Raw genomic sequence first — 72089 nt, 5'->3', positions numbered from 1 at the left:
CGTGTTGGGGGTGGCCTCATACATGGGTCGTGGGGCTTGGCTTGGCCCAAGACTATCCAGTGATCATATTCTTGTCTACATAGCAATCCTTCGACCAACACCCTTCGAAGCCTATAATTGCTTCCTTTTTTTTTGCTTGGATGCTTCAAAACTTGTTTGATTCAAACCCTAGAGTTAATAATGGAGGAAACCCACCATTAAAGAAGCTCTTCACTTGTTTTCCATGTTATGGGTGAATAAGGGGGAGATGGATGCATCTTATTTCCCCAACATTTTCACATTTGGTCCCTTTAGTTTACATCTTTTGTCCAAAACCCACCAAACCTCAATATTTGTGATTTTAACTCAAGTTTTTACATAATAAGTCCTTTCTCATATATTTTATAAATTTGGTGGTCCCTTCCATTAGTTGAGTCAATCTTTTGGTCAAAATCACTTTGCCAACTTGACACTTTTCGCCCTTTAACTTTTGAAATGTTATTATTTTATCTTCTAACTTTTTAAACTTCATACCAATTAATGATATGATTATCCATTGAAGATTTAGCTATATAAATCATCTTTCATTTATTTACTTTATAAATTTATGAACCTGGTTGTAACTTTAGGATGTTACAACAAATATAAGCAATAATTAACATAAGAGTTTTATTGGGGTCTACTTTGTTAACTAATTAAGGGTTTAATTTATTAATAAGAAATTTGTACATTTAATGGGTTTAAATCTGAACATCTGAAAGTTGGATCTTTTAGGATAATTACCAAACTTATGGATAATTACTTAGTAACCAAGTAATTATCCATAAGGGTTCAAAACCCCCTATAAATAGATGAGCCTTAGGAATGAATTTTAAGAGATTTTAACCCTAGAATTTGGTTGTCTCTCACCCCACTTTTAAAATCCCAAAACCAATCTTTTCGCAACACGACAGTTCTTTGGTCGCGACGTGAGTTACGAGCAGAAATCCTAACCCTTTAGGGTTTTATGTGTTGCAGTTTCCGGAGCTTGTCAAGGTTGTTGAATCTACTCTTGAGTGTGACTATAAAAAGAGGAAGTCTGGTTTGTGCTCTTTATGTCATCTCTTCATCGAGCACTAGAAAGGTTTCAAAGGACTTTAAAGGTATAATTTCTATTTTTTTATGTTTTTTGTTTTTAGTTGCAACTAATTAGCTAAATATGGATCTACTATTGGATTCATGACATGTTTTTTTGTTTGCTTCCGCTATTCATTCGTGGTGAATCCCCATAACCCAATAATTTTTTAGAACAACTAATTCACACATCCATTATTCTCGTTTTAAATCTACATCGTTTATTTCAAAAGAAACTTAAACCTTCAAGTTTTTGCCTAATCATGACACATATATGTCAAATCCTAGTATCATTGGGCCATAGACCACTCGCTAAGCCTTATATTGTGTAGAACTGTTTGAATTGTATTTAACAATAGTCCACAAACATATTAAACATAACCATACATAAATATATTTGATTAAGCCCATTATCAACCCTTGGCCCAAGTTAGTAATTATATAACCTAACAATTATGAAATTTATGAATAGTAACACTGCCACTCAGCATCTGCCAGTGAGCTAACCCTACTAAAACATTTGATTTTAGCCATAACATGAGACTTTCAAGCTTTGTTTCCACGATTTATGCATTAGAGCTATATTTACTTTCAATTAATAGTTATTTATGTCTACCACCCTTCTTGACAATCAATAATAAGTATTATTGTTTTACAAAACATTGCAATTTTGCTTTTGATTTGGGCGTTAGGTTTTTCTGATCCAATTTCATTAAACCTCTTTTGAGAATTTCCACAGATCATTAGATCTGTCCCTGCCATGGACCAAAGTTGCAAGAAAATAAAAACTTGGACTAATAGTGCTAATTTCTCCATACTATAGTAACATTTGTATAAGTTTTTTTTCCATTTAAAGTTTATTCGCCATATTTAAAGTTTTATACTATGTTAGATGCTTTTTAGATTTTCCATTTAAGCAATTTATTGTGCAACGACTAATCCTTGCAACAAAACATAAGGCTATGGCTTTGTACCGGAGTCGGTGTAGGCCAACATCTATGGTTTTAAGTAATGTCAGGATTTTAAACATGGATCAATGAGTTATAATATCTTTCAAATGTCTTATCAAGTTACCACAACTCAAATATTTATAACCGAGAAAATTGCTTCAATGTTTTCATTGATTTCCTCGTTGGTCATACAAAAATGAATACACGTTTATATTTACTTGGTATTTAATGCTATAGATTTTAATATGCAAATTCCTAAGAAAATCAATATTGTATTTATCATAATTCAAAAGGAAACAAAAACAAGTGAACAATATCCTACTTAATCGAGTGGATTAAAATCTAAAACAAAAGTATTGATTATCATCATAGTTTCGATTCATCACACACCCGACGTCTCTCCGCACAAAATTGAACACACGATTCTTTAGTAGAAAAGCACGATATTTGGTCATCGCAACAACACCACTTCAATCCTGGAAAAGCGCGATAAGCATTGCAAATACTCCACCCTATTTTTTCTTCTTCGGCTTTGCTTGCAACTCTTGTGCCTGCATTCATGTTGATATATATATATATATATATATATATAATCATTCATTTTGGTCGCTCTATGTGTCATAAGAGATAATGGAAGAAATTCAACCAAACTTTAGACGTTATGAGCATGTATATGTTTGTCTATCTATCCATGTATATATAGATGTACGTGGCTTATGTTTTCCACGGATATGATGAAAAGATAAAGAAGAGAAAACTTACCCTCACGACCAACAAGCAATGTTAGAAAAGTTAAGCACAAGATAATGGCATATGCTCTCATGAGCTTGACCATGTTAATGTTTTTTTGCTTGAAGAGAATATGATGTTCAAGCGAAGGAAATTTATATTTATACACATATTTGTTGGCTAGATTTAGTGAATTAATTAATAGTATCACAAACGCGATTCGGCGATTATGGTGGATTGCAAGAATCTGTTAATGTGTCCTTTTGTACCCAAAGTTTAGTGATGATTATTATATTAGTGTTTTTTGGTAACATAATCAAATTCGGTCATTAGTTAAAAAAAAATTAATGAATTCTATCATGTTTGACCTTTTAAATTCATTATTTTAGTTTGAGAGCGAATATTATTATATAATAAAAAAAACTTCAAGAGTGTTTTTCACAAATCTAACATATAGTCTTTTAACTTTAAAAAACTTCATAAATCATCATTTGGTTTCAAAACTTTTAACAACCAGCCCTTTTTAGTTAGTTTCATTGTAGATTTAGTCCCTTTCGAAATTAAATGACATTTATACCATTTATATATTTATTTTTCATTTTTCATTATTTCCTTTTAATATTTTATTATTATTAAATATATGAAGAGCCTCTCTCTCTCTCTCTCTTTCTCTCTCTCTCTCTCTCTCTCTCTCTCTCTCTCTCTCTATATATATATATATATATATATATATATATATATATATATATATATATATATATATATATATATATAGGGGAGGGTTCATGCGAAAATGCAAATAATTTGCGAAAACAAGAAAACAAGAAAAAACTATGAGATTGTGTCACCTCAACCTTATATTTTGGACAATAATTCATCCAAACTTTGAACTACATGATGATAATCGATTATACATGATAAATTATTTCATATTAGCAAAATATGATTTTTGACATTTTTATTATAAAACATGAATTTAAAAGTGGTCAAGAACGTGAAAAAAAATAGTTGATAAAATCGTCTTTAAATCTATAGTATCATAACACAATCCAATGTAAACTTATTATCTTTAATTTATTACTAATAAATTTAATTTTTATAGTACTTGTGTTTGATTTTTATAAGATAAAATATGTTTTCGCTTTTTCGCAGGATATTTATGTTTTCGCATGAACCTACTTGTATATATATATATATATATATATATATATATATATATATATATATATATATATATATATATATATATATTCATCTGTTTCTTCCAATGTTCATGTGCATAAACCTATAAACCCCATGATCAAATTCTTTCCTAGATCATTTCTTATACGGGTCGTCATCGTCATCCAATCCAATCCAAGATCCCGCCTTCTTCTTCATCACCATCCTCCTAACACCAGCATATGAATCATAAATTCCAACAAAGAACATCCATTTTCTGGGAATTTGGGGAGGAATCAACAGATCTTCCAAAACCCCCTGATGACGCTCTTAATACACCCGGTTCGTCTTTTCTCATTTTTCTTGGACCTACATGAAGGGGAAAGAAAGGACAGATCTTGGTTGAACCCCACTCTGCTCGCTGATCATGCTTCTTCCTTAGTATATGAAATCAATGCTCATAACCAAATATGAAATCAAGATATCAAATCTGAAATCAAAGCTCAAAGCCATACCAAAATAATACATGAAATCAAAGCTCAAAACCGAACCTTATAATAAAAAACATACGTGAAATCAATACCACATAAGATGATTCTCACCTTGTTGATTTTATGGATAACATATTTAAGTATGTAAAGAAGCAGAAGTCGTCAAAGATCAAAATTCGGTTGATTTTTCCCCCAAATACCAGAATACTCGTTTCCAGGTTCGTGGATGACAGAGATCGAAACAAGCAGAAGCCGATTTGGGAGAAGAAGGACGTCGAGGAAGTTGAACGCTAGCCCTTAACTCTCTTTATCTCTAATAGAACCGTCGCCACCGTCGACCTCATATGTTCCCTTCAATCCACCTTTTGCAATATCAGACATTTCGAAAACAAAATCGTCATGCTCGGAGAAAGACAAAGGAATGTGGTTGTTGGTACGTTTCGGTTGCAGGGAGGAAAGATAAGGGGAAAGGGAGTGTGTGTTTTTTATTGTATGTTCTTGAGAGAAAAAGAGAGAGAGAGAGAGATGCATAATGTGGGCTTTTATTCATTTTCTTTTATTTTCTTTTTTTTTAAATAGATTTAAATAAATAAAATCAAAAATATATTCAGAAGGGTATATAAGTCCTTTTTATGTGGGTAAGAAACTGTTTGTTAAAAGTTTTGAAAATATAGATATGATCTATGAAGTTTTCTGAATTTAGGAAGTATATACCAGATTTATGGAAAATACAGAGACTATTTATGAAGTTTTTTCTTATATAAGACGGTCACCTTTAACCTTTGAGTGCATGGAATTCATCTTTTAGTATTATTAAAAATCTATTTCTAGTAAATTTAAAATAATTAATTATAATATGGGTATATAATAATTAAATATGGAGAAAATATTGTATATTCACAAACCCTTTATAGTATTTTTCAAAATAATTTTTCATATAATCTTTCTTCTTTCTATTCTAATAAATGAATAAGTTTATTCTCCTATTGACAAGTGTCACAATATTAAAAAAATCTTCATTAATATTATATGTCACCTATCATGTCATTTGTCAACCTATTAATTCTCCATTTAAAATTTAAAATTTAAAATTTCTCACTCTAATTACATTAAATTAACAATTGATTCTTCATTTCAAATTTTAAAATTTAAATTTCATACTCTAATTACATTAAATTGATAAAATTAGAATAAAAAATTAAATAAAATTAAAATATATTATAAGGTGATATGCTTTCATGTATTTATTTAAATCAATGATTATAATTTTATATAACTAAAAACATCTCTTAATTAAAAATTTATTTAAAATAATTTATTTGAAATAATTGATTAATAATTTTGAGTTTTTACTATAAAAGTTTAATTAATTTTATAACCGTAGTTCTCATGGGTTATAAACTAGTATGGTAATATAATAAAGAAAAATGATTTTCTAACATGTGTCCAAAGGGTAAACATAAGAAACATTAATTACGGAAAATATTATCATAATTAAATATGAAAATACATTAATTATAGAGAATTTTTCTAATTTGAAAAATATGAAATAAATTAATTATAGAGAATAGTCTGTGTAATTAATGCGTTTCCACTGTAAAATATCATATATTATAAAATCCCGAGAAGAAATTAAATAAGTAATCAATAATTTGCAAATTGTAATCTTTTAGTAAGTTGAAAATAACATAAAAGAAAACATTGTCCATATTTGTCCACTGTAAAATAGCACATGGAGTTTCATATCATTTGTCAAAGGATAATGACTTGTAAATGTAACATAGTTTAGGTTTTGTTCACGTTTAGTCTTTTAAGTTATTTTTTGTCACATATTACCATTGAACTTGTTTGGATTGTTCATATTACGTCCTTATGACCGGTTAGTGTAGGTTTTAGTCGGTCATAAGAATGTTATGTAAATAGTCCAACAAGTTCAATTGTAATATATGGACAAAAAAACATAAGGGACCAAATATGAACAAAACCTAAAATATATTATCCTTATAAGTCATTAATCTTTTGTATAAATAATTTATTCACATCACTAGAGAAATGGTTTGATCTTTTTAGGACTGATATCGTTGTTTGATGAGTCTGCATGGTATTAGGTAGTTGGTCAGATAAAGACGAACTAAGCCAATTGTGCTCAGTTGGAACTAGGATGAACAACCAGTTCGGTATAGCCAATGGTGCTTAGTGCCAAACCGGACTGAACCCAATTTGAAACCGGAACCGGTTTAGACTAATAATGAGAACTGATAAGTGATAACTAGACTAGTTAGACTATACCAATTATGGTGCCGATGTTGGTTTTTGGTTCGATATCAGGTTGGAATTGGCACATGTTCTTATGAAGTTTGTACAACTAGTTGATGATTTGAGCCCAAATTATTAGAATAATACCAAATCAACCAACAAAATTTAACCCCGTATATAAAGAAATAAGGTGTTTACATAGTCTAAAATGAAGTACAAATAATAAACTCAATGCTGAAATAACATAAATTCTGCTTTGATACCTTATGTTTCGAAACCTACAACTCAATCAACATGTAACAAAATAAGGTGCTTATATAGTCTAAAATGAAGTACACACAACTTACATGTTGAAAAAAGTTATGACATTCCGACTTCGAACGAAGGAGTTATAACATTTTAAAGAAGATGAAAGATTGAGTAGGTCCGAGCTTAAACTGAAACACCTCTTTTACAGGCTAGTTGAAATACGGTTCAATGGCAACATAAAAGACAAACGGAGTTTTCAGGTCATAATGATGTAATGTCAATTGTTCAAACAGATTCATAAGGATGTAATGTGAACATTTCAAACAAGTTCAATAGTAATGTGTGGACAAAAAAACCTTAAGGTACTAAATATAAACAAAATCTAAACTATGTTATCTACACCAACCGATCATAAAGACGTGATGTGAACAGCTCAAACAAGTTCAATGATATTAGACAAAAAAAATAACTTAAAGGCTAAACACGAACAAAACATAAACTATGTTAGCCTTACAAAGTCATTATCCCCATTTGTCAATTATACAATTTTTTTTTTAGGGTCACTTGGTATATGCTTAGGATTGAGCACAATATCTTTTTACTATAAACACATTGTTAAACATCATATTAACCAAGTGAGCTAGTCCTACCTTCTAATTATTGGATTACGGATTTCATATTGTTTGTGATGCTAACATTTGAATTTTTATATTTTGCATTTACCGTATTTGAAAAAATATGAATCATTTTACTATTTTAATTTCATGGCTGAGTCTACGTCACTTGTTAATTTGGGAAAAAGCACAAAGTTTAATACTTTTGAGAAAGTACGAATCTTTTTTTTTTTTATGTTTTTTATTTGTCTTTTTCGTTTTATTATTTTTTAATACTTTATTTTTGTTTTGAATTTTTTGATTATTAGGTGTTTCAACTCTTAAAATATAAAGATCATAAATATTCCAAATTTGGTTAGAAATTATAGAAATTATGACATATTCAGATCAACATATTTTTGAATTATAAGATTTAAGGATATAAACATTTTTGGTTAATTATTTGCAAACAAAATGATCATCATTTTCGACCTTATTAAAAAAATGGTTTATAATATGTAGGATCTTATCATCTTTAATCACATCATAACATTTTTAACCAATATGTTATATTATATATATATATATATATATATATATATATATATATATTTTTTTTTTTTTTTTTTTTTTTTTTTTTTTTTGTCTTATAACAAATTTTGGATTATAACCTTTTCTTTAATCATAAAAGATACGATAATAATCATAATAGGGATCATAGTTATGATGAATCGTATTGGGTGGAGGGGGTCTTCTTTGCCCCTTTGTTCAACCCAAAAACATAGAAATAAATTTGCCAAGTAGCTCAACATCATCAATTTATTTCTTACCATTACCAATTACTACATTTTCAATCTCTGTATATATCAAAAAATAAGAATATAGTTTCTCTTCTGTCCATGGAAAACATTCAAATCTTAAGTTCACAAAACTCCATTTACCCTAAAATCCCTATAAATTTTCGATACCATTACCAATTTCTGTTAAAAAAAAAAAACTACACATTCACATTGAACAAATACAGCTTAAGTACAACAGAGAGAGCCAACTGCAAGAGAAAAATCCCGGCCACAATTAGGAACCATCGCTCACCCGCCGCCACTATGTGGTTTCTTAGATTCAGTGACACAAATAATGCCGACATTACCCCCGCTACACCCGTTATCACCCACCTAAATATCTCCATTGGAACAACCGATAGACACTGCAATTCCAAAAATCATCTGTAAGGTGGGCCCACCCAGGACAAGATATGACAGAACAGATTATACTTATACTGTGTTTTGCATGCATTGGACAGACTGCTGACAGACTGTGAGTGTATGACTCATGCCATTGGAACAAAAATTGTAATTTTTTGTCCCGCCCAAAAAGATGAAAACAATGTAGCACACAGACTCGCTCTCGATCTCGATCTCTTGTTTGTGAAAAAGACGTAAATGCCCTTCTCATCCTCATCATCAAAAATAGCCCTACAAAGCTTCTCGAATTCAGGTCAGTCTAATCACATGTAACAAACGCATTGCGTTTGTTACACGGGGATAGAATGGAATGGGATTGGAAAAGCTTTCTATAACTATTTTGGATTATGAGAATGAGGAGGGTATTTACGTCTTTTTCACAAACAAGAGATCAAGAGCGAGTCTCTGTCCTACATTGTTTCACCTTTTTGGGTGGAACAAAAAATTACAATTTTTGTCTCGGTGACATTAACATACCACCTAAGTGCGTCTAAATGTAAGAAGACAATTTTACCCTTATGAAAGAATTTGAGAAAGAAAAGGTTACTTACCATGGCTGGAATGAAGATAAACAGGGAGTATCCGTATAGACAGAATAGTTGAACAAGGCCAGAAGGGGCAGAAAAGTACTTGAGAATAATGTACAAACAAAGAGGCACAACAAGCACATATCCATAGAACACTCCAGCAGACCATGTTACTAGATTGATATCATAGTTCCATTCTTTATGTTGTAGCTTGTGAGCCAAATAAGTCACAAATGTCCCAATAGAAGCTGCAACAAAGATTAAGGTAGTGCATATCCAAAAAGGTCCATACCTGAGTATAACAAAAGCAATTCAAGATCAAGGATGTAATTTAAGGGGTAAAGGTTTGAAGATTAGTAGGAAATGGATAGATTAAAAGCTTACAAGTCTGGGTTGCTAGCGGTTTTTTCATTGAAGCTTCCTCCAAAGGGCAAGAGGGAATCTTTGATTCTTTCTAAAACATCAGATGTGTCAACATCAAAGTAAGGCTGGTAAGCAGCAACTGTGAATACCTTGAACCAACCACTACTTTGTTGTGCTTCTGATGAACCAGATACTGGCTTTGAGAATGTATCTGAAGAGAAAATATAACAAAGATTACATCTCTAATAAGTCTAATTGATAGCTGTTCATTTGTTGGTAGCTTGCTTGGAGGATTAAGATAACATGAGTCTTGTTTTCCAATTGGCTGAGGTTTTAGATAGGTTAACTAAGTCATGTTGCATTCAAATCCAGAAGAAACTTAAAATGCTATTAATCTAAGCCCTAAAACTGATGTAGTTTATATGGATTTAACTATGTAGCTGAACTAAATGAGATCCATCAATTGAAGTTACTAAATTGCAGTAGATAGTTGAAAACTAATAAGATGCTTCAAGAATTTAAACACACACCATCGGCATCGCGGGGAGGTCCAGAAGCGCCTGAGATCTTGCCTTGTGTTCCAGATGGGGGAAAGGTTTGGAGAGTTGAATCTGCAACAACCAACAACCAAATTACTTAATGCTTACAATATAATCCAGCTACCAACGAATAAATTAAATAACATAATCATAGCAAAGAAAACTCGTCACGCGTAAAAGTACCATTAAATTTCACAGAGACTTGTCCTGGAGGATCTGAAACAGCCTGCGAATCGATGAAAACAGTACATTAGGGTTCAGATCTAGTATCGAAGTGATGAAAACGCAATTGAAGAAGAGGAGAAGAAGTTTTACAGGAACAGATCCAGAAACATTCTGGTTGTCAATGGTTGTGTAATTTCCGGACATCATCTTGAATTCCCCTGTATCAAAAGTATGGTACCGATCCGGAGAGTATTTCTTCTTTGTTTCTGGATCTCTTGTCGGCGCTGAGCTCCGGTACCGGTAGGTCGGTCGAACGGCCGGATGAACAGATCTGTGTACACTTTGCGTTGCCTATCTTTCTCTCTCTCTCTCTCTAATTTTCTCTCACGTCAACAGCTTTATATCTTGAACCGGGTCGGGTTTTTTCTTTGTGGGCATGCCGCGTAAAACAAGGAGTTATGTATTTACTGATCCATTTTGTTACCAAAGTAAAATATTTTCTAATAGTTTCAACTTTCATTTTTTATATTAAATAATGTGTAATATCGTGTGGTTATAATTTATAAACTCATTATTATTTTTATAAAATATAAAAGTAAAAACAAAATATAAACTCATATTTTTCAAAAAAAAATTTGTATTTTAAATCATTAATAAAATTTTAGAGAAATTATTTGTTACATAAAAGGTGTTTAATTTCAATTTTTTACAAGGTATAAACATGAAGATAGAAATTCATTAAACTCATAAATAAGCAATAAAGGATTTCATATGATACTTGATAAAAACAACCATCTTCTTCACTAGATCAATTCCATTATAGATCCACATGGGAAATATAAAAATCAACAAGTTGTCTTTTAAGAGGGTCATTCCATCGATTTTAAGGGTAATGTACAAAGACTAAAAAATGGACTCCTAAATATATTTTTTTACTTATAATCAAACTTCATTAATTGTGCCATAATTGTTGTAACATTGAATCAAAACAAAAAAAATAGTAGCATTGTCAACATGATATCTATGACATTGGCATTATCAACATTAACATTATCTCTCTCGACATCAATACACACAATATCAAAAATGTCATCATTTTTTTATTTGAGAAGAAACTTGTGGGTTTTTTTGGAAGAAAACTTATCTAGAAACCCACTTTCAGATTGTGTTACTTCTTTAATTCTTTCTCTTTTTTACGTTATTTACTACCAGATACTTACGAGACATAATTTTTGAAAATAAAATAATAATAATCACTCAAATAATCAATGAAAACTGAAATTATGATGTCATCGCCAGCTACCACTCGGAAATAACTTATATTGTTTGCATTCATTCTTCCAAACACTCATTTGCCCCCTCTCAAACCACAGTCTACCTCCCCCGGTGTCATCTGCATTCATTCTTTTGCTCTAATCTGGAAGATTTGTTCCAACCATCGTTCTTGGATCTATAACCCTCTCGCCGAAAATACATACAGAGCTAGGGTTCGGTGATGCAAGATATGAACTCGATTTTTTTCTAAAACGCATAAGTAGATTTTTTTTTTCTGAAATCAAGTTTTTGGTCCTGAAAATCAGGTTTTTTTCCAACCATTGTTCTTGGATTGAAATCAGGTTTTTGTGATTGAATTAATTAATCGAAATCATGTTTTTTTTTCTGGATTTGATGCAATTTTTGTTAGAAATCAGGGTTTTTTTGGGTTAAATCCATGGATCGAAATCGTTTAATTTTATGAATTTTGGTTTCACTAATGGGGTTGTGATTCCTAGATGGTGGTGATGATGGTTTCTGGCTATGGATTTGTAACGCCCTGTTCCGAATCGTTTCCTATGTGGGGGTGGTGACCCGAAGACCGTGTATTATCAGGCTTAGGGCCTTTGAGGAAAAGAGATTTAGACTCATTTGGGTGTGGGTAATGTAATTTGGATGATCCGGGAGTTCGGTATGTGACATCCCTATTTTCACGGTCAGAAAAGACTGATTTGTTTATGCTTTATTTCAAAATCATAGTATACTTTTAAAAGAAATATGTTGCAGAATTTGTTCCCAAGAATATGATAAAGAATTTATGAAAACACTTCCAAAGAAATGTATTTTCATTATATTAAAAATCTCGGGATGTCATTGTCAATACAGATCGAAAGCATAAACAGAAACAACATAGGCCTTATAACATCTATTTATTCTAGTGACTTATAATCCATTGATCTCTCATCATACCATCAATCATGTGCTCTCTTGCCACTACCTGTAATGTAATAAACTGAGTGGTCAGACTTGGGAGCCTGGTGAGCACATAGGATTTTCAACCCACAATAATTAAGTTCATTAATTTCGTCAAATCATTCAACCCGATTACCCATTCCCGTTATCATCACCTTACGTCCATAAAGCATCTACTATAAGGGCCCTAGCCTAAGGATTTTCATCGGGTGGACAACATTGTTTAGGGGATTCCTCAGCAATACATGTCAAATAAGGCAACCATGAGGGGGATGGAGTACACCTGGTGAACACGTAGTTCAAATAAACACCTACAGGTTGCGAGCCTGCTAGCGTTCCACTAGACTGTCTAGAATAGTTCGTGGTCGTCATCTTACTCCGCTAGATGACTGGATCATCGTAAACATCGAGGCCTCTCATCATTTTATCACACATCGACTATTTCATCTACCCATATTTTTGATGGGTTTTGAGCACTACAACATTCCTATGGTGTACATGCAAACCCTAAAGCTTTGGATCTAGTTTGTCTAATGAACATGCAATAATCATCCAAAGCCATAAACCCTAGATCTAGCATGTGATAATCAATATAAACATAAGAATAGGATTTAGATCTTACCTTTGATTATTATGTAGCAATAACAATCTATTCTTTCTAGTAATAGGCTTCTAAAAGCTTAGAGTCACAAATGTCACTCCTCTAATGGCTCACAAACACCAAGAGCAAAAGGATGCAGAAGGAGAAGAGGAGAGGCACTCAAAAATGTCTAGAAACCCTTAGGAATCAGTTAGCCACGTTTTTGGTGCCCTAGGGGTGCTTAAATAGTGAGGCTATTAGGGTTATATAACAAGGAAACCCTAATTTGACTGCTTAGGCCCTAAGCAACCCATGGACTCCTCCTTTAGAAGCCTTGGATGATTTCTAATGGGTTTCCCCATAGAATTCGTCCACTCCTCTAATAAGGAGTCCAATAGCCCAATATTCAACTATCACACAATTGACAGTTCTAGTCCCTTAAGTTTAATTAATCTCTTTTAGCCACAAAATTAATTCTTAATTAATTATTGACCAATATTAATTAAATAATATGATTTCTCCTTTAATATATTATTCATATAATATATTAATAAATCATAATTAAATCTCTCTCTCCATAATTCATCCTATCAAGTTGCTTTGGTGAAGGCAACCCAAAAGGATCATGCACCATCGGGTCAAGTACATACCAAAATAGTTATGGACTTAGACACTAATCCAACAGTCTCCCACTTGGATAAGTCTAATAACTATTCTGCGTATGACTTCAGATCCTGATCCGCAATCGTAGCTTTCAAAAGCCGTTGTCAACTCTGTTCTTATCAGATACGCGTCCTTTAGATAAGAGATCATATATTCCTCCATTCTAGATATCGTATAGACGTGAGACATGGATTGAAATCATTCTCTCAGTCTATGTGTCGTTTCTCGATTTCTGATTTATGACAACTGACTAATTGAACAAATCAAATCAGTCCTGGCCCGGCCGAGCACTTTCCTTTGTCATCACTAAATCATCGAGGGACCCACAGATATCGCATTTATCCCACATTGGGTAAAAGGAACGGATAAACTTCGACTCAATGCTCGCTTGTACTCACACACCGAATTACACACAACAATACGTTTTATAACACCAAGTTACTGGTGCGTTTACATATTATCAATGTGCAACCAACTCGCAAGATACAACTCACACATCTCGGTTTCAAGAACATAAGATATTATCGTCTCACCAATCACTCGTGATAAAATCCATGAAGCGATCCAAGTGAGCGTGGGTTTAATCCAATGCTCAAATCATATTCGTAAGCACTCATGAACGTTGTAGCAAACTTTTGCTATGTCTAATACACTTTAGACAATCTACACACCAATTCATGACAATCTTCTTTCATACCTACTCCTAAAGCATGAGCGACTGTGGAACGTTCAAATAATTCGATTACTCTCAAATAACTCAATTATTTAGGAAGTCAAAACATGCAAATTAAAGTTACAACATACATAGAAAACATATTGAGAATGTTAAACATTTCGATAAAACAAACCCGATGTAGTCCCTAATGCCACTGCAATCTTCAATTCCTTAGCTCTTTGACTCTTGAATCCTCAATTGTAGAAAATTGGTTCAAAGGTTGGAAGAAATTTGTGTATCAAAATGCATAATTGCAATGTCTTCTCTTTTCTTTTTTTTTTGTGGTGAAAAATGGTGGTATTTATAGTAAAAATTGGAAGAATTAAATACCAAAAAGAAATGAATTGAGATTGGATCTAATGAAAAAGAATTCAAAAGAAATAAAAAGATGGGAATAAATGGTTGGAAAGTTTAAAGGTGGTGAATTATTGAGTATTGGTTGGAAAGGAATGGGTTTAGAATAGGAAAAAGTGGAGAAAAAATGGTTAAAAATGGAATGGAATCGGAATTGGCAAATCTGGAGCATAAAACGACGTCGTTTAGAGCTGTGAATAGTATCGGATCGGACTTGGGTCGTCAACCGGGTCGAGGCGCGGATCCTGTGTGAGAGTAAACGAATCGGATAAGCGGGTCGGATCGGGTCGGAACTGGGCACGGATCGGATTCCGATGACGTCACAGACGATAAAACACGCGGGTCTAAATTCCCAGGTCGGATCGGAGTCGGGTCGGCGAATCGGTTCTGCTTGTGAGACGAAATGGTTGCGGGGCGAACTCCGGATCGGGCTCGGATCTTCCGGATCTGGGTCGCGAGAATGGATCAGGGCTTCGGGTTTTGGGCTCCGATTTTGGGCTAGTTCCGAATTTGGGCTCAATTTTTGTTTCTTTTATATATATATTTTTTCCTTTTTCCAATTTAAATTAAATTAAATTAATTTAATTAATATAAATTATTTAGAAATTAAATAATTAATTCCCAATAATTTATTTTAATTAAACATCATTAATTAATTTAAATTCTTTTTTTATATTTTTATTTTGTTTTCTCGTCTTTCCAACGCGGCTATCTTTGAATTCTTTGACTTTCTGATCTCGTTTTTCTTCGTGTAATTTCTTTCACTTCTTTTTGCGGATTTTTGCACATTTTCTTCTCCTTTTTCTTCAGAAATGATTTTTAGCTGTAAAATGGAATTTCAAACTTTATAAGTACCTTTTATCTTAAATCATACCAAAATATAGCTAAAAATACATAAATATCGCTCGAAATATATGTATAATTATTGCGATATCAAAATACCCCACACTTGAACTTTGCTTGTCCTCAAGCAAAACTGACTTTAGCATGTCATCATATCAAAACTTTCATCACCAACATCGCACAAGACAATCCGTCTTGAACCCAGCCATTACATCGAAACCTCAATGCATACATTTGTGTCTGATGATTCCTAAAACTTCCCCAATCCTAAATAATCTTCAAAAACACTTGCTCACTTATTTTGAACAACATTCATTTTATGCATCCCTCCGAATATATCCTCAAAAATCTTTCTTAACCTCAAGGTAATTTTTGACTAAGTCCCCAAGCATACATATGGAAAAACAACCTAGAAATAAAAATTACAATAATAACTTGGCAAATTGCCTTTATTCTTGAATCTTCATTGATTTTTGGAACTTTTCTTCATGATATTTCTTGATCTTCATAGCTTTGTAGACTCTTATTCTCAAACTTTGTAATATTTTTTTTTTCAAACTAAAAATCCTAAAAAATAAAAACATATGCTTAAGCAAGGGAACTTAACTTCAACTCTTATTGGTTAGAGATATTAGTCTAGAGTGCAATGACTACATAAGCTCTCCTGGATATATTTCTGGTACACGATGCTAAACGTATTATGGCCCTCAAACTAAGCAAGGTTGTGTTTTTGTTCCATGATTTCACTAGGACGGGGAAGCCACAAATGTACTATAACATACTATTGGTTCAATTAAACATTTAAGTTCGCATTGGATCATCCCACACAACGTTGGCAACTTAGGTTTCAACACAATAAAACTTTTTAATTTTTACTAGATTTCTGAATTAAACCATTATTCAATAAATGTGAATCTAGCAAAAAAAAATTCAAATTTTCAATTTTTATCAAAACAATGCTTGGTTTCCTTATTCGACCCCCTACCCCACACTTAAATCATACAATGTCCCCATTGTATGTAAAATTAAAGCACATAAAAGTAAAAAGGGAGAAAAATGAACAGACTCCCCTGGGGTATTGCAGTGGCGAGGTCGAAATTTTGATTTGCGTGGGACAAGTGTTGAGTGTACTTTTCTGTTTGTGATGTTGAAGTGCATGTAAATCTTTTCTTTTTGAACCAGTTGGAGATTTAGGTAAGTGTGGCATCTGAATCTTTTTCCGCACAATTTCTCTGAACAGGTGCATTTACGTGTCGCGTATAAGATTTGGACACGTTGCGTAATGCAATTATTGGGATTCTCTACGCGATTCTTGAATTTAACGCTTTGTATACTGGCCAAGTACACATTGCGTTTTTATATCAATTACTCCTTTTCGCTGAGTGAATTGGATTTGACTTGTGTCGGCCGAACACTTGCTTCATCCTTCGAATAATGCTCTCCCGTTGGTCAGTATCAGCTTCAGTTCTCCATCCTGCTCTTTGTGGGGAATCACCCCACACTTATGTGATGCCATTGCTCCAATTGTAATTTGTACTTCAGAAATTTACTTTACACCATTCTGACCATCACCTGTTTCTAAACTGAAAAGTAACTTTCACAGAAAAATAAAACCATTAAAAAGCACTTTTATTGAAAACAAAAACACAAACTAAAAAGAAAATTCACACCAAACATACTGAAAATAAACACACCAAATTCAAAAATCAAAACAAACATCGGGTTGCCTCCCGCAAGCGCTTCTTTTTGAATGAGTCATGAGCCAGACTATACCCCTCACTTAATTGTTTTCAGTGAGTTGGAGGGGTATATCCTCTTTCCCTTTTTCTTCTAAAGGTGGAACGACAGTGAAATTTGAACTTCGAGTCATATATTAGGGAAATTCTATCTTAAAGTGAATTGATTATATTGCATAAATTATTTATTTAATTTTTGTGTAATACTTTGACTATTAAATAGAGAACAGACAGAGAGAGGCAGCCGGGAGGCAGGATCATTTCGGTGTATATTATAAATATAACTTTTCTGAAATCCAACAACCAAAACCAACGTACCAATTCCAAACTCCGTTCTGGTAAGTAGAATTACTCGTATTACACGCGAATTAAATAAGGTTATTCATGCAATATAAACATGGCTCTGATACCATTTTTTTATTTTTTTATTTTTTAAAAAAAAAAATTTTTTAATAATTTTTTTTTATATATATATATATTATTTTTTTTATAATATTTTTAAATTTTTTTTTAATAAGTAAATTTAACAATCTATAATTAACTAAGGAAATTTAACAACCTATAATTAACTTACAACTAAGGAAATTTATGCAATACTAAATTAAAAGATAAAAAAAATATAAATTTTTTTTTTTTAATTTTTTTTTTTTAGTAAGTAAGCTTTAGTATTTTAAATAAATTTCGTCCTTTTTTTTATTAATTTGTTTTTAATATATTTTTTTTTTCTTAAATTTAAAAAATTTTTTTTTTTTTTTTTTACGTTAACTAACAAACAATAAGACTAAACCAAATAAAACCGTTTCCCCGGCAACGGCGCCAAAAACTTGATGTGTAAAATTCACTAGTCTTAAATTTATAAGGTCGAAATTACCGATGCTAGAATTTACTACACGACTTAGGCAAGTGTACCTAATTGTAATTGTAATATAGCAATGGTAAGAACGGATGTCGAACACTTGGGGAAACGAGTATGATTTACGTTTAGACTATTTGTCGCTAATTAACTTAAAAGATAAGAAACTTGGGGGAATTTTTAGTAACGAGACAAATAATGAGAATTTTAACGATTAAAGTGTAAAAACAAATATAGAACAAGAATTGGTTTTTAAGAATCAAGAATGATAAGGATGTTTTCACTTAGATTTAATTCCACCTTTTAGTAATGAATGATTTATATTAAGTGCAATGGATATTATTAGTTATTTACCGATTTCTAAAATTGGTTAAAAATCATGATCTAATTTTTACCGTTTTGATAATAAAAATAATTAAAAACAATTGTCATGCAATTAACAATTTTATTAACAATATTTAATTCGTATCATGCAAACATTTGATCAAACTATTAATTTTAGTGGTCGTAAAACTAATAGGAATCGTAAGTTGGTCATACGATACAAAATATACATGTTACATTTTTAGTATTTTATTTTGCCTAATCCTAGGATTTTGTCCATCACTAGTCATAAATATCAATGGTCATGAAAAATTTATGATTCAAGATAATATATTTAAATTGATCCTTTAAAAATATTAACTTAGTTATAGGAAAATTTATTACAAAAATTCAACGTATAAAAATAAATGATCAAATATGCATGATAAAATAAATAACAATTAATATCCGAATAATATAAATTAAATCATATTTTCAAGGTTTCATTATCCAAGTGAAAGCAAAGGGAATTTTAGCCCATAATTAAAGTTACAACATACATAGAAAACATATTGAGAATGTTAAACATTTCGATAAAACAAACCCGATGTAGTCCCTAATGCCACTGCAATCTTCAATTCCTTAGCTCTTTGACTCTTGAATCCCCAATTGTAGGAAATTGGTTCAAAGGTTGGAAGAAATTTGTGTATCAAAATGCATAATTGCAATGTCTTCTCTTTTTTTTTTTTTTGTGGTGAAAAATGGTGGTATTTATAGTAAAAATTGGAAGAATTAAATACCAAAAAGAAATGAATTGAGATTGGATCTAATGAAAAAGAATTCAAAAGAAATAAAAAAATGGGAATAAATGGTTGGAAAGTTTAAAGGTGGTGAATTATTGAGTATTGGTTGGAAAGGAATGGGTTTAGAATAGGAAAAAGTGGAGAAAAAATGGTTAAAAATGGAATGGAATCGGAATTGGCAAATCTGAAGCATAAAACGACGTCGTTTAGAGCTGTGAATAGTACCGGATCGGACTTGGGTCGTCAACCGGGTCGAGGCGCGGATCCTGTGTGAGAGTAAACGAATCGGATAAGCGGGTCGGATCGGGTCGGAACTGGGCGCGGATCGGATTCCGATGACGTCACAGACGATAAAACACGCGGGTCTAAATTCCCGGGTCGGATCGGAGTCGGGTCGGCGAATCGGTTCTGCTTGTGAGACGAAATGGTTGCGGAGCGAACTCCGGATCGGGCTCGGATCTTCCGGATCTGGGTCGCGAGAATGGATCAGGGCTTCGGGTTTTGGGCTCCGATTTTGGGCTAGTTCCGAATTTGGGCTCAATTTTTGTTTCTTTTATATATATATTTTTTCCTTTTTCCAATTTAAATTAAATTAAATTAATTTAATTAATATAAATTATTTAGAAATTAAATAATTAATTCCCAATAATTTATTTTAATTAAACATCATTAATTAATTTAAATTCTTTTTTTTATATTTTTATTTTGTTTTCTCGTCTTTCCAACGCGGCTATCTTTGAATTCTTTGACTTTTTGATCTCGTTTTTCTTCGTGTAATTTCTTTCACTTCTTTTTGCGGATTTTTGCACATTTTTTTCTCCTTTTTCTTCAGAAATGATTTTTAGCTGTAAAATGGAATTTCAAACTTTATAAGTACCTTTTATCTTAAATCATACCAAAATATAGCTAAAAATACATAAATATCGCTCGAAATATATGTATAATTATTGCGATATCACAAGGCGTGTTCCTAAGGATTTCTTTAATGATTGCCAAAATCGCGAGTTGAATCTACTGTCTCTATCTGAGATGATAGAAATTGGCACCCCGTGCAATTTGACAATTTCCTTGAGATAGGTTCGGGTCATCTTTTCCATTTTATCAGTTTCTTTGATTGGTAGGAAGTGGGCGGACTTAGTCAACCGATCAACTAATACCCAAATCGTGTCATAACCACTAGGTGTCTTGGGTAGTTTTGTTACGAAGTCCATTTTAATATATTCCCACTTCCACTTGGGTATTTCTGGCTGTTGTAATAATCCGGAGGGCTTTTGGTACTCTACTTTGACTTTAGCACAAGTCAAGCATTTACTCACGTAAGTGGCAATCTCTGCTTTCATGTTAGGCCACCAATATTGCTTCTTCAAGTCTAGGTACATCTTGTCGGAGCCTGGATAGACGGAATACCTTGACTTGTGAGCTTCGCTCATGACTAAGCTTCTTATGTCACCGAATTTTGGCGTCCAAATTTGTTCCATGAAAAATCGTGTTTCTTCATCCCTATGCTCGAATTGTTTATCCATCCCTCGCAGACATTCAATAGTAATGTTTTCATCTTTTAGAGCCCCTAGCTGAGCCTCTCCGATCTGAGCGGCCAGGTTCGACTGGATTGTAACTGTTAGTGCCTTGACCTTGCGAGGCTTTATTCATTCCTTCCTACTCAAGGCATCTGCTACAACATTTGCCTTGCCAGGATGATAACGAATTTCACATTCGTAGTCATTCAACAACTCAATCCATCTTCGTTGTCTCATGTTGAGTTCTTTCTTATTGAAAATGTGTTGAAGACTCTTGTGATCTGTGTAAATGATACACTTTGTGCCATAGAGATAATGTCGCCAAATATTCAAGGAAACAACTACAGCTCCTAGTTCTAAATCATGGGTAGTATAGTTGTTCTCATGTACCCTGAGTTGACGAGAAGCGTATGCAATAACTTTGTCTCTTTGAATCAATACACATCCCAAACCTTGGTGTGATGCGTCGCAGTATACGACAAAATCATCTGTCCCATCTGGGAGGGATAGGAATGGTGTACTACACAACATTTTCTTCAGTGTCTGGAACGCAAATTCTTGTTTGTCTCCCCAATCAAACTTCATGTCTTTATGTGTTAATGTTGTAAGTGGTTTGGCTATTTTGGAGAAGTTTTCTATGAATCTTCGATAGTAGCCTGCAAGTCCTAGGAATTGGTGCACCTCTGTTGGCGTCTTAGGTGCTTCCTAATTCTTGATTGCCTCTATCTTGGCAGGGTCGACATGAATTCCTTTGTTGCTGACCACATGCCCGATAAAGTTTACTTCTCTAATCCAAAATTCATATTTAGAGAATTTGGCGTATAAATTTTCCTTTCGTAGCAGTTTCAGGATTAGTTGCAGATGTTGCTCGTGTTCTTCCTTGGTTTGTGAGTATATCAAAATATCGTCGGTGAATACTATCACAAATTTGTCCAAGTAGGGTTTGCAGACACGGTTCATGAGATCCATGAAAACTGCTAGGGCATTGGTTAATCCAAATGGCATAACCAGGAATTCATAGTGGCCGTAGCGAGTTCTGAATGCCGTCTTTGGAATGTCTTTAGCTAGGACTCAAAGTTGATGGTATCCTGACCTTAAGTCAATCTTTGAGAAGTAATTAGACCCGTGCAGTTGATCAAATAGATCATCGATTCTTGGGAGCGGATATCGATTCTTGATGGCCAACTTATTTAGCTCCCGATAGTCGATGCACATCCATCGTTCTTCTTGACGAACAAAATTGGTGCTCCCCAGGGTGAGAAGCTTGGTCTGATAAAACCCTTGTCAAGATGTTCTTGTAGTTGGCTAGAGAGTTCTTGCATTTTGGACGGTGCTAGCCTATAAGGAGATTTTTCCACTGGCGTTGCTCCTGGGACCAAGTCGATTCGAAATTCGACTTGTCGAAGTGGTGGCAATCCGGGTAGATCTTCAGGGAATACGTTAGGATAATCACGCACCTGAGGTATGTATTTGATCTCTTTCCCTTTGCTCTTTTTATCCACAATATGGGCTAAGAAAGTGTAGTACTTCTTGTAAAGGTACTTATGTGCTTTCATACATGAGATGATTCTGAGGTTTTGACCGGACTTATCCCCATAAATAATTAGGGATTCTCCATTCGGTAAACGGAGTCGTACGACATAACACAAAATTTCAGCACGATGAGGGGATAACCAATCCATGCCAATTATTATGTCGAAGCTTCCGACAACCATTGGTATAAGGTTAACATGAAAGGTGTGATTGTTTAGAGTTAATGTGCAATTTTCTAGTATTTCTTGGGTACTATCGGATTCACCATTACCCATTTCTACCACATAAGTTTCTGTTAGTTTACTGGATTTATGATCCAGTAGTTGTCTAAACTTAGGAGTAATAAAGCTTCTTTCGGCACCCGAATCAAATAGTACAGTTGCATATAAGTTGTTAACAAGGAACGTACCAGTCACCACTGATGGGTCCCGGATGGCTTCCCTTGCTCCAATCATGAATGCCCTACCTCTAGCACTCCCTCATTGATTATTCAGCTTTGGGCAGTCTTTTTTGAAGTGCCCAATCTCTCCACATTCAAAACAGACTCGAGTTGCAGCAGCGAAAGTTCCTGTGTTTACTGCAGATACTGTTACCGGTGTTGAGATTCTGCAATACTGGGCGGTATGGCCCTTCTTCTTACATTTTTCGCAGAACCTACAGTTACCAATATGATGATAATTGCACTTATCACATTTTGGGTACTTTCCAACATATTGTTTTTGTTGGGTGGGTGTTGTTGTTGTTGTTGTTATGGTCGCATATGCTTTCACTGTCTCCTGCTTCTTCTCAGAATATTGTCTCGGATTTACCTTGTACCCTCTACCAAACTTACGCTTATTGTTTTCCGAATTTGGAAGTTCAGCCTTCTGGACCGTAGTACCTTGGCGTATCTCTTAGTTGGTCAAGTTAAATGCTAATCGTTCGACACTGTCGTACGTAACTGGTCTTGAAGCGGTAACCAAACCTTGAATGGGTTGAACCAAACCCATATGTATCTCTCTATCTTCTTATATTCTGGTGGCACAAAACTGGGTCAGAGAGTAGCAAGATTGTTGAATCGGTTGGTGTAGGCTGTAATGTCTGCATCCTTCATGGTAAGGTTCCAAAACTCTTGCTCTAGTTTTTGCATTTCGTCCCTTGGGCAATATTCGTCAATCAACAATTGCTTCAGTCCTCCCCATGACATGGCATTGGTATTGCTAATGCCTAGTGTTTTGGCATGACGGTTCCATTATGTTAAGGCTACATCAACAAACGTACATGCAGTAAATCTTACTTTAAAGTTTTCATCACAAAACCTTATTTCAAACACTGACTCCATCTTCTCGATCCACCAGTTAGTCCGACAACTCCTTCATTTCCGTAAAAAGACTTCGGCTTTCAGTTCATGAAGTCTTTGTAAGTATAGGCTTTGTGGTCTCCTCCATTGTTGACATTAGAGTTACTTCCACCTCCATTTCCATTTCCATCACCGCTTCCGAATCCAGTGTTCCTGTTGGCTTCGTAGTTAGCCAGAGCGTCCGCGACGTGTTGAGCAACTAACGCTTCAAGTTGCATGGCTTCCTCATCTAGACTTCGATCTGAAGCTTTTTCCTAAGTCATACGTATGTGTGAAATAATGACTATTTCATTCGCAAGAGTTAATGTAAATTTGTAAAAATCCTTTATAGATTAATATGTTGTAATTTACAATACTCAAATAGTTCTTTATTCATAAAATATTGTAAGCAATAATTGTATAAGTTTGTTTGATCATATAAGTTTATCGAATGTCATTGTAAGTATTTCCAAAATCTTTACTGATTCCTAAGTTGTTTATGATCAAAAGTCAAATTACAACATTTAATATACACATTGTTTTAGTAATAATACTTGCTTCATATATAAACATTTCTTTGTACATATACATTGGTTTTTCCCAAAATTTGGTTACAAGAACCACAAAAGTTAGTGTGGTTAGGGTGGAAAAGTTTGATATACTATCATACAAAAGATGATCCCCAAAAGTAGGTAGCAGGGTTACTATAAACCAACTTTTCCCCGTACCCTTAACCCAAAAATATCCCTGGGCACAACCCGCCTAGGTGAGTCTACCATAAACCTAGAAAAGTACCTAGCACAATAACTAGGTGGGTGAGTTGTTGTTGTACATATTCAGCTCTCATCTCATCCGCAAAAGCTCTGGCCTCAGATGCAATCACCCTATGCTCCATAACCTGTGCCATAAGCTCCATTCTTGAAATTTGAGCATCCTGGGTCAGCAGCTGTATCTGGATAGAATCCAGATGATCAAAAATAAGTTGCATGGCTTCCTCATCTAGACTTCGATCCTCTTCTAAGCTTTGAATTCTATTACGAAGACCTGTAGAGTTCCCCTTGATAATCCCTAGTTCATTAGTGATGATGCGAATATGATGAATGAGGCGTGCTATGCGAGCAACTAAGATGGGTATAGCAGGATCAGAAGATGCCTCACGGAGCGGAGTGGGTTGTCGAGCTCGTGATGACTCTCCCACATCAAACTGGGATGGTATTTCATCCTCAGCTCTCCATTCTCGTAGATGTGTTACCCATGCTGGAGTCGGAGGTACCCTTTCTGGGGCTACTAGAGATGCTGGTAGTGGAGTGCCTCGCTTCCGTTTACGAATAGGTATGGATTTTCGTGGAGTGTATGCCATAGAAGGAACATTATAAGTATGCCGATATATTTGGAAGGCTGGTAGGGGTGGGAGGGCTTGTTGCTCAATGGCTGGTTCAGGTTCCTTGGTTGTCTCTTTTTCTTCCTCGGGATCCTCATCCTCCCACTCAAAGTAATCAACTTCTTCCTCCGTGGGGTCTATCTCATCATCAACCAACTCAGTTTCCATATCAACAAGCTCATCAGAATCTCCAACTGGGTTTGAGGGATCGTCCTCATCATAGGGTTCCTCGTCTGAGGTCAAAGGGGACAGTGGTACTGGAACCTCAGGAAGAGGAGAATCCTCGGGCTCAAGCGAGTGGGGCACCACCTGATCCTCCTCTGCCCATGGTATCGTCGTCCAATCTACCGGATCTTCCATGATCCTGCATAAGACATCAAACATGATATATGTTTATGAGTAATAGCGTGATGATCTATATACAAATGATCTTCAATTATAAGTATATAATAGATATTAATGGTATCTCCAGTGAAGCCCTACATAATATATGTCGTATATCTGACTCAGAACTATGTCTCCAATCCAAACAATTCTCAAGAATTTAGATTGCCAACTAGAGTATCAAAGTATAGTCGTGCGTCGGTCAGACCATAATAAAACTTAGGTGTGCAAGCTAAGTCTAGTTATGGGGCATATCAAAATCCCTACTGAAAGATCGAGATACAAAGGACCGACTCGCGCCGGAGTCGAATAATACAAGAGCAGGCAATGAATTCACTAAGAAGGTACTTATCAGAAACATAAACATGAGCATACCACAATAAATTTGACAAAATAATACATGGAAACATACCAGTAATGATGTCTGGCGCCCCCTGGCCTCCTCTACTGTAAGTTGAAAAGCGCGACCGCGAGCTCTCGGGGGCTCTGCCCCACCCTGGTGCCCGTCGGTGATCCTCAGAGTGGCTGGCGTCGGGGCCTGCGCTGGCTTGGCGGCGAGCAATGGACAGTTGCCATTCATATGGCCAACCTGATCACAATGGTAGCAAATCCTGTTTTGCTCGGTACTGGGGTTGAATGGTGACAATCCCTCGCAAAGTGCCCCTCATTGCCACATTTGTGGCATCCAACCGATGATCGGCAATAACCCTCATGAACCTTGTCGCACTTCCCACAAGTGCGGCCCCTTTGACTCCCATATCTCACATCAGCGGCCTTGAACCGCTTCTCCGCACGCTGTGACTGCACCGGGTTCTGCCTCTGTGTCACACCCCGGCCGACGACGGATATGACGAGCTTGTGCGACGTCATCATGGTTCATAATTATTGTTTACATTGAACAATACAAAATTATAACACAAATGTTGTTTATATATTACAAAATATATTACATATCGTGCTAAGTTTATAGAATACAAGAAACCAAAAATTACAAGTAGTGCTTAATCAAATAAGTACAATAAAGATAAAAAGTGCTTCGATGATCCCATGAATGTTTCCCAAAAGACTGAAACGGCCGACTCATATTTTCCTGAGAATACATGTGATTTAAAATGTCAACATCAAATTGCTGAGTTCACAGGTTTGTATATTTGTATCAATGTACTTTTCATTCCAAAGAATATTTTTATTGTATATGAGTATTTTTCAAACTTATATTTATATGTGTACTTTATTTCCAAAAGTACTTGTTTTTATCGTATATAAGTACTTTTAAACTTATCTTTTTATTTGTTTTTAGGCGTGATTATCAATGTTACATGAGTTCCCATAATCGAGCTACTAACGATTTGTTGCCCCTCATGATGCTTCATCGGACGTCGTAGTGTTTAGAAAGTTATCACCCGTGACTTGACCGTCGATGGTTGTAGCTAGCAACCGCAAGTGGGGATGTCAGCCAGTATAGATCTATACATAACTCTCCCGCTCACTTAAGATTTAACGATTATAGGTAGGGGACTTTGCTAAGCATTACACTTAGGTGATGACTGTGTCTCATGTAAACCCTTGAATGAGTAGCACTAAAAGTTGTAGTCTTTTAACTTTACATGTTTATGTTTACCGGTTTATGTTATATAATTATAAAAAAAATATTTTATAATTATATCGTTAAATAATTTTGTAAAACTTAAATAGGCAGTGTAATAATTTATTCATAGATTAATGACAATGCATTATATAATTTATATTACGTGGGTAGAGTAACGGCAATGCATAATATAATTCATATTATGTGGGCAGAGTAACAGAAATGCATAATATAATTCATATTATGTGGGCAGAGTAACGTCAATGCATAATATAATTTATATTATGTGGGTAGAGTAATGGCAATGCATAATATAATTCATATTATGTGGGTAGAATAAAGACAACGCATAATATAATTCATATTATGTGCGTAGAGTAATGACAATGCATAATATAATTCTATATTATGTGGGTAGCGTAACGATAGTGTTTACTAAATTTATATAAACGTCTATTTTAACGGTAAATTGTTATAACGATTATGTAACTAAATTATATAAGCGATATAAACAATTTACGATTTATATAAACAAATAATATAAAAACATGTATCCTCCCCCGAAAAATGATAAAAAGTTTAAAATGTGGCCGTGAAACTCACCCTCGTAGCGTAGTTTATTTAACAGTAGTTCCTGTTGTTGGGAAAGTAGTCGAGCATTCGGGAAAGCAAGACCTCGGGTACGGGGAATTTGAGATTGATTTACTTTGATAGAAGCTTACAGGAGTTCCATCTATTTATACTAAAAGTTACACCGCCTCCAAACGCATCTAAAATGTTCCTACATACTAATGCTTAGTCATTGACACGTTATACTTGACACATCAATGCATGTAATTTCTTATTTGGTTCACACGTGTCTTCCTTCTTAATTCTTATCCATGCATACGTACACATTTTTCTTTAAACTTCATTACGAAATAGCTTCCATATTTATCATATATATATATATATATATATATATATATATATATATATATATATTATGTATGATCCATTGATTCATAATAAATATAGATATTTGATGACTGACGTAACTTACAAAAAGAAATATTTCAGTCAATTTTAAACATAAGACACATAATATTACCGAAACAATATTATTTCATGACACGTCAAAATATATAGACGTATTTTCCAATTTAATAAATTCCAAACTTAAAATTTTTATCAAAATATTTAACAAAATGTGTAATACATTATTTTATCACTCGTCTAGATTTAATAAATAAAACTTATATAAATAATATCAGGAAAAAGATGTATTTGGTAATTTTTAGTCAAAAATATGGATTTCTAATTCGTAACTTTTTCATATGAAGTTAGATATAGATGAAAATAATAATACAAATTTTGTATTTTCATTAAAAGTTGTTTAAACGTTACAAATTAAGCCTGTTACATTTGATTTACGTCACGTTCGCGAGTGACACCTGTTAACTTAATTTGACTGTTGTCACACTCTGCTCCCTCGTCTGGATCTCCAACTCAATCTCTCGTTGCCTAGCGGCCTCCTGTAACTCCACAAGTATATCATAGCACTAAGTAGATACAATCTGGCGGATGTCCATCTTGAGCATGCTCAAGTACCAAGTCATCTGAGCTTGCTCAGAAGCAGCAAACTCAGGGCAAAACAATACTCTCTCAGTAAATATCTTGGTGATCTCCGTCAACGACTCAGTACCCTGCCGCAGGTCCAAATACTTATGTTCCAATCTCTCCCTCTCAACCAGTAGGACGTATCTCGAGCGAAACATCTCAGAGAACTGCTCCCATGATACTGCATCCCTTATCTACGAAGTGTAAGAGCTATTAACCAATCTCCACCAATCCTTCACCCCCAACCTGAGAAGGTTTAAGGCGCACTTGACCTTCCGATCAGTTGGGCAGGAATAAGTAAAGAAACACCCCTCAACATCAGACATCCACCTCATGGAAATGATCGGATACTGAACCCCATCAAACACTGAGGGCTTCATATTGCCGAAGTACCGGTACTAGAAGGCTTTCCTCCCTCCAATCCCCGCAGCAGCGACGGTCGTGGTGGCTGCAACAACAACAACCTCTAAAAGTGTAGTGTATCGGTCATCAAAGAACTCCATCATAGCAATCTTGATAGACCCAAACAACTCTGGTATTTGTCCCAGACAATAGAAACAACCTCAGCATGAATCATCGCCCTGACCTGATCCTCAGTCAACCGTGGCCTATCCTGGCCACTCGCTCCAACTCCTGATCTGGATCCCCTCGTGAACACCATAATGAAATAAACCAAAAACTATCAAATAAAGCGTAGTTCATATTATAGGAGATATTCCAAATAACGAACCCTAGGGGTTGTGACTTCCCTGCTTCGCGTAAGGGTCCTGTGCTTCCCGTAGTACAGGCCCATACTACCTTCCGCACCTACCCGTATTTGTCTCAGAAGATCATCACAACGACCCTAACAACACACAATAAAATACATATACATCCCATTCTCTCTTCCTAGATAAAGGATAGACATCCCTCAAATGGCCCGCTAACCCCACATAACTCATCCATGAAACTTCCTCCAACCCTGCAGCACCTCTGTAGGCTAATCATACATAACGCTGGATCCCATAGAAATTCGAATACCAGATTCTACCCTAAGTCCACAACCAAACAAGGAACATGAATTAATGCCAAACCAAACATTCTCAAGGTATAAGATCTTAGTTATGTACAACTATGATGCATACACTAAGCAACTACAGGGATGATGTCAATTTCATACAAAAATATCCTAGGCTATCAGACATCATATATCAAGTAATTCTATCATGCAATTTCTGAAGATCCCTAGCCTATCACTAGCATGTTGTTCTATCATAAACATAATAGCATATAATTGTGTGGTAACTTGGGGTATACTTACTGGCTCCGGCTAATCGTACACATCACATCCTTCCTTGGTTACTCTTGAAAACAATTTTGAAAAACATTTTTTTAAAACTTTTGCAGTCCCTTAGTTTGAGCCTGGATTGTAACATCCCAAAAATAAGACCCAGAATTTCCTTTCTAGATTAATAAAAACCAGTATCCCAAAACATCATTATTTTCAAAACTCATGTCAACACATGATAATCACATCAGGTGGTCAAAACATGTCATAGAAAAATATTATCAGAGTACAAGTCCCCAAAATCTCTACTGCAGAAAATCATAGTGTGATGTGATGCGATCATGCCGGCCCCTTTCCCCTCGAGCTAGAAGTACCTGAAACACAAACTGAAACTGTAAGCACAAAGCTTAGTGTGTTCCCCCACCATACCACATACCAAAACAACATACTGCCACACATATTTGGGTGCACGGCCTACCCCTTCGTTCTATTTCAACCGGATAATGTCGAGCATATCTGGGTGCTGGGCCTGCCCCTTCGGTCTATTTCAATCGGATAATGTCGAGCATATCTGGGTGCTCGACCTGCCCCTTCGGTCTATTTCAACCAGATATCGGGTCTATTTCACCCTTACAACTACCACATAATATTACACATAGATCACATAATCACCAAACAATACATGCATAACTGACAATTATCACAAAGATAATCATCACACTATAACATAACTAGTGGGCCGACCTTGGTGCCTTCGACCCATGCATTCTGCGAAGGGAAACTCCCCTCTCAATCGAAAAGCCGACTACTGCTGCTCACTCTATCAACTGCACCGGGTTACGCCACACCTAGATAAATATGCAATGCAACCCTTAGTTTGCCCTCCAAGACAAAAGTTGACCAAAAGTCCACTTAGGTCAAAACGTCAACGCCTAGGGTCAAGGGTCACTTTCCTTATAAACTTGTTCTCACGTCGTGACCTCCAAATGCTCACGTCGTGAGATTCAACTCGACTCGGACTCACTCAGTGAGTCAACTCAGTCTCCCTCTACATCGGGTTTTCAGATCGGGACAACAGCTAGGCTCATGCCGTGAGGTTTCCTTGTTCACGACGTGAGTTTGGTTTTTACCAACTTTTGAGCATTAAGCTCTTAATCCATTAGAACACGCATTGGGACTTTCCAGAAAATCTTATTAAGTCTAATGGACCATAAAAGTCATAAGTTTTTAGTCATGCATGTCTAATGCATGACTTGAACACTAGCTAGGTCAAAAGGTTGGTATAAATTTCAAGATTCAAACTTGAAGTCCATAACTTACATCAAAATGCAGATCTAGGGACTCTAACACATCAAATGAATCAATGGTCCATAAAAGTTGTCAACTTTATGGACCTCATGCATGATAAACCAACATCCCATGCAAGGAAAGGTACCAAAACCTAGATCTAGCATGATTAGAGGAAAAAAGTAGAATCTTTAGGACTTACAGAAGCTCAAAATCTTAGAACGTCCATAAGAAAAGATCTAGCTTGCCAAGAGGAACCACCACAAGAGCTTCTTCTTTTTCTTCAAGGGGAAAAACACCAATAAATACTCCAATATCACCAACAATGGCTCAAGGGCTCGAATCTAGGGTTTTTCAGGGACTTAGGAGTGAAGGAGGCTGAGGATGGGCGATCCTAGCCTCCTCATTCTGTTTTATACTCGAAATTTAGGGTTTGGAGCCATCAGGCCTGACTCACGTCGTGAGGCCTTATGCCTCACGTCGTAAGGATCGAGAATGCGGGTCAGATGGTCAATGGTCCTTCTCACGACGTGACTAAGCCTCTTCCAGATGCAACAAATTAAGATTTAAATACCTCACGAGATCGGGTGCTACATGGATTCACATGGGTATTCCTCCAATTCACTCAAACCAAGGGTCTAATACCAACTTGTGACATCCCAAAAATCACAATAAATTTAAACTTTTCAAAACAACTCATTTACTAAAAAGAAGTGTTTATATAACCCTTGTTTCCAAAAACACTGTTCAAAATCAGAGTCTCCCAAGATTAACACCATAGAACCAAGGATGTGTATGGTCATGCCTTCGCCTTTCCACAGTCCTCAAAAGTACCTGAAACAAAACTAAAACTATAAGCCAACGCTTAGTGAGTTTCCCCCAAAGTACCACCACATAAACATAACAAACAACTGATGGGTTTTGAGCATTCTAACACTCCTAAGTGTACATGCAACCCTAGAAAACCTTGGATCTATGTTTGTCTAAAATACATGCAAAATACTTTTTCCAAGGTTCATAATCCTATCTAGCATACATGGGGAACTTTAATCATAAAAGATGGCTAGAATTACATACCTTGTAGTTGATTTGATTCCTTGAAAACCTTGAGAGCCTAGCACCCCAAGTGTGATGCCTCAAATGTTTCACACAACACCAAATGCTCTTGGAATAAACTTTGAGAGAATTGTATAACACTTGAAATTGGCCTTGCCCTCTTGTCTCACTAGTGTAGCCGATTTTGGTTGCTATAGGTATGCTTATATAGTATGTTGCATTAGGGTTACACCATGTAAACCCTAATGTAACATGGCTCTTCATTTCCATGACCCATGGGTTTGTAACTCCCATGGAGAATCCATGGAGCATCCTATGGACCTTAGCCCAACTAGATAATCCATGGAGCATCTAGCCCACTATACAAGTATGGATGATTTACACAATCAACCCATATATTTAATTAGTCTCCTTTTTGATCACTTAATTAATTCTAGATTAATTCTTGATCAATACTAACTAAATAATATTATTAATATATTAGAACTTATAATATATTAATAAACGATAAGTGTTATTTCTCTCATTTTAGTCTATCCAATTGCATGATGCCATGCAACCCAAATGGACCATGTCGGGTCGGGTCAAGTACATACCATAAATAGTTATGGACTTAGACACCTTATCCAACAGTCTCCCACTTGGATAAGTCTAATTACTATAACTGCAAGTATGACTTCAGGAACCGATAAGCAATTGTAGCTCTTTTCAAGGTCTCTCAGAACTGAGAAGATGATGATACGCCATTTAAGATAAGTGATCATATAATCCTCTGTTCTAGATATCAGCCGGACAAATACATGGATCAATGTCTTGCTTATTGTCCAGCAGTTTGTTTCCCGATTTCTGATTTGTTTGACATAGAACTTAGTTGAACACATCAATTTAGTTCTGACCGGGCCCGTTACATAGGTCAAAACAAAATCATCGAGGGGCCCAGATATCACTTCTAATCCAAGAAGGAACAGATAAACTTTGACTCATATGCTTGTTCTACTACTTGTTAAATCACACACAAAGGCACGTTCTATAACATCGAATTACCAATGCGTTTTCGCACGATCAATGCATAACCAACTCGTAGACAACAAGTCATATCTCTAGGTTTGAAGACTTATATGATATTACCGTCTCGCGATCACTCGAGATAAATTCCATGAAGTGATACCAGCGAGCGTGGGTTGAATCCAATACTCAGAACTTATGAGTACTCATGAGTGTTGAGGCCATGTCCAACATCTTATACCTTTACAACCAACTCATGACAGTCTTAATTCATATCTACTTCCAACATATGACCGACTGTGGATAATTTGAATAATATGTAAGACACAACATAAATATTCTGGAAGTGAAAACATGCAAAAGAAATAATAGTAAACGATTGACAAAAGATAGCAACACTTTACTCATAAATAAACACAACTTTTATTCATCATCAAATGTCAATTACACTTTACAAATTTCAAAACTATCTAACTACTAAAACTAATATCATCCTTCAACCCTATGCTCCTTGTGTGCTGGAGATGCTTAGCCATACTCAGTCCCTTCGTGAGGGGATCTGCTGGGTTCTCATCTGATGATACCCTCTTTGACACGAGGAGTCCTTCTTCTATTCGATGTCTGATGAAATGGTATTTTCTGTCAATGTGTCTGGATCTCCCGTGATCCCTTGGTTCCTTGGCTAAGGCAAATGCACTTTCACTATCACAGAAAATTTCACTATCACAGAAAATTTCCATAGGCTCCTTTATAGCTGGTACTACTCCAAGGTCTCCAGTGAAGTTCTTCAGCCATATTGCCTCCTTTGCTGCCTCGCTTGCCGCTATATACTCTGATTCGCAAGTTGAATCAGCCACTGTCTCCTGCTTGGAACTTTTCCAAGAAATTGCTCCTCCGTTTAAGGTAAATACCCAGCCCGACTAAGAGCGGAAATTATCCCTATCAGTCTGGAAGCTAGCATCACTATACCCTACAACTCTCAAATCATCACTCCCACCAAGGGTAAGGACCCAGTCCTTAGTCCTCCGCGGGTACTTGAGAATGTTCTTTACCGCAGTCCAGTGAGCCTTGCCAGGGTTACCCTGATATCTGCTGACCATGCTCAAGGCAAAGGCCACATCAGGACGAGTACAAGTCATAGCATACATGATCGAGCCTACAGCGGAAGCATAAGGTACTCGACTCATTTCTGCTATCTCAGCCTCGGTACTCGGGCTCTGAGTCTTACTCAATCTGGCGTTACACTGGATAGGTAACTCTCCTTTCTTGGAATCTTGCATGCTGAACCTCTTCAGCACTTTATCCAAGTAGGTACTCTGACTAAGTCTAATTAGTCTTTTACTCCGGTCTCTTAGAATCCTTATCCCTAGAATATAGGCAGCTTGTCCTAGGTCTTTCATAGCAAAACACTTCCCAACCCGGGACTTCACTTCCTGCAAGGTTGGGATGTCATTTCCTATGAGTAGTATGGCATCCACATATAATACCAAAAAGCTAACTATACTCCCACTAGCCTTGACATACACACAAGATTCATCTTCACTCCTCGAAAAACCAAACTCTTTGACTTTCTCATCAAAGCAAAGATTCCATCTGCGAGGTGCTTGTTTCAATCCATAGATGGATTTCTCAAGCTTACACACTCTATTAGGGTTCTCTGTACTGACAAAACCCTCAGGCTGACTCATGTAAACATCCTCAGCCAACTTTCCATTAAGGAAAGCGGTTTTGACATCCATTTGCCATATTTCATAGTCATGAAATGCAGCAATGGCTAACAATACCCTAATAGACTTAATCTTGGCTACTGGTGAAAAGGTCTCATAATAATCAACTTCTGGAGTTTGAGAAAAGTCCTTTGCAACCAGTCGCGCCTTATAAGTGTGTACATTACCATCCATGTCGGTCTTCTTCTTGAAGATCCATTTGCACCTAACTGTCTTACGACCTGGTACATTGTCAACCAAGTTCCAAACTTGATTGGCATACATGGACTGTATCTCACTGTCCATTTAGCAGACTCGGGGCCTGCCATGGCTTCCGCATAGCTGTTAGGTTCATCCAGACTTACCAGTGTCTCATCACTGATAAGTGTCTCACCTTCCGCAGTAATAGGGAAACCATAGTAGTGCTCAGGTGCATTCCTAACCCTTGTGGAACGCCTCAAAGGTACAGACTTGTCAATTGGATCAACAGGAGTTTCCTCCTCAAGTTGACTGCTAGGGTTTGAGGTTCCTTCACCACTTGACTCTTGAATTTCTTCAAGGTCAATTTGCCTCCCACTGTTTCCTTGGCTTATGAACTCTCTCTCTCTCTCTCTCTCTCTCTCTCTCTCTCTCTCTCGAAAGACACCCCTCCTTGCTACAAAGACCACATTCTCACTAGGTTTGTAGAAGAGGTAACCAAAGGATTTTTGTGGGTAGCCGATGAAAATACACCTCTCACTGCGAGGTTCGAGCTTATCGTGAGTCTCGCGTCTCATGAAAGCTTCACGACCCCAAATCTTGATATGGGCTAGATTAGGAACTTTCCCAGTCCACATCTCGTGAGGTGTTTTGGCAACCTTCTTTGTAGGGACCAGATTAAGGATATGGGCGGCAGTCTCTAAGGCATACCCCCAGAATGAGATTGGTAGTGAAGCTCGACTCATCATGGAATGAACCATGTCCAACAAGGTTCGATTACGCCTCTCAGCTACACCATTCAACTATGGTGTCCTGGGAGGTGTCAATTGTGAGACAATCCCACATTCCCTAAGATAGTCGAGGAACTCTGTACTAAGATACTCACCACCTCGATCGGATCGAAGCATCTTAATGTTCCTGCCCAATTGATTCTCTACTTCCTGTTTAAACTCTTTAAACCTCTCGAAAGTCTCTAACTTATGCTTGATTAAGTAGAGATATCCATATATACTATAATCATCTGTAAAGGTCACATAATAACGATTAGCATCCCTTGTGGCAGTTTTGAAGGGTACTAGATCCAACAAACCCTCACCCCTAGCATAAGAACCTGTGAAGGGTGATTTTGTCATTTTTCCAAGTAAGCATGATTCACAACTATCATCTGACTTTAGGTCAAATGACTCCAAGACTCCATCCTTTTGGAGTTGGCCTATACGTTTCTTGCTTACATGTCCAAGACGACAATGCCATAATGATGCTTTATCCAAGTTATTATCATTAGTAGAATCAATACACAACACATTATTTCCTAAATTATCTACAACAGACACAGCTTCATACACACCATCACAAGGTAATGCTTTAAAATAAAACACATTATTAAAGAAAGCATTTATTCCACCAACTTCATTATCAAAAGAAAAAGTAAACCCTTGTTTGTACAAAGCATGAAAGGAAATAACATTTCTTGCCATTTCAGGCAAATAACAACATTTATTCAAATCTAAAGTAAACCCACTACTTAGCAACAAAGTATAAACTCCAATCTTGGTGACAGGTGAAACTTTCCTATTCCCCATGATCAAGTTTATCTTTCCATGCTCCACATTCTCACTTCTTCTTAGTCCCTGCAAATCAGAACAAATATGAATACCACAGTCGGTATCAAGGACCCAAGAGTTAGAATAGGGTGAGTTATTAGATAATATAGTGTAAATACCTGCATGGTTGGGTTTCACTTTCCCATCCTTCAAATCTTGCTGGTACTTTGGGCAGTTCCGCTTCCAGTGCACCTTTTCATGGCAATAGAAGCATTCAACCTCTTTTGGATCAGAAGGAGTGACAAAACCTTTCTTGGTTTCGCTTGAAGAGGAGCCATCAAGGGTCTTACCCTTGGTACCCTTCGAAGGGTTCTTCCTCTTTTTCCCTCTACCTTTCCCGATTGCCAGGACAGGTGCGGAGTTTGGAGTAGGAGTAGGAGTGGTAACAACCGACTTACCTTTAAGACCACTTTCGGCGGTCTTCAAGAGTCCTTGAAGTTTGCTGAGGGTGACTTCTTCCTTGTTCATGTGGTATGTCATGCGGAATTGATCATAACACGATGGTAAGGAGTGCAAAATGATATCTATTGCTAACTCCTCTGGGAAGTTCACATTCAGCTTCATCAAACGGTCTACATACCTTTACATTTTCTGCATGTGGCCCGTGATGGGTTCACCATCTTTCATTCGGGTTGTTATCATGGAGGAGATGATTTCATATAACTCTTGACGAGCACTCTGATGGTAGCGGTCCATCAAATCCTGGTGCATCTCAAAAGGATAGTAGTCCTCATAAGACTTTTGGAGCTCGGCTGTCATAGTGGCCATCATGATGCATGCCACTTTGGTACCATCTCTTTCATGTGCCTCATATTCAGCAAACTCCTCAGGAGTAGCAGTCGGCTCGGGTACCTTAAGCTCCTTGTCGAGAACATATTCTTTGTTCTCATACCGAGTGACTATCCTGATGTTCCTGATCCAATCTGTAAAGTTGGATCCATCAAAGATGACTCTCCCACAAAGGTTCATGAGAGAGAAGGAGTCGGTAGGGTTTGAGCCAGAAGCAGCATTGTTGGAAGACATCTGAAAAGAAGAAAAGACAAGTTTAGTTTAGATATAAAGATAGTCCTTAATAAAACACCCAACTGTAATATTAAGGCTAGGATCCAATCACAATATATTATAACTTAGAAGAGGGATGTCATAATCTAAGCTAAAACATATTTGAAAGGTAGGTGAATGACGATTCACCAATTTCCACCATGAAAACGAAATATATAAATTATTAGGTTTTATTTGGTTTTTAGAAACTCCTAGATTCTTTTGAGATTCATTGAACTTTTCAATGGCATGTTTCAATCTTGAGTGTGCCCTTCATGTTTTGTGACTGGGATACCGAGGATCACAAAACAAGGTGTGAAGTAACCATGCAAATTACTTGGTACCCTTAATGTTTTTCACTTAATCGATGTGCCGGTTAACCACACGCGCTCCACCGACCTATGAAAAACCTTAAGTCACCCTTTGCCTACCTTGTTAAGTCCAAGTTAGTGTGCCGGTTAACCACACACGCTCCACTAACGACTTAATCAAAGTGAAAAGTGTAATTTCATGGGTTAGCACCTTATTCACATTTTCCTAAAGTAACTAAGATTGGGAATTTATAAAACATTTAGTTACTTTATAATAATCATTATACTTTTAATGAGAATTTTAAGTCATTGTCTTACCCGTTCGGCTAATGACCCTCCATCAGTCAAGAAAGCGGTGGGTGAGAGTGGACACCCATTAAGCTGCCATTTTATAGGCAACAACCTTATACCCCCCTTATAGACCGGCTTCGTGAATGAGGCCTACTAACGGTAAAACGACTTTGATCTTATACATACATATATATATATATATATATATATTATTAACTTATAATATTATAAAGTATAAGGGTTGAATTTTAACTTTTAAAAATCTAGGGGTTGGAACTAAAGTTTACTAGATGACTTTACATGTTCCAAAACTTGAGGGCAAGTTTTGTAACTTTACAAAACCTTTCAATTCATAACTTATGAGTTATTAAAATGAAGACTCTTCATTTTTGTAACTTATGTGTTCTTTTAATGGATTTAATACAAAGTGACTTTTGGTTATCCATAACTTGAGGACAAGTTATAGACTCCATTAAAACACATAAAGATCATGAATTCTGCATTAAACAAGTAATCCCTATGATCTATCAAGAACTCATAAGAACATGAATAATCATATCAAAATTTCAAGAACATATGAACACATATAATCATGTAATTTTGATATTAGCCATTGTAAATGGATTAGAACAATCATTACACCATCTAAAACAAGTTTTAAAACACCAAAACAGTTTAGGGTAATGTTTCTAGTCCATTTCCAGCATCAAAACTCGAAAAACTGCACTCAGGGGCTCCTACTCGTCGAGTGCAAGAACCTACTCGACGAGTAGGATGAGTTTACTCATGGACTCGTCAAGTCCCCCATGGACTCGGCGAGTTCATGCTTCATAATGCATAAAAACGAGTTTTTTGCACAATTTTGCATCAAGTATCCAACAAACAAGTCTAGTCTCTGATACCACTGATGAGTTTTGAGCATTCTAACACTCCTAAGTGTACATGCAAACCTAGAAAACCTTGGATCTATGTTTGTCTAAATTACATGCAAAATACTTTTTCCAAGGTTCATAATCCTATCTAGCATACATGGGGAACTTTAATCATAAAAGATGGCTAGAATTACATACCTTGTAGTTGATTTGATTCCTTGAAAACCTTGAGAGCCTAGCACCCCAAGTGTGATGCCTCAAATGTTTCACACAACACCAAATGCTCTTGGAATAAACTTTGAGAGAATTGTATAACACTTGAAATCGGCCTTGCCCTCTTGTCTCACTAGTGTAGCCGATTTTGGTTGCTATAGGTATGCTTATATAGTATGTTGCATTAGGGTTACACCATGTAAACCCTAATGTAACATGGCACTTCATTTCTATGACCCATGGGTTTGTAACTCCCATGGAGCATCCTATGGACCTTAGCCCAACTAGATAATCCATGGAGCATCTAGCCCACTATACAAGTATGGATGATTTACACAATCAACCCATATATTTAATTAGTCTCCTTTTTGATCACTTAATTAATTCTAGATTAATTCTTGATCAATACTAACTAAATAATATTATTAATATATTAGAACTTATAATATATTAATAAACCATAAGTGTTATTTCTCTCATTTTAGTCTATCCAATTGCATGACCCATGGCTAAGTTAGATCTATGCAAAGAATAATCAAGTTCATAACTTTATACCTCAAAATGGATCTTGAAGGTGAGGTGTTCCTGGAATTAGTAGGTCTTGATCTTCCAAGATGATGCTTCTTTCTTCACCTTGCTTCAAAAGCACCAAAAACACACACTTTTGAGCTCAAATGATCACAAACAAGGGATTAAGGTTGCCAAGGACGAAATGAAGGTTGGAGGATGGAGAAGGAATGAAGAATGAAGAGTTAATGATGCTTATATATGGACCAAACCCTAAAATTCGGGTTTGAAGTTTTCTTGCGTACACCTTGCGTACTAGGGTTCGCCCCATTACGCTCAGCGTACACACGTACGACCATCGTACTACCTATTTGTCCAAAATCACCAAAATGCCACCATGGGCCATTCTTGCAACCATTTTCAAGCCCAATGGTCAAAATGCAATATTCTTTCATACTTAGGGTTAAAATTGAAAATACCTCATCATCAGGATGTTACATATATATTAAGAGTTTTTGCATTGTATTATTACATTAGGGGTACTAATTGGTGACATATTACCAAAGAAGGTCATAAGTGGTTTGAGGTAACACGAGCGAAGCGAATATTCCCGACTTCACCTACCAATTTACATCTATGAACACAATCGTATTATGTGAACAACTTTAACAAGGTGGATGGTCGAATGTGAACAAAAAAGAAAATTGCCTAGATGTGAATAAAACCTATAGTTCATTATCCTCCTGGGTAACTATCTCTGCCACATATACGTCACATAGGCTATAACTTGCTATAGCCGATCATAATTATCATATGTGAACATTTCTAGTAAGTCCGTTGCCTACATATGTAAAAAAAGAAGTTACTCAAATGTGAACACTTTCAATAAGTTCATTACCCTAACAAGTCAATTTCCATATTCATTTTACATGTAGAATATTCATTTCTCTAAATAATTAAATGGATTTGACAATTTGTATATTTGTAGTGACAAAGAGGATTTAGAAGGGGTCGAGATATCACCTCTGGATATTGTAGGGACTAAAGTGAAAAATTGACATGGTATTCTGCCATTTAGGAAATTAAAGCCCCTCGGATATTATTGATGATATTTCCTTGAAAACTGCTGGATAAGCTTCTTGAACATCAGAAACGATTTCTCATCATCTGAAAGAGATGTGAAACTACAAAAACGAAGGAATTGGAAACGGATTCCGTATCATCAAGAAAACTAGATGCTTCTGTTAAGTTTCCAAGCTTATGGGACAAGGTAAGTTGTTTGCAGAAGTCTAATCTGGGTTGAAATTCTGTCTGGGTCTATGTTAATCTTTGAAATTTCATGGGAAATTTGAATGCGATGTCTGTAGAAATGGCAGCCTTTCCTGTTCTACTGAACAGTGGATCCTTGAGTAGTTCTGAAATGTCAAGGCTTCGTGTTATGCACACCAAGTGTTCGATGAAATGCAAAATCCCGTCTTATTCAGTGTCCAATTCATGCCACAGTTCACATTCATTTCCTTCAGTAAATTTTAAATCGCAAAAGAGATTGTCATGTATTAGGTCCTTGATTAACGAAAACGGAAACAAAGAAAACCATTCGAGGAACAGGGAGCCTAGTTTCTTCCGAAAGGGATTTAAGCTTAGACTACAACCAAGGTTGCGATTACTCTCTTCAAGATTGAAAAGGGTATCAATTCGTTCTATGTTAAACGACCTTGGAACTTACCTTCGCAAAAACATGAAAAAAGTAACTCTATCCACTTCGATTTCTGTTGTATTAGGGTTGTGTTATTTGTTCCTGAAGTTAACATCAATGCCAACTCCTAAAATCGTCCCATATTCAGACTTAATTACAAATATTCAAAGTGGATCTGTTATGAAAGTTCTATTTGAGGAAGGATCACGAAAAATATACTACAATACTGGCTCAAATGGAGTAGAAAACCCTCAAAATTCAGAAAATTCAGAAAATAAGAACACTGGAATAAACGATGATGATGAAAATTCTGTAAAGAAAGATGACATTACAAGTTCAAATGTGTTAAGAAAATTGACAAGGACAAAATCGTCATTACCCGAGTGGCAATACTCAACAAGAAAGATCGACCATGATGAGAGTTATCTTCTTGGATTGATGAGAGAGAAAGGGATTACATATAGTTCATCTCCACAATCAATGTTAATGTCAATGAGAAGTATCTTAATTACGATTATATCCCTTTGGATTCCCTTAACTCCATTGATGTGGCTTCTTTATCGCCAACTTTCTGCTGCTAATAGCCCTGCAAAAAAACGAAGGCCTAGCAATCAAGTAGTTAACTTTGAAGATGTTGAAGGTGTTGATACTGCAAAAGTAGAGCTTATGGAGGTACCCCTCTTTTTTTCTTTAATGTTATGATGTTTTTTTTTTTAACTTTCTTTATTCTAAAGCCAAAAAGTAGCTGATAAGCTAAGCTTATTTAGGCTTTGTTTGGCGTACTAACTGTTAGTTGAAAAAATTGATGCTTGGTAAAAACTAGCTGATAAGCTGGCTGAAAGATATAAAATGACATAAAAGAACATTTAGAAAAACATTATTTTTATAATCAATTAAGAGCATATTTGGAAAATATTTAAAAAGCTACTGAAAAGCTAGTATAAGTAGCTTTTTTAAAAAGCTAACTTATAAGCTAGTTTTCAACTTGTCAAACATGACAACTTAAAAAAGTTCGAAAAATAAGCTAGCTGTGGCACGCAAGACAAAGCCTTAGACTAGCATTTGAGGAGCTATTATAAAATCTTCCGAATATACCCTTAATTAATTACAGAAAAAACATGATTCTTTTAAATGCTCTTATATGTCATTATATATCTTCCAACTAACTTATCAACTAGTTTCTTCAAAAAGGTTATTCTTCCAACAACTCCTAAGCTGGCCCACACTTCCATGCCAGTTTACCGCTTTACACTCAGCTTTATTGCTTGTAGCTGCTTTTTTTTCTTCAAAATTAAGGAAACTTACTAAGCATTAATGCTTATGTTTCTAGTTATATCTTGCAACTAGTTTTTACCAAACGTGATTTTTTGTAAGCTAGCAGCTACATTTTCATCTAACAGCTAGCTTTTCAGCTATCAGCTACCAACCAACGTTTCATTTGAACTAAGAATGGATGCTTATTATTTGTTGTTATAGATTGTGTTATGTCTTCAAGGTTCTATCAATTACAACAAACTAGGGGCAAAGTTACCTAGAGGAGTCCTGCTAGTGGGCCCACCGGGGACGGGGAAAACACTATTAGCGCGTGCAGTGGCGGGAGAAGCCGGGGTGCCATTTTTCACGGTGTCCGCGAGTGAATTTGTGGAGATGTTTGTTGGAAGAGGTGCAGCGCGTATTAGAGACCTTTTTAATGTTGCAAGAAAGAATTCACCTTCCATTATCTTCATTGATGAACTTGATGCCGTTGGGGGAAAACGTGGTAGAAGCTTTAATGATGAAAGAGATCAAACCCTAAATCAAGTAACTTCCAGCTTTCCATAAAAGTTTTTTTAGGGAAATTGTCAGAAAAATCCCAATATTTTCGGAAAAGTTACATTTTAGTCCCAAATTTTATATTTTGAACATAAAAGTCCCGATTATTTGATTTTACACGATAATATGTTATTTCCTATTAAAAGAAAAAAAAAGGATTTTTATGTTAATTTGAGCCAAAATGAAATAATCGAGACTTTTATGTTCAAAAAATAAAATTTGGAACTAAAGTGTAACTTTTCCAAAAATATTGGGACTTTTCTGACAATTTCCCCATTTTTTATGCATTTCTTGTGAGTAAAAGGTTTTTTTTTTTTTTTATTATTTTTTTTTTATTATTATTTTTTTATTTGATCATGAAATTGCAATATGACCCATTTTCACTTGGGGTAAGTTACAAAAAATCATATTTTGGGCAATTTTTGTTGTTTCACCACTTATACTTTATTCATTTTAGGGTTAATCTTATAAAAGACCTTATATTTTGTGTTTTTTCCGGATTAAACCGCATCTTTATTTTTTTCATGAAAAAGACCTTATATTTTTTCATTTTTACGAAAAAAACCCTCAACTTTGTCTTTTTTTTAAAAAAAAAAAAAAACCCTTAAGCTTCTAAATGTTTCCAAATAAATCCACAACTTTTTTAGTTTTTCCTAAAAAAACCCTCACATTTTACTACTTTTTATTTAGAAAAATGACTGAAATGGCCAGATCGGAAAAAATGAAAAAATGCAAGGTTTTTTTCATGAAAAAAATAAAGTTAAGGTTTAATACAGAAAAAACACAAAATATAAGGTCTTTTTATGAGATTAACCCTTCATTTTAAACAAACAATAAAAGTTTCAAGAAAATTTTCCAAATTAACCTTCTGCCCTGATTAAACAATATTTCAAAATTGTTATTTTGGAAAATTACAGGTTTATAACAAAATAACAAAATTAGTGGTCAAACCTGATATAACATATAAAATATAACACGTCAAAATGACCAAAAACTTTTATGCTTTGAGTGGAAAAAATAAAGTATCAATCATTAAAAACCGCAAAACCTACCAAAAATCTAATCCTTTTTTTCTAACTTACCCTTTTATTTATGTAATTTTTGATGTCACAAAATCTTTTATATATAACTTATTTAACGTTCAACGAGTCTTTATCACGTTTTTTTTACAATGTCATGTCACCCCAAACTTAAAGCCTATGGATGAGTCCTTTTTTTCCTTTTTTTTTTTTTTTTTTTTTTTTTTTTTTTTTTACTTTCGTAAATCAAAATTCGTTAACTAATAACTACAATCAAAATCATAGCGTTAAAATTACATATTTCATTACTACAAACCAACCAACGTAAGAACTCATTCCATTCCACTCCTTCTGTCATTCCATTCCATTCCATTCTATCCAACCGGACAGATATGTTTATAATTTTTTTGTTGACTTTAGTTAGTATTTTGTTTTGTTGTGTTTTTAGCTATTGACAGAAATGGATGGATTTGAGTCGGATGTGAATGTGATTGTGATAGCAGCAACAAATAGGCCCGAAGCATTGGACCCGGCCCTTTGTAGGCCCGGTAGATTTTCAAGAAAAGTGTTTGTTGGAGAGCCAGATGAAATTGGAAGAAGAAAAATCTTATCTGTTCATTTAAGAGGAATCCCTCTTGAAGAAGATTCCACCATTATATGCAACCTTGTTGCTTCTCTCACTCAAGGCTTTGTTGGCGCTGACCTCGCAAATATCGTTAATGAAGCTGCTTTACTCGCTGCTCGACGAGGTTTTTTTTTTCCAAATCCAAATCTTTTTTAATTTTTTTTTAATTAAAAATTAGTCTTGAATATGTCATTATATCTGTCTGTCTGGATAAAGTGTTGTATACATAAGGTCTGTTTATGAATGAGAATACGGCTATGTTTGGCGCGCCATAGCTAACTTATTTTTCGAGCTTTTTTATGTTGTCATGTTTGGCAAGTCAAAAAGTAGCTTATAAGCTAGCTTTCTAAAAAGCTATTTGGATTAGCTTTTCAGGAGCTTTTTTAAAAATTTCCAAATATACCCTTCATTAATTATAAAAACTGATTATCCTAAATGTCGTTTTATGTTATTTTATATCTTTCAGTTAGCTTATCAACTAGTTTTTATCAAACATCATTTTTTATCAGCTAGCTTATAAAAAAAAGCTAGCTGAAAAGCTAGCTGATAAAAAAGGACGTTTGATAAAAACTAGCTGATAAGCTAACTGAAAGATATAAAATGACATAAAAGGACATTTAGGATAATCAATTTTTATAATTAATTAAGGGTATATTTGGAAAAATTTTAAAAAAGTTCCTGAAAAGCTAATTTAAGTAGCTTTTTTAAAAAGCTAGCTTATATGCTACTTTTTGGTTTGCCAAACATGACAACTTAAAAAAGCTAGAAAAATAAGTTAGCTTATCAGCTAGCTGTGACATGCCAAACACAACACAAATGACCATTTTACATACTGAAAAACAAATTTCACAATATAAATCAATTGTATCGTAAGAAGGGCAAATAGGTAAAAAGTTAGTGTTTATAACGAGTAATACATTAAAGGAGGATTTTTGGCTTAACATGTTAAGTCATTTTGTTTAGATTAAGTGTTTAACTCATTAAGCCTATTAAGTGAATAAGAAACGACCTTGAACTTTAATATGTTCAAAATTATGTTATTGAAATGCATGATGAATTTAAAGTACACTGACTTGACAGTTGTCAATAACATAAGTTTTAAAGATATTAAAGCTGTGTGACACATTGAATGAGTTGTTGTCAATTACATGTGACTTGTTGTTTCTAAGTCTAATTATTATGCCTAATAATAAATAAAGTTAAAACATATCGGATAAGGGTATAATAGTCATTTTACAACAATTAGGGACAAATTCTTCCAAGGATGGAACAGACTAGGGGTAGAATTGTGAAAGAGTAAAAAATTGTGTCATACGAATATGCCTGTGAACTGTTGCTTCTTGATATAATGTGATTGTAAAATGACCATTTTGCCCTTTTTGTGGTTTTTACTAGGTGGGGAATGTGTGGCAAGGGAAGATATAATGGAAGCTATTGAAAGGGCAAAGTTTGGAATAAATGAAAGACAAATAAGCCCTTCTAACTTAACCAAAGAAATTGGAAAGATTTTTCCATGGATGCCCTCATTTAAGTCGAGGACTGATGGGTCTTCTTCTCTTGGTGGTTACCAAACACTAAGCTGATTGAGGGTATTCTTGTCATTTCACAAAGAAGTAGGTTTCATATTGACTTTCATGGTCACACTTTTATTTTTTATCAACATAGAAAGCATCTTGTCTTTTTGGGGATATCAAGTTACATGTGATATGTTATGTTAAACATTTATGATTAAGAGGATATGTGGATGTGGGTATTTGTTTTTGAAATTATTATTGTAATTTTAATAATTTGAATATTAATATATTTAGATAATCATATAAACACAATTTGGACTGAAAATAATAATTATTAGAGTGCTTCACAACTATTCTCACACTATTGAAAGTGAGATTTTTGTCGTAGGAAAAATACGAGTTCCAAATTGAGAGTTTAGAATGCAAGTGGATACACTTACTAAATGAATCTTGGCATAAAACAATTAATTTTTTTTTAATTTAACCAAATCTTTTTTTAGCATAATATGGTTCCAAATTAGGGATGTTATTCGGAACCTGAATAAACCGAAAACTGAATAAGACTATTTGGAGGAATCGAAAACCATACCGATTAAACAAATACGGGTTCAGTTAAGCTATCAATCGGCCCAGTTCGGTTATTACTTAAATAAACCAAATAACATTTACAATATAATTAAGGACCGAATGGTACTAAAAAGAATGGAATAAACCGGATAACATTTACAATAATCAAAGGAAGTCAAATTATTTAAATCAAATGTGGATCAATTGATCCAACCATAGCTCTACAAATATTGAAATCTTTTTCTACTGGGGACAAAACATCTCGAACATATGTAGGATGTATTACAATAAAGTAAATGTTAGTTTAAAAAAACAGCTTTAATACCATTTGTTTAGGAGCCTGTATTTCATTGAATATACAACAAAAAAAATGCAAAACTATGTAAATAGTAGTTTAAATTGTTAGCTACAAGTTGGAAAAAAAATCAGGTAAATCAAACAAATAACGAAGACGATATGACATTTCAAAGTTGCCATAAAATTCTGCAAACATGTTGAAACAGAAAACTCAGCTTCAATACCTCATGTTTAGGAGTTTGTATCTCATTGACTATATAACTAAAAAATGCATGTAAACTATATAAACAGTAGTTGAAAAAAAAACCCGGGAAAATCGGACAAATAACAAAGACACTATGACAGTTCGAAGTTGCACTAAAATTTATGATTTTTCAATTTTCAGTTCGGCCCTTTAGGCTTGATTAAGACATCATTTGGGTAACCCAAATAACCCGAGAACCGAATAAGCCTAAAATACATATCTGAAAACCGACCTGTATAACTTATTCGGTCCTAATTCGGTTTCTGGTTTTCGGTCCAAACGCTCATCCCTATTCCAAATATTGTGTCATGTATTTGAATATATAGTATCTTTGGTGAAAATAACTGATAACCGAAAACTGAAAGGAAACTGAAAGTTATATCTTTATTTCTGTAAAAACATTTGACAAAAAGTAGAAAAATGAAATATTTTAAAATGTTTGAAGTAGTTTTTTAGATTATAATTTTTATTTGCTTAAAACGAACTTTAAATTCGAATACCAAACATTTTCTTTTTTGAATTCGATTTTTTTATTAAAAGACAAAATCGTGATTTTAAATAATAGCTTTAAACTGGTCAAGCACACACTCATAATCTTAGATGACTTTTAGATTGAACTATTTACATTCAACCGTTACATAGAAGAATACAAGATGATATAAAGTTAAATAAATATAATAAATATAATAGTTGTTTAACTTTGGGTTGATTTTTTCTAACTCTTCTGAAAATTCAGTAGAAAAGATATTTTCAATTTAATAAATATTAAAGGTACTAATACTAACGCTTAACAGTTCATTCTTCCGTCTTTCGAAACACCAGTTGTAATAAAACAATAATATCATGGATTGTGGAATCATGGTATCACGTGGGATCTAATAAGCCTTGGAATTTTCTTAATTTATTGTTTGACGATATGTCCCATCTTTATATATTTGTATACTTATCTCGACAAAACTAGCCTACATTTAGTTATTATAATTATATAAATGTCGCTTTATTAAAGTCTAACGTAGTGTTTGTTTTTTGTCTGCAGATCTGTGTGGCCTCTTCTGTCTGCACCGCGCAGACCACGTGCATACATTAGCCTTCGCAGACTGTTTGTTTTTTTGAAGACTGCAGACCTAAAAATGTCTGCGCGCCCTCTTCTTGGCGCAGATGTGGACCAGAGTCTTCTAACATCTTTAGACATCTTCTAGCCTAAAAAAACATATATATCTTTATTTTTTTTAAGTTTTTTTTTAATTTATATTTTTTCCAACTTTATTAATGATAAACAATTTGAAAAAAAAATTACAAAACTTTAAAAATAACATTCGACGATACAAACATGATATTTTTGACAAATTTATAAATAAAGATTTATTACAATAATAGTCGTTGAAGTTGTTTATATAAATATGAAAAAAAAAATCATAATATATTCTTATATTTTTTGCCAAATTTTGTAAAACATTATTTAATACAGTATCGTCAATTTCTCGAGAAAATATTTATGGTACGTTTTTAATGGATTTAATTGAAAAAATCGAAGTTTATTTCCATCAATTTATGTATCAAATTCTTTGATCACTAATTATAATGTTTAGTTATAACTTTGCAACCAAAGTTGTTGGTTTTTATCAAATATATATGTTAATTCATACCATTTTTATTTTTATCTTTTATACAATAATACATAAAAGTTGATCTAGATTCATTAATTATTTGTAATAAAGTCATAAAAATATTAAAAAATCACTTTGAAGTTTAAAAAAATCAGTTTATTTAGATTTCAGTTTATTTTGTAGCCCGCAGATGTTAAAAAAACAAACAGTCTTCTTTTTTCAGACTGCAGACGTTTGATCCACCTCTTCTACTACAGAGGTCTACAGATGTGGTCCGCAGACTGCAGACATTTTGCCTCAGAAAAAACAAACAACACCTAATTCATCGTAACGACCAATATAACTTTCAAACTTTTTAAAATATTGTACATGATTATTATTATTATTATAGATATAGACGTGTTACGTCGTATATTAGATTCTTATCAAACATCAATGGAAGAAGAAATTTGTAGGAGCAATTTTTTCGATTATTATAGATCGGGTTTGTTGTTAAACATTTTTATGTTTTTGTATGGGAAAAGTTATAGAAAATTCAACCTCTTATTTTTTAATGCTAAAAAAACCATTATTATTATTTTATGGAATAAAATCATTTTATGTTTTGATTATGTCCGATGCACGTCTGATCCGATTTTTGATCAGAATTCAGAAACGACTCAATAAGCAAATTTATAAATTTCATATTTTTTTTGGAAAAAGAAAACAAAAATGAAATTTCATATTTTTAGTAGGCATATTATGCATTAAAAATTATACATTTTTTGAATTTGAAAATGAAAGATTTTTTAAAATACAAGCTAAGACACATATAAGATGGAATTAAACTAATTTAATATTGGGTCAATTAATACAAAAAAATATTTTCTTAATAGAATTTTATATTACAATATATACACATGAAAAAGAAATTAGATGTTAACATTGAATATTGACAAAATTCATTAGCTCAATTCACGCTGCAAAAAAACATATTGATTTATAAACCTCTAACAAAACATCTATCAATAGCTATTGAGCTATTGGAGGATATATTAGGTTATAAATTGACATTCAATTTTCATATAAGATTAAAAACGACGTTAATAGTTGATGGAGGCTCAAGCCCTTGATTTGGAGGAGCCTTGTCCGATGGATGAAGTTCAGCAGGTAGTGTGGTGTTGTGGTTGTGAAAAGGATCCAAGTCCTGATGGATTAAATTTTCTGTTTAATAAACGCTACTAGGATTTAGTGAAAGCTGATATTTTTGAATTTATGAATGAAATTTTTGTTAATTCAAGTATTTTGTCCGGGTGTAACTCATCATTCATTACTTTAATTGCTAATATTGGCAGCCCAATGGTGATTAGTAATTTTCGTCCTATAAGTCTTATCTGAATTCTATATAAGATTTTTGTAAGATTTTAGCTTTGAGGATAACTTATATCATTGATTCGGTGGCTAGTATGGAGTAAACGATGTTTATGAAGGATCGTCAAATTTTAGATGGTCTGTTAATGGTGAATGGTGCAAAAAGAAAAGGAAAAAATGATGTTGCCTAAATTGATTTTGAAAAGCCTTATGACTCAATAAGTTGGGACTTTTGGATCGCATGGTGTTTTTCTTGAAGTCTGGATCAAAATGGCGATCATGGATTCATGCTTGTTTGGTGTCGGCTAGAGCTTTGGTGCTAGTAAAGCGTAGTCCTACGGAGGAGCTCCAGTTGTAGAGAGGGCTTAGGCAAGGAGAACCATGATCTCTTTTCCTTTTTATCTTAGTTATCGAGGGGTTACACGTTGCCATTGAAGATGCAGTTTGTTTTGGTTGAAAAATGATCAAGGGAATATCAACCAAATTGTATGAGAGGTTGTGGTGCTGCAAACGATATGAATATGAAAATTAAGTGAAAGTGACACAAGTGATCTTTACAAGGAAATCCCTTGATCCTTTCTAGGATCTCCGACACAAAACCTTGGGAGGTGATAATAATCATATGCCTTGTTTAATCTTATTAATCGCAATGTAAATTACAAAAATGTGTTTGAAAGTATCAGTACCAGTGATTCAGTAGCTCTCAGTGTGTGTTTGTGTGATCTATACATGTTGATTTATAGCCTATGTTGAATAACTAAGTGTTCGATATTCTCGAGATCTGTTGAACAAGCTTTTGCACCTTGCCTTTGTTAGGGGCAGGATCCTAGAATCGTATTCAGGATCCTTAATATTCCTAAAGCCTCAAGATCCTTAAACATATCTCAGGATCCTAACTATTATCACTAATATTTCTTAACACTTATAACAATATTCTTCTTTCTTTTTTCTCACATGTGCAAAATTAGTCAATACAAGACTCATTCTCAACGTAGAACTACTTCAACCAAGCTTAAGACCCGAGAATACCAAGTCAAACAACGTGCAAATACTTTTTCAAGGAAGATCCCGAAAATCTCGGACTTCTTGTTGATTAGATTAGACTATAAATAAACACCTATAAATCGCACACAACACACACAATTAGCTCAACCATTACAACTGTACTTGTATTATCTTCATCATCTCTGTAATATTAGATTAAAATGAATAAAAAGCAACAAGGCAGGTGATCATTATCACCTCCCAAAGTTTTATATCGGAGATCCTACAAAGGATCAAGGGCTTTCCTTGTAACTCACTTGTCTCATTTTGATTATTATTCTACACTTGCATTATCCTAACACCACAGCCTCTCATACAATTTGGTTGAATTACATTTGATCAATTTTCGACCAAAACAATTTGGCGCCCACAATGGGGCCGTGTTGTTCACAATCGTTCGAGAATCATGTCTACCCAACCAACCTTACCCTTTTCTTCCATTCCTCCCATTTCCTCTAAAAACCTTCCTCCACTTCCAGGTGGAGCTCCCAAGAAAACTTCTGAGGCACCGAAGAAAAACACCTCTCCGTTTGCTACCCAGGGATTTCAGGAGCCTCCTGTACTGATTTCCAATAATGAGCTCTTTGCTATGATGAAGAGATTGGAACGACAAGTTACTCAACAACAAGATGACAACAGGATGGTACTCAAGGAAATGGAGAGAATGAGGACAGATATCCACAAACCCCAAGAAGCAGCACCCTCGATCTTGCAGCCCAAGATCCTAACCTTTGACAATACATGATCCTTAGGAAACCGTCGCGAGATAGGATCCACAACACCGACCCCTCTTCTACTTAGGGTGCAAAAGAGCAAGCTCAAACCTTCATCACTCCCAATAACAAGGATCCTGGTAACTCCGTGAATAATAATACTTTTAATACTAACTCCATGGATGTTGATGTAGGAATAAGCCTGATCATGGCCAAGGAACTTCAACAGTTAAGGCAGATGATCTCAAGTGTGCTCGGGGTATACCAGAAGTTTCCCCAACGAGCACATGATCTCAAGATTTGCTCCGACGATTGCTGATACCGAAGACCCAAAGCGCTTCCAAACTTCCAACATGAAGCCTTACGATGGGACTACGGATCCTGAAGAACATGTGACACAGTATAGGGAAAGAATGGAGATCATCCCTATTTCCACACATCTAAAATAAGCTTGCCTCTTCAATGGTTTCAGTTCGACCCTCACAGGATCAACCTTTAAATGGATACTAAATGTTCCTCCTTACTGTATTAATTCGTTTGCACATTTAGTCAATATTTTTAACACCCAATTTTGTTGTAGCAGAACATTCGAAAAGATCACTAGTGATCTCTATTGAGTGGTTCAAGATCCTAAGGAATCCCTCAGGGATTTCATGAACAGGTTTGGCAGAGAAGCTCTGAGTATCTCCAACATCGATATGGAAACTACCGGAGAAGCCTTCAAAATGGGCTTAAAGAAGGACTCCCTTTTCTACGAAGACTTTGTAATGACTTCATGCAAAAGGATGGATGAAGTAAGGAGCAAAACACTGAGGTTCATAAGGCTCGAAGAAAACATGGAGATACAAAAGATGAGCAACCCACCAAACTCATATAATAACCCCAATAGGAAGGCCGATTCTGTAACGCCCGTGTTTCTAGGCTAGGCATTAATATTGACATAATGGTCTAGGTTAACCTTTGTAACTCATTTAGAAGAAATAAAAAGGAATTATGTGAATATTATGTGAATTATGTGTTTTATGCTTAATTATTAGGGTTTAAATAATTAAGAATAAAAATGAGCGTCAAAAATTAAATTTTAGATAAAGTTGATATCTATTAAGAAACTGGTAGTGGGCGTGACAAGGATTACGGATATATAAAGAATGCCGAAATCCGAGTTATAACGAAGAAGTTATGACCTGTCGAAGTTTCGCGACAAAACCGGCACGGGGCCGAATGTCGTAAAAAGTGAGTTTTTGATAAACTACTTTTTAGCCTTAGTGATCTAAACTAAACTCGTAGTGTTCGTTAAACCGAGAAGTTCGATAAAAAGAACGCCAAAATCTGACTTCGTATGAGGAAGTTATGATTTTTCGAAGTTTCAGCTTAGCAGTAGACAGCTAAAAACTCGAATTTTAGATCGAGAGATTTTTAGCCAACATGACCTAAACGAGAATCGAAGGTCTCGTCATTTATAGCACAACGGTAAAAAGTCTGACGAAAACGGACGTCGGATGAAGAAGTTATGAATTTTTAACGGATTTCCTGTCCCGGTCTGTTAAAAATAACAATTTAAAAATTAAAGTCAAAATTAGCCGACGAAGTCTAAACGAAAGTTGTAGAGCGTAATTGTACCTACGCGTGCATATAAATAACGTAAAAAACGGAGCCCGTATGAGAAAGTTATGGATTTTACAAGAATGGGCACAATTTTCGAGAAAATTCGCAAGGAATGGTGATGGCCACGTGATCCTCGCATGCATAGCCCGTGCGCAACACACGTGTCGCTTGCTGATTTGACCGAGGGTGCGGTCCAATGATCTTCCGACGCGCCTCGCTTCTGACTCATCATCCGAGCCTCGCTGGCCCAATCCGAAGGTGCCGCGTGCCCTTCGCGTGTCCAAAGCTCGCACCCGCCACCTGGCCTCGCTCCGCGGATGCCACCTGCCTTCGCTGACTCTTCCTTCTTGGCCGAACCCTCGCAAGCTGACCCCTATAAATAGAAGCCATGCGAGATCTTCCGGGGGAAATTCCAAATTTGTCATTTTTCACCCATTTTTCAATATTTTAGCCATTTTCGCTTCCCCCGATGCCCCGAGATCATTTCCAACGCGCGGAACACGTCCCGGAGTGCCCGAAGGCCCGGAAAATTTATCTTTTCGGTTTTGAAGCCCGACCTTTCACAGAGCCCGGTTTCTCAATAAAACTCCCGGTTTTATTAGAAACGATCGTTTTAGGAAACGAATTGTTGCCCGATTTTCATTAAATCAGGTGAGTGTATAGTCACTTTCACCTTACACATAGATATGAAGTATTTACCTTAAAATACATGCTATGTGTAAATATATTAATTGTTTATTTGAGGTGACTGTTGAATTGATGTTTTATACAAGTTTTAAACTGTATATATATTTTTATCTACATGGGTAGATGAATTAGATGAATTAGATGATGTGTGATGAAATAAAAGTGATGAGAGGTATCGATGTTTAAGATGATCTAGTCATCTAGCAGAGTATAGACAACGGCCACAGACTATTTTAGATAGTCCAGTGGAACGTTAGTAGACTTGTAATCGGTACGTATGTTTGAACTATATGTTCATAAAGTGTTCTTGAACTATATGTTCATTAGGTATTTTTGAACTATGTGTTTATCCATTAGTTCTTCTTTTTGACACTATTACGTGTCGGGGTACGGGAGCGTATGGGAGTACTTTATCAGTATTTTCCCTATACTTTTATTTGGAAGAACTTTGGAGTCTTTGTTCTTTTATGAAGTGATTGGACAAGCTTCATGAGTTAGTGATATAGATCATGAGTTAAATAGTGGGTGTGTGATGAAAGGTGAGTTGGATAGATGAGATGATCAGTGATATAGATCATGAGTTGAGAGTGAGTGGTGAAATATGGGAAAAGCTTTTACCCAGATGTTGGCGTGAGTGGTGCAATATGAGAAAAGCCCTTACCCAACGTTGACCCCCGTCATTCAGCAGAGTAGGGATGACAACCATGGACTGTTCTAGACGGTATGCGGAACACTAGCAGGCTCGGAACCTGTAGGTGTTAATGGACTTGAGTGTTCATTCGTTGTACTCTAAGACCCCCGTCATTCAGCAGAGTATGGATGACAACCATGGACTGTTTTGACGGTCTGTGGAACACTAGCAGGCTCGTAACCTGTAGGTGTTAATGGACTTAAGTGTTCATTCGATGTACTCTATTCCCCTCATGAGTGCCTTTAGGGCATGTAAGGCTGGGGAAACCCCTTAAGTATGTTCATCAGCTGTATGGAAAACCCATTGACATGTATTGCGGGGGGGGGGGGGGGAACTCCCGTGGGAAATACCGTCGATAAATAAGAGCTATGGACTTAGTATATGGAAAACCCATTGGCATGTATTGCGGGGGGGAAACTCCCGTGGGAAATACTGTCGATGAATAAGAGCTATGGACTAGCACATGGCGACGATGTGACTTCGTTCCTATTTGACATAAATTGCTGAAGGAAAGCAATGTTGTCACTTGTTGGTTGTTTTATGTTAGGATGTCTTGTTTGACATAACTTGCTGAGGGAAAGCAATGTTGTTACCCCGATGTTTGTTTTATTTGACATAACTTGCTGAGGAACTCCCAAAGCAATGTTGTCATCCCTTGTGAAAATCCTTAGGCTAGGTCCCTTGTGATAGTTGTTTTAGGGACGTATAGTGAGGATAATGGGAATGGGTAATTAGGGTTATTTTTGGTTGATGAAATTAATAAATTTATTATTGACTGAGAACTTAATAAGTTTATTATTTATTGTGGGTTGAAAACCCTATATGCTCACCAGGCTCCCAAGCCTGACCCACTCAGTTTATTTGTATCACAGGTATCGATACGAAGTTGCTTTACACTGAGAGATTAAAAGAGAAGTAGATCACTAGTGTAAATGAATGTAAGTTTTGTTTATGCTTATGTTTTTGTATTGACAATGACATCCCAATGGTTTAAGTGAATAAAATACATTTCTTCGGAAATGATTTGATAACATATTTATTATGTTTTTCTGGGAATAAATTCCGCAACACTTTTAATCAAATGATTACTCTAAAATTATTTTAAAAAGCATAAACGAAATCGGTCTTTTCTGGCCGTGAAATTGGGGATGTCACAGATTCCTCGGTCCAAAGATACTGTAAATCCAAACTTATTCCAAACCTGATCATAATAGGGTCAATACCCTTGAAGATGAAGGGGAGGAATAAGAATTTCCTAAGATCATTGACTTCTGTTTTTATGCGGATTTTTCAGGTTTAATATTTGCTATGCAGGATCTTGGCGACAAATCAAGATGACCAAGAGAGGGAGAAAAGTCCACAGTCTGGAAAGATAAGTCCAAATAGTGTGCATACCATGAGGACTTTGGCCACATTACGGAAGATTACATAACCCTCAGAAAGGAGATTAGTTACCTACTTAGCAAGGGATACCTCAAGGAGATCCTTGGAAGAAGAAAAGAAAGATCCAAAGAAAAGGATCAGGATCCTCACAAGATCCTGGAGAAACCAGGATCCCCTCCTGTGCACGCCAAGGTAATCAATATGATCTGGAGGATCTGACATTTGTGGTACCTCTTATTTTGCAGCAAAAAGACATGCCAAAGTGTCGAAAACGGAGAAAGAATAAAGGCCTCAGAAGAATACATCGATCTCGAACGAGAACGAGATTACCTTTGACGAAACAGATAGAACAAATGTCCAGGATCCCCACCACTATGGACTGGTTGAAAACCTCTGAAGCCGAAATAGTCAAAAGATCCTCAGTGCTAATTGGAGTCAGTGGTCAGCGAGATAAAGCTACCTATCTACATAAAGGGGGTAAACTCTATGCAACGCTTTTGTGTAATTGCTACATTATACTCCTATAATGTTATACTAGGTAGACCATGGATCCATGATATGAAGGCTGTCCCCTCAACATACCATCAGTTTGTTAAGATGCCTACTCCATGGGGGACAGTAAATATCACAGGTGATCAACAAGAATCCAATGAGTGCTACAAGACCTCGATGAAATCTTCAACGGTACCACGACAAGCATAGAAATTAAAGCAGGGGGCATGAGGCGTGCTAAAAACAAGAGAACAAGATTTAAAGGAAGTGCCCCTGAACCTCGAGGCTCCTAAAGCCAAAATCCTCATAGGATCCTCAGTATTAGAATAAATCGAGCAAGAAATAATAAAGTTCCTAAAAGATAGAAGCAAAACATTCTCCTGGAAGCATGAGAATATGACAGGTACAAACAAAAATATTATAACTCATAAACTTAACATTGATCATTCTTTCAGACCAATACACCAAAAAAGAAGGGAGTTTGCACCTGAGCGAAATCAGATCATCCAAGAAGAAGAAGAAAAACTTCTCAAGATAGGGATGATCAAGGAAGTGAAGTTCCCAAGGTGGCTGGCCAACGTGGTCATAGTACAAAAGAAGAATATCAAATGGCGAATATGTGTGGATTATACGGATCTTAACAAGGCTTGCCCTAAGGATTATTTCCCCCTGTCACACATAGATTCCATGATAGATGCTACGACTGGCCATGAACTGCTAACGTTCATGGATGAATCAACAGGGTTCCAAAAAATTCAAATGGAACCATCTAATCAGAAGGATACCACGTTCATAACCCCAACAGGTAAATATTGCTTTACTGCTATGCCTTTTGGTCTTAAAAATGCAGGTGGAACATACCAAAGGATAGTTAACCGGATGTTCAAGAATAATCTGGGGGGGACCTTGTGGAAGTATACATCAATGACATGGTGGTAAAATAAAAGAAAGCTGAAGATCACCTTAAGGATTTTGAAGATGCCTGCGACATACTCGACGAATACAACATGACGCTGAATCCTTCCAAATATCATTTTGGAATGAGATCAGGCAAGTTCCTTGGATACATGGTGACTAAAAGAGGAATAGAAGCAAGTCTAAAGAAAATAAAGGCCATCATCGATTTAAGATCCCCATCCTCGATAAAGGATATCCAGAGACTAACAGGAAGAGTAGCAACATTAAACAGGTTCATTTCAAGATCCTTACAAAACTGCAAACCTTTCTATGACATATTGAAGAAGAACAAAAGGTTTGAGTGGAATAAAGAGTACGAAGATGATTTTCAGGAACCTAAAACTTATTTAAGTTCTGAACCCTTGCTGGTGAAACCACTAGATAGGGAACCACTCCTCCTATACCTTTCAGTATCCTCTAACGCTGTAAGTATTGTTTTAGCCAAGGATCTCAACGGAGACCAACATACCATCTAATATGTATGTAAAAGTCTCTTGGATCCTAAGACGAGGTATTCCCATTTTGAAAAACTAGTACTTTCATTAATGACTGCTTCCACAAAATTAAGGCACTATTTCGAAACACATACTATACATGTAAGAACTAATTATCCCATTAAGAATGTTATGCGAAAACCATAGATGTCAGGTAGGGTGGAAAAGTGGTCCGTCAAGCTGAGCACATATGACATCAAATATGAACCAAGATCAGTAATCAAATCACAAGCACTAGCATACTTTATGGTTGATTTCAGTGATGATCTACAACTTAAAGCAGAATTGGAAAGCAAGAAACTCCAAAAAGAAGAAAGCATGGGAAGATGGACACTCTTCACTGATGGATCTTCCAACTTTAGAGCAACAGGCCTAGGGATCATACTAAAATCGCCACAGGGGGACACCATACCCCATGCAGTTAGCTGTGAATTCGATGCAACTAACAACAAAGCTGAATACGTGTGACAACCCGAAATTTCTATTCTGTACAACCATTCACTTCAATAGAAGTCAAAACTGTTTTTGCTAACTTTCAAGTTTTTAGGAATAAGTTTGAGGGTTTATAGATTAGTACTTCAGGAGATAACAGGAGAGAGGATGCATTAGGGTTTATTGTGCAACAATAAAGTCCTAAAACTTCAAAAGTTTGGAGTTTACGGCCTAAACTTGGTGTTTACGGCCGTAAACCCCAAGAGTATATATATGGCACTTAGCCATTTTATTCACTTTTTCACTTTTCAAGAACAAAACTCAAATCCTCTCAAGTAGCATCCGAGTTTTCCTTCTAGATCTTCAACTTGTAAGTGTTTCTAGCCCTAATAAGTTGATATCTACCTTAATCTAGTGATCTAACATGATTCCATCCGTGAAATCATTCCAAAAGTGTAGATCTTCAAGTTTCACCAAGAACACCAAGAACACACACTAGTGTTCTTGGACTTTTAGCACCTTTTCAAGCTTCTAACTAGTAAGTACTTCTATCCTAGAGTAGTATAAGGCTTGTTACACTTCTAAACATCAAGAAATCACCAATGAAACACAAGATCAAGTTGTTTACGGTCCAAGGTGTTCTTGGACCGTAAACCCTAAAAAGGGTGCCAAAGTGTGCCCTAGTCCCTTCTAAGCCTTGGAAACTTGCATAGATCCTTTCCTCATTATGCTTGGGACTCAAAACAATCAAAAGACCAAAACCATATGGGTTTACGGCCGTAAACCCAAAGGGAAATGGTCCAAGGACCGTAAACTCCATTTAGGAGTGAAATGGTGCCCTAATCACTTCCATGGGCTTATACTTCAAGTGGAAATGCTTCTATGGACTTGTAGAGCTTCAAAACAACAAATGGTCAAAGAAACATGAGTTTACGGCCGTAAACTCATGGGTTTACGACCGTAAACTCAAGGAGTTATGGTCACAAAACCGTAAACTCCAAGGAAGTTTACCCTTGAACCCCAAACTCAATAGCAAGGTTCTACCACCCTTAGATGCAATCCTTATGACTTATAGCACTTAAATCAAGTGTTTTACATGTCTTAGGATGTCTTAAACTTGGTTAATTAGTTGTTTTATGACTAATTGGATACATATATGTGATTATATGTTAACTAGGATCATTGTGTGTGTACAAGTCTTCACTTGACACTTAGGATCCTACATCATTCAGTTCATCCACAACCACCCACTTCATGTGAGTTCATACCCCTTAATCAACCTTTTAAATGATTTTAAGTGCTTTAATAGGGGGGGATACAAGTAGAAAACAACATGTTATAGAATCAATCACATGTGATTTATAACTGTGTTTTCAACCAACTGATTTCACATACTTCAAAATGTGATAAACACAATGGTTTTCAGTCCTGTTATACTTTGTTATCAAATGAATTACTTTTGAAATGTTTTATAAAATGACATAAAGTCATCATTATTATTGTTCAAAACTCTTAAATGTTTTACAAAGACTCTTTCAACTTAATGTTAAAACCATATCTATACACTTATGTTTCATGTATATATGTATTGATATGAGAGCTTTCATTCTTCATTCAGTCCCAACACTATTGGGTAGCAAGGGTGTATAAACCTACTTGGACACTCAACTTACATTCCAGTAAACTATTATAGGTATAGTTTAGGGGATACAAAACATTATTCCTACTACAAGGAATTACACAGAGTCAGTTCATTCATGAGTCTATACTAATACATCAATATGAAGAGATACTAATACATCAATATGAAGAGATACTAATACATCAATATGAAGAGATACTAATACAACAATAGGAAGAGATACTAATACATCAATATGAAGAGATACTAATACATCAATATGAAGAGATACTAATACATCAATATGAAGAGATACTATTACATGGATACTTGTACATAGATACTTCTACATGGATACTGTTACATAGATACTATATGATGAGATACATTTACATATTATATGTGTAGATACTATTATATATGTACGGGACTAACCATTCTACACCCAGCTGTTAGCTACAGAGGGAAAATGCACATCGACGGATGTCTACGGTTAATACTATTCGGCATCTTCCATGTCGTGTTTATCCTAGTACCAAAGGATAATACTTAAATGATTATATAATTTCCCTTTTACTTTTATTTTGTGACACATTCACATAAACGATGAGGTAGACTATATATTTATAATAATAGTCACATGGGAAAAACTTTCATTTACACAGAAATGCAAACTTCAAAGCAGTCGGGTCTTGGTAGAAGACTACCTTTTATACTAGTAGGAAATATGGGATTTTCTAGGGTTTTCACACTTATATCAAATGTTTCATCATCAATTGCATGTCTTTCATATCAGCTTTCCAAATTAATGACACCATAATACTTATGAATTCACCAGCTTTATGCTGATCTACACTTTCAAAATAACTTGTATTCTCAGGTCACCAGTAGACAGGTACGATGACTAGGTTTTGAGAAGACGGAGCACAGACAAGACTCGTCTTTTATTTTGATTACATATTTTGGTGTCTTATTACTATGAAAGAACACTCATGTATTAAAACTTTACATTTAATACAATGGATGATGTTGTTGCTTGTTTACTACTTTGCACTGTTATGATACTTTACATGACGTCCTCCACCCCTGAACGTTTCCGCCGTTCCGGTTTTGGGGTGTGACAATACAAATCATTGATCACGAGACTAAAGTTGGGCAAGGATCTTCAGATCAAGGATCTTCAAGTATTCGTTGACTCCTTGTTATTAACTAATCATTTTAATGGATCCTATGCAGTAAAAGGTGAAAGACTAGCACTATACCTCCAAATCCTCAAAAAGTTGGCCTCTGAATTTGAAGCTTTCAGCCTAAGCCAAGTTCCCAGAGAAGAAAATGTTGAGGCAGATGCACTACCAAACCTAGGATCTTCCCTTAGGATCGCACCAGAAGTCAGGATCCCTATAACCCATATATTGATCCCAGCGATAGAAGATCCCTCCAACAAACTAGATAATCCCAATGATCATGATCAAACAACCAACATAGCAATAATTCAGGATCTTGAACCTCAACCACTTCCTCAAAATCCTACTCGTCAGGATCCCAACATTCAGGATCCTCCGTAATTCTCAAAATCCTGGATCCAGGCCATTATAAAATATCTCCAAAATGGCACGATCCCAAGAGATGAGAAAAGTGACAGAGCATTCAAGATGAGGGTCTCACGTTTTGTGATGATCCAAGGAGAACTATACAGGAAATATATGACAGGCACATACCTTAGATGCTTGGAAGATCACGAGGCTATAGAAGTCCTAAAAGATATACACAAAGGAAACACACTGGGGGCAGATCCTTATGCTCCAAAGTGTGAAGGACGAGATACTACTAGCCAAAAATGAAAAAATGATGCTTTCTTGCGTGCCCAAAGATGTGATACCTGTCAAAGACATATCAACATCCTTCATCAACCTGCATAACCATTGCATCCTATCATTTCCCCTTGGCCATTCATGAAATGGGGAATGAAAAACATTGGCAAGCTACCAAAGGCTCCTGGTGGAAAGGTGTTCATGCTAGTGATGACAGTCTACTTCTCGAAATGAATAGAGGCTAAAACCTTTGTTTAGGTACGAGATAAGAAGGCAATCTCATTTATCAAACGTAATATCTTGACCAGGTTGGGGTCCCTGCCGAAATCATATGCGATAATGGATCCGAGTTCATAAGCAAGAGGACTAGAGACTTTTGCACGAGTTGGGGAATTAAAATGATAATTCCACCCCTATTCATCCTCAAGCTAATGGTTAAGCTGAATCCAGTAACAAGATCATTGTCAACAATTTAAAGAAAAGGCTAGACAATGATGCGAAAATAATTATGCACTAGTTTTAACCTACTAATGTAACTAATTATTACTCCTAATGCAGAGTACCTAGTCGAAAATAGAATAGCACAAATAGTTGGGTATCGAACAGATGGAATAGAATGATTAGCTAATTTGATCTACTATTATCTAAATTACTATTTAATAAAAGAAAGGGGGTATTTATCTAGTTTTGCAAGACTAGAAACTTAATTAATCAAACTAATTATCAACTAATGAAACAAAAAAAAAAAACAAAACTTAAAGCAAGAAACACAAAAGTTGATTTTTAACTAAGATAATTGAGAGACTTTCGTTTAGCTTCGATATACTTGCTATTATGGTTGATTTAATGGAAGTGCAATGGATTAATGCTTCGTTGGTTACCGATTCCTAAGATGACCAGGTTAATGTTCACTAACCTAATTCTTTTGCAAATAAGTTCATTCATACGGTGATCAGGCGGATAAACTAACAAATTTACTAGTGTTCAGTTCAAGTTAAATTAGACTTATAATCGATTGATCAATTTGGTTAAATAAATAAATTCAATATATGCTTGGTCATCATATATTATCTCCTACACTTACTTACCCACTTTTCTATTTAACCCTAGGTTTTGGTCAAAACTCTAGTCCTACAAGTTTGCAGTTCACAAAGATCATAAGATTCAAGTTTAATCAAGAATGATGGTCATGCAAACTAAACTAAACTCAACAATAAACATAAAAGTAGTTCTCATAAGCATAGAAAGGTTCTTTAATAAGCTAAAGTAACAAATAACCAACTAAGCATAATCCTAACCATAAATCAACTCATAAAAAGACAAGTAATCTAGTCTAAAAGAAAGTCGGGGTTTTTTATCCCATGATTTCAGCAAGTAAACACATAAAAACGAAGTTCAACTTGTAATTCATGGTCAAACACAAGAAGAAAAAGTATTACTAAGATGTTTTGCCTCAAATCTCTTAAATCCAAGCTCCTAATCGATCTTTTGCAACTCCAAGCTTCAAGGTACATTCTTGGCCTTCAAAAGTCGAAAAAAGCTCCATCAAAAGTTGGGTTTTCGGAGGAATGTGCCTTCTATTTATAATTTTCTCGAAGTCGGTCCACCACGACGTGGTCTTTGGGTTTATCATGTAATCCGCAAGTCTTCGAGGTTCGGCAGGAAACTTCAAAACACCACGGTGTGGTAATGTCACCACGACGTGGGAATGTGACTATTCTTCTTTTTAGCCTTGATCCAAGTTCCTAGCTTCCATATTCCTATTTCCTTTTTGCTCCGAGCATGTCTTTTGCTTCTACATCACAACATATAATAGATTAAGTATTTTTGTTCTATAATGAACATAAAATTGACTAAAAATATTAAGATATGATGTAATATATATATATATATATATATATATATATATATATATATATATATATATATATATATATATATATGCACATATCAAAATACCCCACATTTAATCGTTGCTTACCCCCAAGCAAACTGATTTTTAACTTACCAATATTGCACAAAACAATCCATTTAAAACCCAACCATTATCCCAAGACCGCAATGCATGTATTTGTGTCTACAATTCCTAAAAACTCCGCATTCCTAAATACTCACAATCCTTATGAACCTTCACCCTTAGTTTATACGACACTCATTTTTACAACCCTCCGAATCCATCCTCAGAAATCTTTCTATACCTTAAGGTATTTTTGGTTAACCTACGAAGAATACATAAATTCTAGAAAGAATTACAACTTTGATGCCACAATGGAGCTTTTGGAATTCATTTATTCTTTGATATTTTCTTTTCAATTTTTTTTAATTCACCACCTTCTTGTTTGTTTTTTGGTATCTTCAACTTTTGATTCTTCATAATTTTTAATCTTTTGATTTACATACTTTAATAGCTCCAAAATTCTTTCAAATTTTTTGTAATTTCTCTTTTTTTTTTTATATAACTCACTATTTTTGGTCAAATACTACATGCTTAAGAAAGGAGCTTAACTTCAACCTTTATTGGTTAGAGGTATTAGTCTAAGTGCAATGACTACATAAGCTCTCCTGGATGGATTTCAGGTACACGCTGCAAAAATTATTACATCATACAAACTACCAGATTATCTTTCATATCTCATGACTTTTCACTAAGAATGGGAAGCCACAAATACACTATAACATGTGTTGGCTCAGGTAAACATCTGGGCTCTCATCGGATCATCCCACACAATACTAGCAAGATTTTTTAATTTGCTAGATTTTCCTATATTAAACTATTATTTCAAGTTTATATGAATGCATATTGTAAAAACTAGCAATTTTAAGATAATGAGTTTTTTTTGTCAAAAATCAAATGCTTGTACTCTAATGTAATCAACCCCCTACCCGACACTTATTTGATGCAATGTCCCCATTGCATGCTATGCAAAACATAAAAGTAAAGAGGGAGAAAAAAAAGATTAGACTCCCCTGGGATAGAAGTTGCAAGGTCGATCGTGTTGCTTGTGTGTAGAATAACTCGCCAATATGTGTAAATATGGAAGTGGTAGACTGCTATGGAAATTGTCTTCAAGACTTGTACATTTTGTACTTAATTAGGTGTAGGAAAAAGACTCGAAGATTGAACTTGAGAACTTCACCATGTCGTGGTAGGGATATGATGTTGTGTTATGTGGTTGATAGTTGGAATACGTATTCTGTAACGACACCACGTCGTGGTAATTGTGACCATGTCGTGGTAATTGTGACCACGTCATGGTGTGTGTGAAAATGCAAAAATAAGTCATTCCAACAGTAGATTTCTTCAATAACTTGGTCACTAATGATGATAAACTTCTAAAAATGTGACTCTTCAACTTGTGTGATCAAATAAACGCTCTATACGCTCAAATTCGTCTCTCTCGCCACATTCCTAACCCCTCATTTAAATTCATCAAAGTCTCTCGAAATATACTCCTCTTATTAAACTCTAACTTCTGAGAAATCTAGAGACAATAAACGGTAGTAACAAGGGAACAAAGTACCAAAATACATAAATTACCATAATCCAAGAAAGTAGAAAATTAAACAAACCAAACCAAACACAAACAAATAAAAATAACATTGTCTTAAAACCACTCAAGCAAATAAAGATAAAGGATAATTCACTCATCATAATTTCCTCCTCCACTTCCACCGGCTCCTCCATGTTGTTCCGCCCAAAGCTCGTCCCAAGTCGGGATATATGGGTATGATACCGGATACTCACTCGGGCGTTGGATGTTCATGTATTGCATCATAAAATCAAGGTGCATATTGGTGCAATTAACACCTCTTCCCAAATTATCTTGATAATGACGCAAGGTAACATTGTAACGATCCATTGGTAAATCATCCTCGGTAAGAATCATGGGAGGTTCTTCTTCCGCATCGTCGAGCTGTTGTCTCAATCTCCTCCCGGATCGGTATCTTGGATTCTCATTAGGAATGGAGAAGTTTCCGAACCCATTATCGACCACAATATTGGACCGTTTGTAAAGAAGTGGACTAAAAGGTTTACCATTTTCCACAGTTAGCATAAAAGCTTCACGTTTTTGGAAAATCTCAAACGATTTAGCCAATCGCGTGATCAACATGCCACCATACAAAGGTGACCCCCGACGATCTTTTCTCGCTCGGTTTGCTAAAAAATCAGCCACATGCCAAGGAACATTAATAAGCACTCTCGGAGAAATGAGACTCCAAAGATAAAATACATCCAAACTTCGGACCTTGTCCCCCTCCTGCCTTTGGTTGATCGTGTTTGTAACTAATCGGTGCAAGAGGCGATAGAGGGGAGACCGAATATCACTTTCCTGGGTCGTTCCTGACTGGTAGACCCCGTTAGCAATATTGGGCCAATAGTTGGCTTTCTTGAAAATTTCATTTGAATTGAGACATTGAGCTATAAAATCAACGTATGATTCAGTGTGTACTTCGGACGGTAAATAGAGCTCCGTCCTCATTGCAAAGTCCGCCAAACTCAATTCCCTTCTTTTTCCTCCCAAACAAAAAGTGATATTTTTTCTATCATGAATGCCTTTTTTCTTGGGGGTAGTTCACAATAGCAAAAAATTCCACACATAATTCCTTATACACAGGTTCTTGAATCCGGAAAAGGCGTCTCCAAGCCGTACAAACAAACTGACCTTGTACCCTGTCAAAAGATTTTGTTAGAAAAGGTTCAAATGCTTCCAACAAGCCAACCTCTTCCATCCAACTCCAATTAATTTCCACAGGGATATGCACTTTCCTTTCTTTCAACCAAGCTAACTTCTCGTTTCATTGAACCATAACCTCGGGAGGTACCACATTTGGGAAAGAGTACCACGGGAAATCGGGACGACCCCCTTGTGCTTGATTTCGACGACCCCTACCCTGCATCATCTAGACAAGAAACATATAACACCATTCCAAACAACCAATTTTAGAATTAGGAAGAAAAATAGTCAATATAGGCTGAAATAACAGCGACCATGACGAGGACCACGACATGTCGTCGCGGTCGACGAATAGTTTGCACAATCATCTCAGAAATCGAACAAATTCAAACCGTTATAACTCAAATCGAGTTCTGGGGTTTACTCAGGCCAGCAAAATACAAGTTTTCGTGTATGATTCATGGAAAAAAATCCGAAATCAAGTCCTAATTGAAGCAAAATCGGAACCCTAACTAACAAAATATCCTAAATAAAAGTTCATAGCAGTGAATCGTGCCATAGATGTAGTAATACTTGATTATTAACTGTTAAAAACGTTTAAAAGTCATACCTTTTCCTTTGAGAAAGTCGAAATTGGAAGACAAATTGGAGGATGAACTTATGGGAGCGCAGGCACGACATGAGTGAGGAAGAATGTAAAAAGAAAAGTTAACTTTTTTAGGTTAAAAACCCTAAAAGTCGAATGCGGTTTAACAGTCACCACGTCGCGAAGGGAATATCACGTCGTGGTGTTTTTTTTGAAATTTATTTTGTTGTGTTCTGTAAAGTCACCACGTCGTGGTGTCTTCCACCATGTCGTGGTAAATAAAATAATTTAATTTGATATAAATTTTCATAAAAACTTCCCCCCCACACTCATTCCATGCTTGTCCTCTCAGCAAAATCCACAAAAATATTCAGATGAGTGAAAAATCAACAAAACAAAGTAAAATAAAGCAAATAAAAGAAAAGGAAAGAAAAATGCAAACTATAAATCACAGGTTGCCTCCTGCAAGCGCTTCTTTTTAGGGAGTCGTGAGCCGGACTCCTTCCCGTTCTACGTTGAGGCGGTTACTGCCAATTTCATGAGTTCTCCTTCAGTTTCCTCAATTGGCATCCCTTCCTCATAATGCTTTATCCGATGTCCACTAACCTTAAAGTTAGTGTCATCTCTTGCGATTAACTCTATAGCCCCATGTGGAAATCCTTGTTTCACAATAAACGGCCTGTACCATCCTATCTCTAATTTCTCGGGAAAGAGCTTCATTCTTGATTTGAAAAGGAGAACCTTTTGCCCTTCCTTGAAGTCCTTTGTTCCTCTCAACCTAGCATCATGCCATTTTTTTGTTTTGTATTTCTAAATCAAAGAGCTTGTTTATGCTTCATTTCTCAATTCCTCTAGGGCATTCATTTGCATTCGACGATTAGTTCGTAATTCGGCCAACTCAAAATTGCAAGTCTTCAAAGCCCAAAACACCTTGTGTTCAATTTCTACCGATAAATGACAATCCTTTCCAAAAACCAACCTATATGGTGTAGTACCAATAGGTGTTTTAAAGGCAGTTCGAAATGCCCAACCAATCGTTCAAGAATCCTTTTCAATGCCCGATTTGTAACTTCGGTTTGCCCACTTGTTTGTGGATGGTAGGATGTTGCAAATCTATGGTGTACACCATATTTTTGTAACACTTTGGCTAGTTGTTCATTGGCAAAGTGAGTTCCCTGATCGCTTATTAGAGCCTTTGGCACACCAAAACGAGAAAACAATCTTTTTAAGAATCTTACTACCACACGAGCATCATTTGTTGGTAATGCTTCTGCTTCCATCCATTTTGAGACATAGTCAACTGCCACTAGTATGTACTTATTCCCTCGAGAAGGCGGAAATGGTCCCATAAAATCGATACCCTAAACATCAAATACTTCACAAACTTGGATGCTATTTTTAGACATCTCGTTTCGGGAAGAAATGTTGCCCGATCGCTGGCACGAGTCACATTCTTTAACAAATTTGGTGGAATCCTTGAAAATTATGGGCCAATAGAATCCCGAATCAAATACTTTCTTTGTCGTGTGATGTGCTCCGTGATGTTCTCCGGTGGGTCCGTTATGAAAATGCTTCAAAATTTCCAAAATTTCCTTCCCAAATATACATCTTCTTATCATACCATCCGTGCAGCTTCTAAAGAGATATGATTCATCCCAAAAGTAATATTTGACTTTTAAAAATAATTTCTTCTTTTTTTGATGAGTCAATCCTTTTGGAAGATAATCACTAGCCAAATAGTTGGCTATATCAGCATACCATGGCACCTCTCCTGCGATCATCATTATATACTCTTCGGGAAAATCATCTCCAATCTTGTGTTCTTCCAATTTTTCCATTTCCGGGTTTTCCAGTCTCGAGAGGTGATCGGCTGCCAAATTTTGCATACTCTTTTTATCCCTAATCTCGATGTCAAATTCTTGCAAGAGTAGCACCCATCGAATCAATCTTGGCTTAGCATCCTGCTTAGTAAATAGATAATTAAGAGCATAATGGTCAATAAAGACAATAGTTTTGGATAGAACTAAGTAAAGGCGGAATTTGTCAAAAGCATAAACAACAGCCATAAGTTCTTTTTCGGTGGTAGTATAATTTTCTTGGGTCGGGTTTAGTATCTTGCTTGCATAATATGTAGGTTGAAAATGCTTATCAACCCTTTGTCCAAGAACCGCTCCTACTGCAAAATCACTAGCATCACACATGAGCTCAAATGGGAGTTTCCAATTCGGGGCGATCATGATCAGGGAATTGGTTAATTTTTCTTTCAATAATTGAAAGGCTTCAAGACATTCGTTTGATAAGTCGAATGTGGCATCTTTGAAAAGAAGTTGGGTTAATGGCCTTGTAATTTTTGAAAAATCTTTTATATATTTACGGTAAAATCCCGCATGGCCCAGAAAACTTCTTACCCCTTTTACGTTTGTTGGAGGTAGCAATTTAGCTATAATGTCAACTTTTTCACGGTCCACCTCTATCCCCGATTTGGAGACTTTATGTCCCAAGACAATACCTTCTTTGACCATGAAATGGCACTTCTCCCAATTTAAGACCAAATTGGTCTTTTCACATCTAGCAAGCATCAAGTCTAGGTTGGACAAGCAATCATCAAAAGAAGACCCGAAAACAGAAAAATTGTCCATGAAGACTTCCATGAACTTTTCAACCATGTCGTGGAAAATAACCATCATGCATCTTTGGAATGTGGCTGGTGCATTTCATAACCCGAATGACATCCGTCGATAAGCAAAGGTCCCACTTGGGCAAGTGAACGTGGTCTTTTCTTGGTAGTGATGATCAAAAGGATTTATAAGTATCCTGAAAAACCATATAAAAAGCAGTAATAAAGGTGACCGGATAATCTTTCGAGCATTTGATCAATAAAGGGTAAAGGAAAATGGTCTTTGCAAGTGGCATCTCTTAGATTGCGATAATTGATGCACACACGCCAACCAATTACCATTCACATAGGAATAAGCTCGTTCTCTTCGTTTGTCACCACCGTCATGCCTCCCTTTTTAGGTACCACGTGCACCAGACTCACCCATTGGCTATCCGATATTGAGTAAATAATATCTGCATCCAAGTGTTTGACTACCTCTTTCTTGACTACTTCTTGCATGTTTGGGTTTAATCTCCTTTGGCGTTGCACCACTGGTTTAACTCCCTCTTCCAAATTGATTTTATGTGAGCAATATGAGGGACTAATGCCTTTGATATCATTTATCTTCCATGCGATGGCATTCTTTCGTTTCTTGAGTACTTCAACTAGGCTTTCCTTTTCGTGTTGTGAGCTCAGCTGCTATGATGACTGGCTTTTGTTCTTTTTTTTTCAAGAATGCATACTCCAAATTTTTGGGCAAAGCTTTTAACTTGATTTTTGGTTTTTGTTCAGTGACCATGACATGGGAATCTTGCCACGTCGTGGTGTCGCAGATTTTTCGTCAAATCGAGTAATTTCTGAATGCCACAGCGTGGTGTTATTACCACGTCGTGGTGGGTCTTCACTTGCTTTTTTCAGTTCATTGTACTCACTCTCTTCAAGTAGCTTCTCTATTTCTTGCAACTCATGTTCATCATCAAAATCAACTTCTTGTAGTACTATGTACCCCTCAGTTTCCTTTTCCTTCCATCCTCCAAGCTATTTCTCCAAATTTTCATCGAACACCTCTATCGAAAAAGACATATCATCACTTATTCTTGAATTTTTTATTGCTCTATTAACCCCGAAAGTTACAGCTTCTTCTCCAACTCGAAGTGTGAGTTTAGATTCTCTTATACCTACCAAGGCTCGGGCGGTGCTCAAAAAGGGCCTTCCAAGAATAATTGGTACTTGTTCGTCTTCCTCTATGTCTAAAACAATGAAATCTGTGGGAAAAACAAACTTGTTAATTTTAACTAATAAATTGTGACAACCCGAAATTTTCATTTGTACGAACTCTACAGTCAAACGCGTAAATTAAAAGTCAAATTCATTTCTGCTAAATTTTAGCTCAGTTTAAAGTCCGTTTGGGTATTTTTAAATATTTATTCTTCGAGAGAATAAACGAAAGGAAGTAT

At 35.6% G+C, this 72089-nt stretch overlaps 3 protein-coding genes across 3 annotated transcripts; 1 reads left to right on the top strand and 2 right to left on the bottom strand.

Annotated features, from left to right (window-relative positions):
• Positions 1 to 8322: 8322 nt before the first annotated feature.
• On the bottom strand, positions 8323 to 10721 carry LOC145167080 (uncharacterized). The gene is made up of 6 exons (XM_079086161.1): positions 10507 to 10721; positions 10375 to 10417; positions 10183 to 10263; positions 9674 to 9863; positions 9314 to 9581; positions 8323 to 8725 (listed from the first exon to the last, which is right to left on the bottom strand). Exons 1-6 carry the CDS (start codon positions 10561 to 10563, stop codon positions 8519 to 8521), a joined length of 846 nt encoding a protein of 281 aa, XP_078942287.1. The 5' UTR covers positions 10564 to 10721; the 3' UTR covers positions 8323 to 8518.
• A 13698-nt stretch (positions 10722 to 24419) lies between these two features.
• Positions 24420 to 26083, bottom strand: LOC145162888 (uncharacterized). Its single transcript, XM_079081877.1, has 2 exons — positions 25978 to 26083; positions 24420 to 25545 (listed from the first exon to the last, which is right to left on the bottom strand). The coding sequence occupies exon 2, from the start codon at positions 25539 to 25541 to the stop codon at positions 24573 to 24575; it is 969 nt and encodes a 322-aa protein (XP_078938003.1). The 5' UTR covers positions 25542 to 25545; positions 25978 to 26083; the 3' UTR covers positions 24420 to 24572.
• A 15143-nt stretch (positions 26084 to 41226) lies between these two features.
• Positions 41227 to 47028, top strand: LOC145167079 (putative inactive ATP-dependent zinc metalloprotease FTSHI 3, chloroplastic). The gene is made up of 4 exons (XM_079086160.1): positions 41227 to 42478; positions 43283 to 43606; positions 45086 to 45386; positions 46658 to 47028. The coding sequence occupies exons 1-4, from the start codon at positions 41450 to 41452 to the stop codon at positions 46843 to 46845; spliced, it is 1842 nt and encodes a 613-aa protein (XP_078942286.1). The 5' UTR covers positions 41227 to 41449; the 3' UTR covers positions 46846 to 47028.
• The last annotated feature ends 25061 nt before the right edge of the window (positions 47029 to 72089 follow it).

This window comes from Lactuca virosa, chromosome 3, assembly GCF_052849685.1.
Source record: "Lactuca virosa cultivar CGN04683 chromosome 3, Lactuca_virosa_CGN04683_v6, whole genome shotgun sequence".
Taxonomy (NCBI): Eukaryota; Viridiplantae; Streptophyta; class Magnoliopsida; order Asterales; family Asteraceae; genus Lactuca; species Lactuca virosa.
Note: the sequence above shows the minus strand (reverse complement) of the source record. Positions and strands in the feature narration are given on the sequence as shown.

What these genes read in the sequence shown, in the direction of transcription:
- LOC145167080 (XM_079086161.1), bottom strand. Translation starts at nt 10,563, where the DNA reads ATGATGTCCGGAAATTACACAACCATTGACAACCAGAATGTTTCTGGA. An exon ending in ACCGCTAGCAACCCAGACTT is followed by an intron (nt 9,582 to 9,673) that starts GTAAGCTTTTAA and finishes TGTTATACTCAG; the next exon opens with GTATGGACCTTTTTGGATAT. An exon ending in TTATCTTCATTCCAGCCATG is followed by an intron (nt 8,726 to 9,313) that starts GTAAGTAACCTT and finishes TTGGAATTGCAG; the next exon opens with TGTCTATCGGTTGTTCCAAT.
- LOC145162888 (XM_079081877.1), bottom strand. Translation starts at nt 25,541, where the DNA reads ATGGAAGATCCGGTAGATTGGACGACGATACCATGGGCAGAGGAGGAT.
- LOC145167079 (XM_079086160.1), top strand. Translation starts at nt 41,450, where the DNA reads ATGGGAAATTTGAATGCGATGTCTGTAGAAATGGCAGCCTTTCCTGTT. An exon ending in CAAAAGTAGAGCTTATGGAG is followed by an intron (nt 42,479 to 43,282) that starts GTACCCCTCTTT and finishes TTGTTGTTATAG; the next exon opens with ATTGTGTTATGTCTTCAAGG. An exon ending in GAGATCAAACCCTAAATCAA is followed by an intron (nt 43,607 to 45,085) that starts GTAACTTCCAGC and finishes TTGTGTTTTTAG; the next exon opens with CTATTGACAGAAATGGATGG.